Here is a 60948-nt window from a genome sequence, read left to right on the forward strand (position 1 = left end):
TGTATATATAAGAGGAGAAATCAGGAACAGAAAAGTGAAATAAGAACTGGCAAAGGAGCAGGGTCCTATCTACTCCTGGACTGCATATTAAAAGTCTTCCAAAGATATATCTGATGGAAGTTGATATCCAAAAACCATAGAGTAATCATCCATTTCATCACTTGTAAATTTTGGTATTCTCCAACTTCTTGCTTCTTCAGAGTCATTTCCAAATGTTAACAACTCCAAAACCTACATCATAACACCAAAATGGAAGGAAATTAAGATGATAACGCAGAAGGGCTGGATGTCCAAAAAAAAAAAGAAGGAAAAAGAATGTGTTGTGTGTATAAGAACATCTCTATTTGGAATCAAATAGTTAAATTGGAACATTAATTCTGAGTTTTACATACTTCAGTCATCGAGGGTCGCCAGATTGAGGTTTGCCTGACGCAATATGAAGCAGTGAGCACCAGCCTATGCAATTGTACCATATCATATTTGTCTTCTAATCTGGGATCAGCTAGTTCACTTAATTTTCCAGATTCCATCAAGGGCTTCGCCTGTTTCACATAAAAATTTTGACATTTGTTAGTTTACATATGTATTCTGGCACTATTCATAAAGATCCAATAAATTTTGGCATAATAAACTTAGATAATATTCCTGCGTTGGAATCGCTCTGCTCTATGTCACAAACCCTGTAACATAATCTACTGATGAGAAAATCCTCACCCATAGAAGCAGGTTTTGTTGTGATGAGTCCACTGGTCTCCTCCCAGTTATGATCTCTAAAAGAAGAATCCCAAATGCAAAAACATCTGTTTTCTCATCCACAATTCCATGCATGAAATACTCTGGTGCTAAGTACCCGAATGTACCCTCAATTGGAATCACAGCATGGTGCGTCCATTTGTTAGGTAACCATTTTGCAAGCCCAAAATCTGAAATCTAACAACAATAGCATCGAAAATAAATTCAATTCAATTTTTGTTAAGAACTCTGTTTTGCAGATGTAAACGCGAAAAATTACTCAATTGCCAAACCTGTGGTTCATAATCTGGTCCTAGAAGAACATTAGAGGCTTTAATATCGCGATGTATTATTCGATGTTTGCAACATTTGTGTAAATAGTGTAAACCTCTTGCAACTCCAAGGGCAATTCTATACCTAACTGGCCAGTCTAGAGATTGGCACGGTTTGCCTGACCAGAAAAAGAAAAAGAAAAAACACAATCAACTATCGTTTAAAATGGTCCAACTTGATTAATTCTGAATTCTGATTGATTTATTACCATGTAAAGCAGAAGACAGTGTTCCGTTTGGATAGAACTTGAAGATCAAATAAAGGCCCTTTTCCACGCAGCAGCCAACTAAGCTCGCAGTGTTAGGGTGGTTAACATGTCCTATAATGCCTAACTCCATGAGAAACTCCTTTTCCTTGTCTGCATTTGTGTCATTTGCTAGCCGCTTTACTGCAATGGTGCGTCCATCGCTAAGGACACCCCTATACACCTCCGAGAACCCTCCTTGTCCTACCATATTCTCTGCGCAAAAACAAAATCTTAGCTATTCAAATTCAATAACAATCCTCAAGTGAGTTTGACAATTCATATTTCCAGCAAAAAGTGTGGACATTATTATATTGGAGATGGAAATCATTACTTAGTAGGGACGAAAAGAAAGAACATGATAAAATTTAGAAAAATGTTTGTTAACAGCAATAATACTATTAGAAATTAGACATCAAGAAGTCTACCTGGATGGAAATTGTTGGTGGCATTTGCAATTTCTTCATAGGGAAAACACTTAAACGTAGGTTGCTGCTTATTTTTGTTGAAGAGAGTATCATTTCTTTTTCTTGCACTTGAATCAAATGGTGAACGAAAGAAGGATGATATTATCTTCAATGGAGACATAGGCCTTTTGGTTTCTGATTGCCTTTTAGACTCACTAGCAACATATGGAGACTTTCTAATGCTTGATTCGTCAATGCTAGAACCATCCTCCATCGTGCCCTGTGATTCACGTTCACAGGCATCCAGCACAGTCCTAGGTGAACGTTTTTCTGTCTTTGCTTTTGAGCCAGTGCGCTCTTCATCTGATGAAACTGATTTGCTTGTTTGACTATCTTTTTCTGACCACCTTGCGCTGGATTGATGAACATCTGCTATTACTTGAGAATTAGAAAATGTTCAATGAAAGAGAGAAGGGAGGGGCGGGGGACCAGAATTTTTTGAATTTTCAAGAAAAACTGCACCTCCAACTTGTATAGAGTTTGAATGAAAATTTGGTGGTAGGCATCTGTATTTCCCAACCAGTACTAATGAACAGCCTTCAGGGACATGGTCGCAACAATACTTTCTAATTCTGCGTGATGGTCTGATTGCAGAAGGAAAATTTTATGTTAATTTGCGTCAATGTCGTTGAAAATGTCATAGATAACAAGGAGGTTTCTTACTTGTTTGACTGGTTGATTTTGCCACCAATGAGAAGAAAGTCTGCAGATATGCTTTTCGCTTCCTTGGCAAGTCCTCTTCCAACTTTCGAGCTAAAACCAACTCTAGCCTCCAAATCCACCTTCAATTAAAAAATATAGAAGCCATTTTGTTTTAATTGCAAAAGCATCAGGAGACACAATTTGGGCATGTATGCATTCTAATCGAAGCTGTGGTACCTGTTTTGATTGGCAGGCCTTTGCAAACTCACCCATTACAGATATAACAAAATTTTTTGTATGACGAATTTTCTTCTGATATTTGGTAATTGATTGCCACTTCTTGTTATCTTGTTTCTTTTGGTCGAATGGTTTCTTGTTCTCTTCTGCCACTGTTTTATGGAACAGAAATGTGAGCGATAAATGTACATATCCTATAAAAACTTACATTAGATATGACACTAAGTTGCACCGATGGTATGAAGCTAAAATTGCTTAGTGCACATTTTACACTACAAAAGCTTGAATTGGACTGACGCACATTTGAGCCACTATAGAATTTCTGGAAACAGTTGAACAAGCAGTGTACTAACCAAGAACATGCAAAGCAACGACGGTGTCATTCGGCTGAGCCAAAAATGTGATTGCCCAGTAGAGCAATTCTCTGCTTTCTTGAGCATCCAGTGATATTCCAACAAGGATTTTGCGACTTGAAGGAATCATTTCAATTTATGAGTTGAATGAAGAACTGGGATTTTTGTCTACTGTCCGTTTTGCCTTGTATAACGGGTGTCTTGTCACAATGAAATATCACATGCATGGAATTTATATATATATATATATGTATTGGACATAAGCTATGATCGTGCTATTGGTTAAGTGAGACCACCTTAGCCATCAAAAGATTCTTGGTTAAGAAGCATAATGTGGCTTTAATCTACTATGCGAAGTTAAGATTGAAGAAGTGGTCACATATTATTGTTTCTCTCTCGTCCCCCAAAAAGTAAAGTAGTGCACTTTTTGAACGATGACAATTAGTGTCTCTGGTTGGGTGCTTTGGGGGATAAGCAAAGGTGGTGACATCTATGTAATTTGCCTTGTTACAAAAGCCAAGAGAAGCCTCCCTTCTCATTTTGCTACCACTATTTTTCTGCTGAGTTTGGTACCTGGGGTTGTATGCCAAGCAAAGAGAGTTCCCTTTTCATCATGACAACAAATAAGAGATTTTTTGTTTTTGGGAGTACATAGTGCCAAGAGAGGCAAAGTACTACGCAAATTTGCGAGGACCCTTAAGACTTCTCATGTGTGTCTGTTAAAGAGTTATAATTTCTTGACCACTTCGCCAAATGACAATACTCAAGTTTTAAGCATAATCCGCACTGGAGGCTAAATAATTAATCAGATTGGATAACATGAAATTAGTTCCAAATCCAAATATAATATCATAATACCATAAGAGTGAAAGGAAAAATGGCAAAGATTGAGACAGGAATTGTTTACTTTTGGAAATCTATACCGAATACCATTCAGCTAATCTAAGGCAGCTCAAAATTGGCAGCAATGAACTGAAACATGCAACTATTGCAGCAATCGTTTTACTTCAAATTATTAGCTTTTAATAAGTGGGAACCTTTACTGGACTTCAAAATCATATTAAAAACAACCGGGATATCATTCTTATCAACAAACTTACATTGCGGATTACCGCTTTTTTTTGGTAGATCAATCATCAATGACGCCATTTCCAATGTACCCAACTTCGTTTTTGCGATGATGGATCTGTACTTTGTGATTTTTATTACTAAGTGAGACTTATTGGTAGTCTGAATTTAATTTGTAAACTAAAGTTGACAATAAAATGTTGCAAGAGAAACTGAATAATGGGCGACAGACAAAATCATATTGTTTCTAGTCTCGGATATTTTTTGTATCACACATGAATAGGAAATTGAATTCATCATGTACCATTTTTTTTTTTTGAGGCTCGTTTCAGTGATTAATCAAACTCTTAAGCATAAATCTTAGAAAGGCGGTTTATAACTGTTACCAGTTAGTGAGATGGATTGGTTTCTGATGGGCGCTACTTGGCTCGAAATAGCAATTGGCTAGCAGCCGATTCCTTGATTATACTGCTTAGTGGGAAAATCACTCATTCTGAGTGTACAGATTAAGAAAAAATTAAGTTATTCAATGGAAGTTATTAGATTTTTTTTGTCCAAAAAAAAAAAGAAATCGTGATTTTTTTCTTTTTTAGCAAACAAACAAAAAAACGTTATCGGAAGTGAAAGTTATTAGAAGTTGCTAGACTTAAATAGTGTAATTTTTAGTAATTCTTTGCTTTTAAGAGAGTAAAATTGAAAAAATAAAAGACGACATAAAATTTTAACATCAAGTCCTTTCTCATGCTTCATATATAGAAAAATTTCCCGCTTATTACTTTGAATTAGGGGTGAGCAAATTCGATACATACCGAATTTATAACCGAATTCAAATTCAATTTGATAATTTAAAATCGGGTATTTGGTAATTTGGTACAAATTCGGTACGTACCGAATTCACCGAATTCTAATATGGTATGAAATAGGTAATGAGATTATAAATTTGGTAATAACCGATTTCGCATTCAAATTTGGTAAAATGAAATAGGGTACCACATTACCGCATTCGAATACAAAATTAGTCTATAAAATTATATAATATATAGATAAATGCTATTTAGTATTAGTATATTCTACTAATATATTATTATATTATATATATAAATGCTATCAATAATTGTTAGTATATGGTATTATCACGTACTTATAATAATAATAATATATAATAATGTACAATATATTATTTTAGTATTTGTTAATTGTTATATGACTATAATAATACAAATATATAGTAATACATAACAATATAACATAACTATAATACTTATTATTTTATACATGAGTAACATGACTAGAATTAGATAATAATTAATACATATCTGTACAATACTAAATATTAAACAATAAACATAATTAGTAATTAGAATTTAGATATTGGTAATTTGATACATCATTCATGTTTGAATTATTGAATATTTGAATGTGTAACCTGTAACTTGCAAGTATTAGTATGCTCTAAATTTACATTACATATTTAACATAAAAATTCATATTTTCTATTCACTAATTTTAAGGTTTTAAGTATAGACAAGACAACTAAGCAGTTTAAGTGAATGCATATAAGTTGCAAATTAATGTATTAGTGTGTTGACTTTCATAATAACATATGTAAGTAAATAAGTTTTATTTTGATTTGAAATAAATTATAAGTTGTAACTAATATAACTTATCACTAATCATTGTAATTTGTAAGTTTGTAACTAATATTACTTATTATTAATCATTGTAAATTATAAATTCATAAATTATCACTAATCATTGTACAGTATAAGGTTTATTCTAGTTTAAATTAATCACTTTTTATGTGTTCCTTAAATCATAGACTAAGGATTCTAAGTGTAAGTGATCAAATAAATGCCAATTAAATTAAACCACAAAATGATTAGAACATAAGTAATGTGTTAAATTATGAATAAATTTGGGGATCAAATCAGTAATAATTTTTAAAAAATCAGTTTTTTTTTTTATAAATGAATTCGGTTAACCAAATTCATTACCATTTCCGAATTCGAAATCGGTTGCGAAATGAATTCAGTTATAACCAATTCGAAATTGAAAGCGGTTTAGATTTCTATAAGTCAAATAACCGAATTTGTACCGTTTGCTCACTCCTACTCTGAATTGGCATAAAACATAACTTGATGTAGTCGAAGTCGTACGACTAATTACTTAGAATATGGTCCAGAAAAAAAAAATTCGGACATCTACCACCCTGATAATGGTCTGTTGCAAATCTATGGGTACCGGGCTGTGTCAGCCCGGCACCCAAAAGTTAGTCAAAATTTTTTTTTGACCTCTGACATCGGCCCGGTAGCGGGAAAATTTTTTTAAAAAAAAAAGTGCAAAAAAGCTGGCTGCCGGGCTAGTGGAAAGTTCACTTTTCTGCGCATAAGAAGCAGAAGCAATGCAAGGAGGCCAACTCAACTTTGTGGAGACGCACGAAGAAGTATATTCAGGCACCGGAGAAAGCGAATTATGCATGGATAAAAAATGTTATATATTTTAAAATTATAATAAAAGTCCTCTTAAAAATTTATTCATCATCTAATGTCCAATACTTATATTTGATAAATTAAAATAGTTAATTAAATATTCTATTATAATATAAGTAACTATATGTCATTGAGTCGAATGAATAATATTTTCTTTTTTCTTTTTTTGGCATTTCAACTAGTTGTCTATTAAGTTTCAATTGAAATAAAGATTTTATAATTATTTAAATTGTTCAATAAAATTATCAATTTAAGATGAACATAAATATAAATACATTAAATTGTATTATTGAAATATTTAATTTAATATGAAGGAAAGACAAGAAGAAATGGCAAGAAATTTTTTAAAAATTCATGTGAGTTCTTTATATTGGTAATCACCTTTATTTGTTATTATAATCATAATACCTGATCATAACCGATTGAAACTCATATCCTAATACTATTTACAACTAAAGTTACTATATACTCAAATTAAAATTTTCTTTTTTTCACTAAATTTTCTTTTATATATGATGTATGTGTTATCATTTGTTGATAATTAATATAACGAAAAGATGCTCTTTAGGCTAATATGTCTTGACAACGTGGATTACTTTTAAGGATTTGAATGAGAACTAGACCACATTTTTTATGTATTCAATCTAATTCACAGTATATTTCATTTGAAATATAATTATTTAAAACATAAGAGACCAAAAAATATGAAGTCAAACTTTTGACTAATTCTAACTTGATTTGACCGTTATATATTATAGTTTTGTATTAGTTGTCCTAAATTTGGCTAAAATAAAAAATTTGCAAGGAGATAATTATTTTGGTCAAAATATTACGGATTAGTTTAACTCATAGACCAAACGTTGGGGGGACCAAAATTGCACATGTTCCTTTATTTTAATTATATTTGATATGCTAACCCTTTCTTTTATATTTACGCCTCAATTATTTCAAATATGAAACTGAATTAAAAAAATAAAATCTACCACAATATTTGTTTTGACATGTACAAAATTCACTAAATAATGTTGAAAATTTTACCCATTTTCCAATACAACAATTTCGTTCTTATCTTTATTAAAAATTTATGCCGCTTGACGTACGAAATCCGACTGTTTTTGGAGTTAATTAAATTACGTTTCCAAATTCGAACAATAGAACTAGATGAAAACAGATTTGTTAAATCAATAATTACTTCTATAAGATGTTAAACTAAACAAAGGCCGTTTTAAACAAAAAATCTCATTCATTTTACAATAAGATGCAGTTCTCAAATTGTTGAAAAATTATTTGTTAAAATTGTTATGTAATTTTTAATGATTTTCCCACCAGCTTTATTTTGTCCATTTCTCTGCTACGCACCTGAAACGCAAATTAGTCACGGGGTGCTCAACATCTACCTGCCAGCCTTTTTTTTCATCCATAAGCCCCGATTCAATGTTTGCAAAATTTTTTTTAAAAAAATTAGACTGGCTGCTGGGCTCAGCTTTTTTGCAGAAGTTGTCGGCTACCGGGCCTTGTCAGCCCGGCAGCCGACAACTTTTAAAAAAAAAAAATTTCCCGCCGCCGGGCTGTGTCAGCGATGTCAGAGGTCAAACAAAAATTTTGACTGATTTTTGGGTGCCGGGCTGACACGGCCCGGTACCCATAGATTTGCAACAGACAATTGTTAGGGTGGTAGATGTCCGAATTTTTTTTTTTCTTGACCATATTCTGAGTAATTAGCCAAGTCGTACATGCGCTAGGTATGTGCTCTAATATTTTGATGCAACCATAATTTTAGTATGGGTAATGATAAGCAGACAATGTTTCCACTTTTATTCTTTGATTTTATACCATACATGCTTGTTATTTGGTCTGAAAAAACATTCGAACCATGGTCTAATACATCCCTTTAAATCAATCAAAGATTCTAAACTGATTACAATACTTGAATCTCCCATTCTTAGCCCCTCTCCCCCCCCCCCCCCTCTCAAAAAACGAAAAAAAGAAAAAAGAAAATTGACATGGCAATACGTTTGCACTAGAATTATTATTATTATTAATTATTAAGAGTACGTATTATATGACCAAAGAGGATCACAAACTACATTATCATACACTAGAAAATAAAAGATTATTGCAAATTTTATGTAACAAACACATGTGTAACTCACGAAATAAAAAGAAAATCAAACAAACAATTTTCCCAGTATCCCTGATTAAGCACGTAATTTAAACAATTACGTAGAAAAAATTGTGCCATGTTTGTCCATCTTTTGATTACCTTCGCCTATAGGGATCCCGCATCTTCTGCATGCTCAGGGCATCAAAGACACCATAGGCACTACTTTCATCGACAGTTTTATCCTTCTCATCATCAGTGTTTTGATCAACATCCAACAAATCATCCCCATACTTGACACTTTTGAGCCTCATTTGCTTCATTGAAGCTTTGGGGTCAGTTCCTCTTAGCAAATTCACCACTTCCTTCATAGTAGGCCTCTTGTCAGCCTCCCCTTGAACACACAATGCAGCAACATTAATAGCTTGTTTTAACTGATTTTCATCGAAACTTTCTCGGAGTTTTGGATCCACAAGATCCTTGAACTTGCTTTTGGCAATTAAGGGCTCAGCCCATTCTGTTATGGTTCTTTTAATTCCACCAGGCAGCTTCTCAATTGGTTTCCTTCCTGTGATAAGCTCCAGTAGAAGAATTCCAAAACTGTACACATCACAGCTTTCTGACACCTTCCCCCACATAGCGTATTCTGGTGCTAAGTATCCCAAGGTGCCCTTAACGCGGGTTGTCATGTGGCTAACTCCTTCTGGGATTAGCTTGGCGAAGCCAAAGTCGGCCACCAGGGGCTCAAAGTTTGAGTCTAGTAGCACATTGCTGGCCTTTATGTCTCGGTGAATTATGTGTGGAGTCACCTCATGATGCAAGTACCTATTGAAAAATTATGAATAGAAGTGTTGGGTAAATGGATTAGAACAATTCGAAAAATGAAGAACCTATATCGGATTAATCGAGGAGAAGGTGTTAATTGCCTTAAAAAAATAGCAAACACAAGAGGACTAACTCAACACCAGACCATAAATTAATGTAACACCTCGAATAACTTCTGAATGTAAACAACGGCTCAAAATAGTTTTTATTAGATAAGTTATTATTAGCTCTTCACCCAATATATCACCTATAAATCAATACTTGTTCACTTTTTCGCTTCGTAGGGTTTTTGAACAGGAATGTAGATTTTGGAACTTACAGCAATCCTTCAGCAGAGCCAAGTGCAATTCTCATCCTCCTTTTCCAATCAAGTTGAACTTCAGCAGCAAATTGGCCATGGAGATGAGACAGCAAACTCAGATTTGGCATGTAATCATAGACAATAAGCCTTTGTTCACTCCCGGCACAATAACCTCTAAGTCCCAACAGATTCTTGTGTCGTACCCTTCCAAGGACTTCAACTTCGACCGCGAACTCCATCTCGGCCTTTGAATTCATGGATTTCAATTTCTTTACCGCTATCTGCATTTATGACCCAAAAGAGTAATGTTTATACTTCAATTAGAATTCTGGACAAATATTAATCATCGTTGTAAACTGATCTGAAAAGTAACAAATATAAATATCTTAGAAAAAGAAAATGTGTAAGGAGAAGTCTACTCTTAGTTTGTTTTTCTAATCAAATTGTGACTTGCCTAAATAAAACAGATCAAGATTTTGAGAATATGTAAAAGGTAGTAATAGCGATTAATATGATTGATTTACCTGAAGGCCATCAGAGGTTTTACCCCAGTAGACACTGCCGAATCCACCTTCTCCAAGTTTGTTGTCTTCACTGAAGCCATGGGTTGCTGCATGCAATTCTTTGTACGTAAATATTCTCCATGAAGTACTGCTGCCTCCATTGAATGACAACCTACAATGTGTTCCGATTCCAATCAGTCTTCAAGAATTACATGGATTCATTTTGCAAAAAGCAACAAATTACAGGAGAAGAAAACTAATTTCCTTCCTAGTATATCTTGCACCTACCCATCAACTTGTTCAACTTTTTCTGAGCCACAGCAACTGAGGGATGAACCCATAGTTTCTCACTATGGGACCTCAAATCTCAAGCCAGGACGGACTAAGTTAAATTAAGTTTGTGGAAAGACGTCCGGCTTTTATGCCTAACAACTGTCAACTTAGTAATTCATGCAAGACACTGCCGTCCTTTGCCGGCTCCATCCAAACTAAGGTCGATGGATACAACTTGGGCTTGACACCCCCCCCCCCCCCTCTCCCAAAAACACCCCCAAAAAAAAAAAAAAAAATTGTGTGTGACATAGCTTCAAGTGAAAGTGAGATTGAATTTTTTCTTTCTAAGATACACTATAGCTAATAGTTCAAACGAAACTGGATACAACTTGGGCTTGACGTGATTAGATTGATTATTCAGTTAATGATTAATTAGACACTTCAAATCAAAGTGTGAAAGCAAGCTTAGCCACCACAGGTTGATGTCATGACAGGCCTCAACATAATTTAAGAATGCTGAATTCTAATTTACAGGAAAGGAGCGATTTAGTCTTTCCAATTTTTTTCATTTCTTAGTCTTTCTTTTGTTCTGCCTCACAAATTTTTTTTTTTTTAAATTTTTTAGAGTTAACCGCACTTTGCCTACCTGAACATATACCCCAACTGCAATTCGTCGCCTGAATCTAGAGAAAATATAAATCGAAGATGTGAATATAAAAGATTCCCTCACCATAATAAAATATAAATCGATGATGTGAATTTTTTTTTACACAAAAATGCACCTTAGATGATTTCGGCAAAATTACTATTATCTTATTTATATGTAATAGTTTACATATTCTTTAATATTATCATGACATGACCGTTATCCGAAATATGTTAATACAAGAAGACGGGCAGAAAATACATTGACAAAGTAAATCGTGTCCTTTTTTTTTTCTTTAAGTTAGTATTTTGATAAATTAAACAAATATTAGATAATTTTATTGATACCGTGTTGTTCTTGATTAAAACATTTTCCTCTTTGGCTTTTAGTTAAACGGATTGAAAAACGATCACGTGTCAGAAAAAATGAGAGCAGGACGGATCAACATAGAAAAAAGTCAATATTGAAGAACATGAGAGCAGGACGGATCAACATAGAAAAAGTCAATATTGAAGAACAACAGCTACTAGATTTAAGCTCCAGATAATCAAAGTGGTTGCCATATGTCTGTTCTTTAGGTCTTGAATATTGATCGAGCTTCTTATATGAGTTCGATTCTAGTTTGGTCCAAGACTGTGATCTAAAATTTCTGAACGGTGCATATGTTTGATTCTGAAATAGGTTAAAAGGTGCCAAAATTGCATTCGACTTGTCGATTTTTGACCTATGCTCATTTCACAATTCAGAAAAAAAGGGAAAAAAAATTCAATTTGTTACCCTATAATTGAAAAGGAGAACAAAACAACATGAACTTATTGGCGGACAGTGGCAAAGAGTGAGGTTTAGTGCTAGCCCTCTAAATTCTATGTGATTTACAATGTTCAAGAAAATTCTTTGTTTAATTAGAAATCTTAGCCTTCATCAACTCAATTAGCTAATCACTTTCTTACCTGTTACATTAAAATTGATCTAGTTATAGAGAATAACACCAATATATTTAATTTGTTCCCCAAACTTCGTCTTAATTCCTAGTACAATTTAGTTAGAGCTAGCTCCTCTAATTTTCTCATCCTCCACCTAATGAATAGTTGCTTTAAACATCTTGAGTACCACTACTGGCACCAACAATTTATTGTGACAATCAAGTCGCAGTTATTTATAGTCATGCATATCATTTTTTGTTTCTCTATTCATAGAATTTGCTATGCATAACAACTTGAAAACAAGTAGTCGAAGCATAAGCATTAAGCATCGTATTAATTAGTAACTTCGAGGTTTTAGAACTCAAAAGTAAATTTATTTTTATAAACTTTATTTAAGGATAAGTCCCATAATAAATAGAACTTGTCCATCCACAATAAGAATGTAATTTGTAAAATGAGATTCTACAAAGTGTCATAATCTAATTGGTTTTAGAACACGTATAGCTATATATACATTGAATTCTTCCATTTTTATAAACGCATCTAATTATGCTGTGATAAATATAAACCTTCGAGATAGAAAACGCAGAGAACAAAAGTCATGGGAATCTTTATTTATTTGCATTCAAGTCTTGGCCTACATGTGGTTCTAAAACCTCAGGGCTGTCATTTTTTAGTTTTCAAATCATGCTGCTATGACTTGGCAATTGTTTGAGTTTATTAGATGTAAAAGGACATCAATAATCTACATTTGTCTAGTAAATCGTCATCATTAATAACTTGTGCTTCTTTAACCAAGACAAATCACAAATTAATGATGGAAAGGGGCGTAAGCATATTTCCACAGTTGCCCTTAAAGGAAGTAAATGTTGGCTTATCACTATTTGAGGATGTCTACAGGAATTAATACAAAATATACGATCTGACGGATGAATATTTCATAGTTAATAAAACATAGGATGAGTATATACGAGATATGATATGTACATATATTATACAAAATTTTTTGAAAAAGTATGATTACAAGTTTGGTTCAAAAATATATATTAGATAAAATTACACACATGTACTCGTACATGAATACATTTGAAAGTTAAGAAATTGAATTGTGGTAATATTTACTATAATTTTCAAACATTATACTATATTGATACCAATTTTAACTCTTAATATATGTACGAGACGTTAAATTTATTAAAGTTTTATCATCATATTGCATTTATATGTATAAATCTATAGAATTCTGTTGTATGCCATAGTTATTTTACATAAAACTAGGAACACAAGTCATTGTCCTTACTTTAATTTTAATTTTTTTTTCAAAATTGAAATATAATTTGTGAAGCATAATATAACAAAAGTTTATTAGATGTTTTATATGATTACTTGAAAAGTAAAAATATTTTATAGAGTATTTTTGAAATGCACGAAATATGAATATTTTTTAAAATTATATGTAAAAAATGTATTATACGAATATAATTCGAATATTTACTAACTATAGGGAATACTTTACTTTTTTTTTTTTAGTTTTTTCAACAAGAGAAGTATGGAATTTAAGAAATGGGGATGGGGTAGGGGGATTAAAGGGAATATTTCACTGCGATTGGGGACATCATAGAAAGAACAAATTTTCAAGAAACGTGTATCTAAGTTGGAGTTAAGGGGAATCTGAGCTCAAATAATATACCCAAAATACACTTTAAAAAAGGAAAAGATCTTAAAAGCCTCTAACACTCCATGCTCCCTTTAAAAGTAAAAAGAGATGATGGATTTAAAGAAAGAATGGAGTGCTAGTGGCTTTTCAAGAAACATCTTCCTTAAAGAAATGTACCTAAAATGCCGTCTCTAATTTGGACTTAGAACTTGAACCTCACGACTTTCACCTAGATTTTACATCGGCCTCAGAGGTTTGTCCAGTTTGAAATGTCTCTTGGACTTTCATGAGCCCATTAAGTACCACTGAAACATGCACTGCAACCTTAAGGCCCTGTCTTATTGGGCTCGACGATATAGAAAAAGATTAAAAAATTTTGTCTCCCACGAAAAATATATCCATAATTTTGGTTCTCAAAGATAGAAGTCAAATGGTAGAGACATCTAGGTAATCATGATCCCATGAAATCTCTAGTTTAACTCTCAATTAAAAAATCAATAATTCTAATTATCTAAAATTTTTAATTTCAGAGGATGGGTAGAATTTAAGTAGCATGAAAGGGTCAGGGGAAATTGAACTAGAACCTCTGGATTCTGGAATTTTAATCTCAGGCACTAGATCTAAAAATATTTTAGGTCGAAAATAGTCTTTAAAAATATCCATATCAAACTAACATCTATCTCTTTTCCCTTCCTCTTGTTATTATTATTATTTTTTTTGGAGGGGAAAGAAGAAGTTTCATGGGGAACTGAGATCTTAATCATCAATCGCGTTTTAAGATGGAAAACAAATAATTGAATAGTAATTGGTTTATATCAGCATTTCTTTGGTTAAAATTGATACTGAATTTTTTCCTCAAGAATCTCATTTAATGAACGCTCAAACCAGCGCTAGCAGTATCTTGAGTCCAACTTCTTGCAAATGCATTTTCTATGTCCTGGGATGTACTTATATCCAAAAAGTTTTTCATCAGAAAAAGGAAAATTTACATCCAATAATTGACCAAAAGAATATCGCCCGCTGGAAATTGCGTGATGCACCTCAATCAAGAAACTCAAGTCCCATAAACTTACACGCGTTCAATACTAGGCCATTGCCGTCCAGGGCTTAGGGTTCCCTAATGATGATGCTTTTTTGGACCATAAAATCATTTAATTTGTCTCCCAAAAAATCCAAGAATTATTGCCACGATCTGTTTCAAGTTTAATTCGTCAAGAAATTGTGCATTGCTAACCATATGTATGAAGTTTGATGGTTGCGACTTGTTGCTTTCGAACATTTATGGAAAATTAAATTCCAACACTGATCACCAATATACATTTACACACTGCAATATGATTGGGTTGCAATGATTTCTTGACGTCAAAGCAAATAATGCAAGTCACTTTCAATTTGCACCACATCTTCATCATGCAGTTCTGAACAATTCCACAAGAAACTGGATGTGGGATTTCGCTAGAGAGCTGTTTAAACTCGTAGAGCCAAGTTTTGAACATAGCTGAGTAGGTCAAGCAACATTCTTGGAGATCAATTATTCTTATTTTCCAAGTGTAGGGACTGAGGAAGCACAATTTCAAGTGTTGTATCTCTCAGGTATGAATTATTGAAGGGAATGTTTGATCATGACCATTAATGGAAGTTGCTGTAACTTAGCACTTCTATTCCTTGTCATGCTTTTCGAGCTTATTCAATTCTTGGAAGATTTTGCCAGGCACCGTGTGCGTGTGAGTCTGTGAGACCACATATTTCACAAGCAAACTGTTGATGGCAGATTGGCAGCATTGAAAATATAAAGCGTTACAACTGTTGGAATTTCAGCTTTTGTCTGCCAATTTCATTTGGTAATGAATTTGGGTGAAGTTATGGAAAATGTAAAGTGTTACAACCGTTGATTACCAAAATTCTTAATTATTTATGAAGACTAAAAGGCAGAAGAACTTGTCACACAACAATTTAACACATTGTCTTATTGTTCGTAAAATTGTGTTTGGTTCGGCACCAGGAAGTATTGAGGCAGCAAATTTCCCTGATGGAGATCCAAAAAATGGTGGTAAAATTGTGGATCTTTGATTACTAAATAGTATCAAGAAAAAAAAAAAGCGAGGTCATGTTTTTTCATTAAACAAAGAGAAATCCTAAAAATTTCGTATTCTGTTTTCTAATAATCAAGGGGCTACAATTAAGAGAGGGATCAAGACATTCCCCGTTTTCCAAAAAGCATTGCCATATAGTATTGCGACAGATTGATGTTGTTAAAATGTCACTTCAAATCCTAAGCTAAACCATTCCCATGCTGATAACTAGCTTACTTTGTTTGTAGTAAAAAGAAAAGCTATGTTGTAGAAAACAGAAGCAAAATTTTTAGGAGTTTTTATAGAAAAATGTATTGTAGTGATTTGATATATGTGAGGTAAAAAGGTGATTGAAAAATATGTTTACACGTAATTTTTTTTTTTTTTTTGTGCAAAAGATCACAATCCAAACAATTTCTGAGGACGTCAAACTGTGATAGTTCTAGTTTTAATCTTAAGTGAAAGTGAAATTGCCTGCTCCAAGATGTCCGACTTTCCCAAAGCCTCCGGCAGACCCAATATAATCTCTGTTCTAGCTCTACCAGAAATTATAAACCAGTATCGGTTCATCCAATTAACGTTGTAAATCAATCAAAATTTGTACCCGTTCAAGCCGATATATAAAAGATACTGCTTGGAGAATCCTAACGGGTATTTTAGTCCCTTCCAACTACCAGAAGTTAAAGAACGTTCACCAATAATAATAATAATAATAAATAAATAAAAATCTAAAGAACTGGAGGCAGGAGCATATATTTAGGGATAATTTCAGAAACCTCCCATGAAATTCTTGACAATTGCAACCACCCACTGAGGTTTTAAAAATTATGAAAACCTCCCCTAAAAAGTATGTCTGGTAAAAATTGAGGATATAAGAAAAAAAATCCAATGAATATCCAATATTATCCCTCTCTGATATATAAAACAAATTAAATGCTACAAAGTCTACTATCACCATTATTCGTTACGTGAAAATTTTAAGTTATTTTTTGTAGGAAAATTTAAGCTATGTTTTGAAAGCATTCTTTTTTGGTACTTTGGGCATTTTTTTGTTAAAGTAATTTTATTTTTTAAAACGCTTACTTTAACAAATGCCTCCCTAATTAAAACGCTTATTTTCACTTAAATTTTATAAAGTTTGTGAAAGTTATCATAGTCTTTTCACAGTTTTAACTTTTAAGGGAGGTAAGTGTAATTTTTCAAACATTAGTAGAGGTGGTTGCAATTGTAAAAAATCTCAGGGAGGTTTTTGAAATTATCCCTAGCTTTTAAACATAATAAAAAGAGAGGCTACGAAGCATGTGTGAAAAGCAAGAGGCGAATATCTCAACTCCCATACACTTGTCCTACGTTAGTTTGTCCTCAAAGTAAACGAACTTGAATAGTAGACATGCCGTAGTACTAGGTTCAATATTCTTGCACGATTAATTGATAAATGTAAGACTTTTTACTCCACATTGTAGATAGAGAGAGCAGCTTCCCGTTGCCGCATCTCTCTTTCGCTCTCTCGGATGATTGGAATTCTACAGCCCTCATAATCATTTTTGGCTATCAGCAGTTTATGCAATTTAAGTAGCTAGTAACGTACCGTACAAGTTAATTTGTGGCTGTCCAAATTAGTCATGCTCAGTGATATGGAACAAATTTCAGCAGCAGAACATCAGTAATTGTAGCTGCTTAATTAACGTAACAGACATGGATGATGAAAATATGCTATGTAGCTAGGCTTAGGCATAAATGGAAAAACTTCTATGATATCAGCCAAACTATTTTTGAAATGAAAAAGTGGTTGATCGATCGTGTATGAGAAGCATCATAAACCCCTTTTCACAATGATTGTACACTAGGGAACTTGGTGTTTTAAGACCCCGTAACTTTATCAATCACTTCTAATTAATACAAATCTATGGTCACAGATTAATAATATAGACTAGTGGTATTACGTCCCACTGGTATTACACAATGATGCAATGTGCCCACTCAGTATGACAATGCGTGCTGTTGTGTACCACTCTAAAAAGGTATGATTTTATCCTTAACAGTGTTCCAGACTATATCTACCACTCAGTATGATTTTATCTCCTAATTTGGAGTTTCTATTTGGTCAGAAGCGCTAGAGTTATACGTCCAATAGTAGTAGCTTTAGTGCTAATTCTAATGTAGATAGGTGCCTCCTTTAATATATGCATGCATATTTGAACTTCATTCTTCACTACGAGCAAATGTTTTGAGACTAGTATATACTCGTATGTATTTGTGCAGTATGATTTTATCTCCTAATTTGGAGTTTCTATTTGGTCAGAAGCGCTAGAGTTATACGTCCAATAGTAGTAGCTTTAGTGCTAATTCTAATGTAGATAGGTGCCTCCTTTAATATATGCATGCATATTTGAACTTCATTCTTCACTACGAGCAAATGTTTTGAGATATATATATATATATATTCGTGCAACGTATTTGTGCAAAATAGATGTTATTAAAATAATTTGTCATGATAGGAATATTGCTAGGACCCGTTGGAGGATGCAAGGAGAACCCCCCCCCCCCCCAAAAATTCTTAAAAGTAAAAAAATAGAACCTTTAATCGTACGAGTTATTATGTTGACGCCCCAACAACAGCATTAGACCCAAGACAACATCATTTTTTTTTTTCTGACGGAATGGGTGTCCGGTAGGGGTGGCAATTCGGGTCCAAATCAGGTTGGCGGGTCGGGTTCGGGTCAACCCGCCAGAAAATCTGTTGACCCAAACCCGACCCGCCAACCCGTGACGGGTCAGGTGTGCTGACCCGAACCCGAAAATTTCGGGTTTCGACCCGGGTTGGCGGGTCGACCCGAAATGACCCGAAACTTAATTTTAATTTATTAATTTATCACTGTAATTTCTAATAAAATCAATTTCTCACAAAACTAATTACATAATCAAGTAATAAAAATTTAAATAAATAATTCCAAACCAAATCTAAAATAAATTAAACACCGTAAAAGTGTTTTATCCCAAACAAAATATAAAATAAATTAAAACAATATAAAAGTAAAAAATAATATAATATATTATTTGTCCAAATATAATAATTTCAACTTCACACAAATTAAATAAATTCATTTAGGATTAAGTAATTAATGCCTTTGAAAAAAAGAATAACTTAGTTTAGTTAGATAAAATTATTTTTATGTTTATTAAATTATTTTTAATTCGTAAACGGGTCATATCGGGTCATATCAGGTCACAACGGGTTGACCCGAAATCGACCTGTTTTCTTTTCGGGTTCATCGGGTCCAACCCGATTCTGACCCGAATTCCCGAAACCTCAACCCAAACCCATTAATTTCGTGTTAGGTTCGTGTCGTGTTTTCAGGTCGTGTCGAAAATTGCCATCCCTAGTGTCCGGATCAATTCTTACGAGACCCGACTAATCCCACTCCGGCCCGGGAGGAGAGGCCCCATCCCCCGAAACGATAACCACGGGACTCGGACCCTTGCGGGCACTGGACACCAGCTCCTAAGGAGGCTTGCTGAGACCAACCGAGCTGCCCATGAGAAGCAGGCAATTTGGTGCGAGGCAAGGGTTGAACCCTGACCTCCTACCCCACCAAGAGAGGTGGTGGCAACTGAACAAGAGCTCTGTGGTTCCCAAGACAACATCATATGGGAGTGATGTTACTATTCTAACAACAGTGATGTATCTTCAATCAATTTATGTACTGTGGACAACGCACTCAAATCACGTCCAAGTGCATCATTAGTAGCTAGAAATACTAGTACTGTAACCCATGGCTAACGTGTATAATGCATTATTTCTCCATGAACCTTGACCAAGCAAATCCAGTTATTTTAATGCCTAAGTGGGATTGGACTGTCCAGTGAGAATTACTACTAATGATGAGGGGTAAAAAGATTACTTTCAAGGGTATTTTTTGGGTCCATCTTTCCGGGATTTGGTTTTCCTCTTGCATTTGTGCCTTCGTCAACATAAGAAGTTAAAGAATACTAATAATGTAGCCTATCGACTTCAATTAGAGGCATGGTACGACCAACACTCGCCGCATCAGGGCACTACACGTGTTATATTACGTTTCTTGGATTGAATGCTAATGGTTCTGCAGGTTTCACCTGTAATACTTGACATTAGAGTAGTACTTACTCTGATTCGGGGAAGTTAATTATGTTACATCTTTCTGAATTTCATTCTATTCCAGTTTCTCTCAGAAAATGATTCGAGAGTGTTGAGGACAATTATTCATGAAGCTATTACGTTATCTCTCTATTCAAGAATATAACCAACTTAGTCACTAGTCAGGCTGGTGTGTTTGTGCAGAATATAGCAAAAGCAATTTGTTTCAAAACTAATGCAACAAAAGATAACCGACAGAAATTTAAGAAACGCCATCAGTATGTATGGAAAATGGAAGTTCTATATTGCCGTTCATCTCAAGAAATATATACATTTCCGGGAATCTTTAACAAAATGGAAACCTTATCAACTACTACTAGAAAATAATAACCACACCCCACAAAAAGGGTTCAATCCAAACAGAACCGATACCAATTCTAGGAGTCCAAACCTTAGAAAATCAGTTCTCAACTGAAAACTTTTCTTTTCTTCTTACTTTCAAGATTCTTTGAGTGATATTTGGCATTTTCCAGAACTCTTCAGCAACCCGAACTACTCATTTGTGTCATTTCTTGAAAAGCTTTCGCATCAGCAGCTCTCAAAGTGATGGTGTAAGAAAGATTAATCTAGTCCAAAATACCAAAATCCAGAAGAATTCATATGGACTTTTTTTTTTTTTTGGTGAAAAGAAAGTAGACTACTAGACCTGATGGTCCTGATTTGTAGTCTCAGCATGATGATCAGCATCCATGTTGGTCAATTCCACCTGGCTGAGCCCAATTTCTTGCTTCTTTTCCTCACTTTCTCGTCCTGATTTTTCACTGCTTTCACTGCTACAGGAGCTATTACTAGTAGTACCAAAAGATGATGCTCTACTAGACATTGGTGTAGCCAACCAAGTAGGCTTCTCTTGGCCAGGCATGATCACAAGAAACTTCTCTTCAAAAACTCGTACACCTGGTTTTTTCAAATCACCATCGGAACCATCTTCATTGGACTCACCAGCCTCAAGGTCTCTTTCATTGTTTGCACCGCCTTCGAGATATCCCGAGAGTCTCCAGTATGAGCAAGCCAGAATTAAAAGAGCAAAAGCTATGAGTCCCAACATGGCTGCTAGTCCTCCAAAGAGGTATGGCACCGGCGAGTGCCATGGTGACCGCGTCGCCGGGGTCGATGCCACTGATGGGCTTTGTGCAATTGTCATTGTTTTCTCAGCTGAAGTATGAATTCTGAAATTTACATTCATTTTTCAAGAATTAAAAAAAAAAGTGTTTTTTATGGTATATTTTGTCACTAAAGATGAAGGGGAAGCCTAGAAATTGGTGGTGGTGATAGGAGGAGGAAGGAGGAGGAGGTGAAAAGGGTGGACTGAGGAGGCAAATGTGGATGGAGGTGGTGATTTATAGGGGAGAAGAGGAGGTAGTTTTGGGTATTGGGGTAAGTGACTTGATAGAGTAAGAGAGAGATGGAGTGCGAAGCAGGGGTGGGAGTTTTGTAATTTTGGTGAACTATGTCGTCATCTGCATGAGAAATGGGGTCTACAATGTTTATGCTTTTTTGCATCTAAACAATGTAGAGTGGGATTGGAATGCACTTGAAAGCAAAAAGGTGTAACTGGTTTTGGTGATGATATCATGAAAAGAATCACATCAAATTGTGGGTCGGGTGCAAATATGCGAATTTAATCGAGTTTGATTTGATGTTGTTAGTGTTTTTGTCAGGGGGAATCGAATATTAATGTAGTTTGGCATGTGTAGAATCCAATGACTTTTTTTTTCTTGTATTTCTGAAAATTAAAGGTGTTTCACAACCAAAAGGGAATTAGCCTAGATTAATAAACGTGGCTACGATTATGATTCTCATGTTGCCAATGGGGTTTATCTAGACTGGTTATTTGTGGGAATTAACAGTGCTTAGTATTCGTCATCAGTAACTAAGATAAATTTGTTAATGGTTTCATTTCTAATTTTTGATGCATGAAACTCAGAACATTGAAATAATTTCGATCATCATACGCACAATACACCAATACCTTTTTGGAATATAAAATATATGATGTTTACAGAAAAGATGTGGTATCAGAAATCCTCCCACTGTAACAAAAATTGTGGAGGTTTCTGTTCTAATATGATGAGATCAGAGATCAGTCAGTACTAAATTCTAAGAAGTTTCTGTTGCTCAATCAATTGCTTTGCGGTGTTATAAAGAGATAAGGCAAGAAATGTGGATGATTAGATTCTGTCACAAGCAAATGTTTCCCTATTGAGCTTACAGCTTCTACCACTGTTGAAGACTTCTTCCATCTCTTCTTTATTAAGGAGGCATATTCTATTGGCTTTCAAGTTTCATCGCAGTCAGACAATTTGGCAGTAAGTTTATTTCTACATGAAACTACTCCAATAGCTGCACGCATCTTCCTTTCTAAGATGCTTTAATTGCTGTAAAGAACAACTCAGGATAATCAAAAGCTGGAGGAGCCAAAAGGGGGCCAGCAGCTGCACATTTCGTTTCTCAATTAGTGCGATTCATATCCTTACATAAGAACTTAGCTAACTTCCTATATATGAGGGTTCCATAAGGTAGGCATCCATAGAACGCATAGAAGCCAACCTTACAATAAATGAATAATCTTCGAGTAATGTATGCAAATTCCATAAACGTTTGGTATATCACCTCAACAATTTTTACCTAAATGAGACGGTTTCCATAGAATTTTGGCTACCTAATAGGATTGGTACATTTTTTGTACAAAATCTTGATCCCTAAAATAGATATGATTTTGATTCAATTTTGTTTTCTTACACATCAACCCCATGTGGAGGGAATTATTACGAAAACTATTTTCTTTGCGTGAAAAACTTCTGCTATTATACAATTATGTTCTTGGAGCTTCTAAGATTTTGCCCTGAAAGCAACATAACTCGGTCTGATTGTATTCCTAAATCTTTCTTATCATAATTTTTTGACAGAAGAAACCAAGTGAATTAGAGCCCCACAAGTCCTTGGTACTTCCCGAAATTGGATCAATAATCATGGAGCAACAACAAAATGGCCCCAATTTGACATCACCCCATCTCCAAGTGCATTAATTCATTTCATGTCCTGTTGTTCTCAACTCTCGTGTCTCAGCATCCTAGTCATCCACTCACCATTAATTAACTACAACTAAATTCTTAGTCATCTGCATACAGCTTTTGGTTCTGTTCTGTATAGCCCCTCAACAAACATCCCGCAGATGTAAAAGGGCCAATTTTCTTCTGATGAAATTTTCATCTGCAAACTGTAAAGCTAGGAACGGTTTCCAAAGGCCATTCGACGGTTACTTGTCACAAAGGAGAGCTTAATAATTGGAGATTGTGGCGGGATGGGTGAGGGCTAAGAAGCTTTTATGGCGGGCTGTTTTGCTTCACGACATAACGCATATAACACCGTCTGTAAAGACATCAAGCGGTTACCAAGATTTGATGTCATCTTGCTATTTTCTAGTAGTATTTTAAAACTCTCCATCACGCTGTACTCATTTCACTTTAATTTCCATTATTTTTTGCATGGCTGCTTAGGCTCCGCAAATTTTTGTCCTGATTCCCTTGTTGCATGGCTACATTTCCGATAATTGCAAACTGCTCTCCGTCTTTTATTTTGGACGTATCCATGCACGGATTTGAAAGAGGATCCAGAACAAATACTGAAATGAAAAAAAATGAAATTTTCTGGCTTGAATTTGTAATGATTGAGATCAATTGTGGCATAAAATGGTTTAGACGCACCCCAGATTCCAATTTTCCATTCACGTCATGCATTTTTACCTTAACCGTCAATTCTTTCATCTCTGAAATTGTATGAATCATGCACGTAGATGTTAGGAAAATTAACTAAGTGATGTCAAAGAAGGCTGCAATATACGGCAATTATGAAAATGGAAGTCGTTGTTGTGATTCTAAAAGTTACAGACCGCTCTCCACTACTATTTTTTTTTTAATATTATCATTTTCCTATCTAGCTCCACTGCTGATTTGTAAATACTAGTGCAAATTTTTTTTTTTAAAAAAAATTTTAATCGATGTTACTAACGTTGGAGGAAGTGTTATATACATTATCTAGCTACAATATGAATCTGATATGACTTGAGCGCATAATTTTTTTTTTCTCTCTCAAAAACTCTGATTCCAATGTCTTTTCTAGTTGCGCATCTATTTTTAGATTATGAAAAATAACATGCATCTCATTTTTAATATTCCCATGTCTATCCCATTATCCCACATATATCCCCCGAAAGAACAGATACTCAAGGAGTATCTTCACATGAAAGTTACAGGAAATCTAATCCAAGGCTCCGAGCTTATATTCTAAAACTAAAAGAAGAAACAGATGAGCCACCTTTCCCACATTATAGCATTTACAAATGAAATTTCATGATAAAGTTTGATCACGTATGATATGATCATCTCGAGGTGGTCTGGATTATTACACAACTTGAGAGAATGGAAAATGGGACCCCTGAAAAACTATGGGATTCTTTCAATGTCCCCTCCACTATAACCATTGCATTTTACTACTACAAAAATAACAAAACAGTAGTACGAAGCAGCTAGCTTGTGTTGTTTACAAAATCAACAAAAACCCTATCCCTGTGAACAAATTTGTGATCATTTCAACGGTGCGGGCCCTTGAGGTTTGAACTAGTACTCAAAGCAAATTGACCCCACATCCATTTCAGCTCAGGGGATCCCCACATCACATCGTCAATTCGTCACCCTCCACCATTTCGCACTTCCACCACCCTACTACGTACACGCCAAGGACAATTGGATATTCTTTTGGCTACGAAAGGTTATCCAAGCCCTGGTTAGTTGGTTGGATTCTTGGAGCTTAAACCTTACTACTTTCTATCCAATTTATAATTTCTATAAGAATAAAATAAAATTCCGATACCTGTATCATATAAAACCTCAAATGCAGAAAATGAATAAGTTGTTACTTTTTAGCTACCAGAAATTGGCTTTTTGGATCACTTACGATATATACCTCAAACTATGGCTGCATTTGTTGTTTTTCCATTAATTTCTGGCAAAGTGATTTTCTTAAAAAATACTACTCATAATTTGAATTCTTCTTAAACATAACTCCCATAACTTGATTTCTCAAGTGTATGTGCATAATAACATTAAACCAAATCGACTCATATTCGATTAAATCTTTCTCCACTATCATATTCAGGTTCAAATTTTGTGTCTAACAGTTAGGGATTGGAACGGCGCAGGAGAGGTGGGAAGTGTAAAGCAAATGACAAAGGTACCTTACGATGCAGCATATAGCAATTTCGTTTGCGTGTACTAAAATTCAAATCTGTCCCTTTGCATTAATATCTCGTACTATAAGATTACATGGTACAATCAATTGAAAGAAAAAAAAATTTTAGCGACACGTGGAAGCTGAGAGTGTGACTACGCAACACCACAAGCCATTTGTATATATTTTTCATCAGTTCATACTGAATCCCACTCATTTGTATATTTAAAGCTTTAAACGAAATTGAATGAGACTAATTTCGAGTTAAATATAGCCTAGCCTAGGGCTTACTTTTCCTTTTTCTGCCTTATCGTTTTGTCCTAGTTAAAGTGGCTTAGGCTTGCAAATTATTGCTTTGTCCGAGTTAATACTACGAATGTGTACCATGTAATAAGAATCCAAGAATAGTGTGAAAAGAGAGATAAGACTTTAATTGTGGATAATTACGTAGATAATCAATTTACACCAACTGGATTTTTTTTCTTCTTTTTGGGAAGCTAAATAGTACCTACTAATAATGAAGTGGGGTACCGCCAATTTGTTATTATTTTGGCTGCTGTCTTTTCTTAAGTAGCTTTTAGTCAGAATAATTAAGGCTAAATAATAGCAAATGAAAAGTTTGTTAAAGCTCAAAGTAAAATAATAGGATCGTGAACTTTGTAATGAACAAACAATTCCTGTGCTGAAGATACTGTGGGCAGAGCACCAATTGTTTGAGTGGCTTTCAGGTGGTAGTGATTGGAATGGCTTGTTTCTTGATCTTTTACATATAATGGCCTGGGCATAGTGAAGCACCTAGTATGAGTGTACAAAGGATAGGAAAATGTTGGAATCTACAGAAAATGCTAAAGAAAGAAAAAGAGAAGAAGACTGGGAAAGAATAGTCTGATCGTCAAATGTTCCCTACTTTGGTGGATGTATTGCTTGTTGCTTCTCATTATTGTGTGCATATTAAGCCATAATTAATTGAGTCGTCTCTTATCTCAATCCTTTCCTTAGTGCTTTAATAAAGGATTGAAATAAGGTCTAAGTGAAAAGAGCAGGATACTGTTGAGTATTGTAGTATGAGGAATCCCATATTCAACATTTGTTAGAGGTTGATCATTGAAGGATGTTGCCAGATAAAGGATTGAAACAAGATGTCACTATCTTACACATCACATAAGTACATTTGATAGAGCCACTACATAGAATCATCTCTTTCTTGAGGTTTTCTGTAAGTATGAAATTTTTACTAATTTAGTTATATATAGATATATAGTAGAGTTTATTACCTTTTCGAAATCTCATAGTAATTTACGTAAGCAATTTCTATGTGCTGATGACGACCTAAAATGCATCTCTAGTTCTTAATTAAATAACAGCGGTAGAAACTATAGCAGTAAAAACCAAAAAAAAAAAAAAATGAAACAAGAAAAAGAACTATATAATCCATATAATGGTAAAACTGAAGATAAAAATTCCCACTATTGAAATTTAAAAAAAGGGGAAAATTGAGGGAAGTTGTTCTATTTTTACGGTCACTGCACTTTATCGCAGATAAAAATGAAAAAGGGAGAAAAGCTAGTCTACACTATACAGAGAGGTGGGTGTTTAAGCTATTTGGGTGTACTTACTGATGATGATATTGATTTCTTTTTTTTGTTGGTAAGCGGGAGATCTTAAAATCAAGATTTCTTACTTACAATTTCTCTTACTTTACCATGGAACCCAACTCTCTCCCAATATTGATTTCTGTTATGCATTAATTAACAAAAAAATTAGACGTCCACGCATGATCAATACTAAATTTGGCACATATACTTTCCGCACAGCCTAATAACTAATCACTAAATTGACTCTTTAAAGTAATTTTTTAATGGTAAATTACGGAACTATTGCCTCTAGTCAATCTCCATTAGCATCGGAAATGCTTACTCAACCTCCATTAACAACAGTAACACAACTAGGAAATTTCATGCACGCAAGCATTTTTGATTGAGCTGTTAATAAAGTTGGTACTAACTCGTTCACGTTTCAACTTTCGGTTTGGGCCATTTGGCACTTTGAGATTTAGAGTCTGGAAATGACAAATGATCGATCACGCTTTACAGGGAAATGGGGCAGGGACGGTCAGCAGTATGACCATCCCTGAACGGTTAATGGCCACGATCTGGCCTCAAAAATTTGTGCGACTGAGATTACAAGTTGTAACTCGATTTTCACGCCATGTATGGGTCCCACAAAAATTTACTCTAAAGTTACGCGATGTGCAATAAAAGTTACACGATGTACAAAGAAAGTTACGCGCAGTTGAAAATGGCCAAAACCGTCCGAGACAGTTGCAGGTGCAACCGTCCGTGCCCCAAGTCCCGCTTTACAGATATTGTAGAATAATTGAGTTTTTATTAAAGATGAATCTGACCGTTCAAGATCCGTCTAGTTTTGTGATTAATTGATGTTTAATTTTGATATGACTTGTCTAGGTGTGACGTACGTAGCAGTTACTAGGTTTGTTGGATGGATTTGTCAATTATCATTGCTTGACTAGGTAGCCAGATGCATGGGTAATGCAAAAACAAGTTTTTTTTTTTTTTTTTTTTCCTTTTCAAATCGTTCTATCAAATGATTTCCAACTTCTCTACGAGAAAAAGGAAAAGAACCACAAAAAAAGGGGGATTTACTGACTAATTAATACGGCAATTTCATAGATTGAATCCTATTTCTAGTAACAAAAGTTTATGAACTTAGAAATGGATTCCTAACTCATTTATGATGTCAATCTTTCAATAAACCAAGTCCATACTCACTCGTTGCTGAGAACGCATGATTTCGAGTCAACTGATTCTCTAACGAGCATAGATAATTAATTTTGAAAAGACATGTAAAACATTTTTCTATAACTTTCACAGGTAAAATCCATTGCGGAAAGACTGCCTATAAACCATACAGATTGCTATGGCCATCGCGAAACAGAAGAAAACATAAAACCATAACGTGTTGTTTGTCCAGTAATGGTGACAAACACAGAGCATTTTTTCTCAAAGACTGAAACCATTAACAAATGAACTGGAAGAGTCACGTATATAGTACAGTGGCCTTGGGGCCGACGAGGAACAGCATATGTCCAAATTATCCTTAGCCAATTTATGTCTGGCACTTATGTGAACAGCATGATATATTCTTGATGTTGGTCCAAGGCCCCCGCAAAATTCGTCCCGTGATCTAAGACCACCACATTCTTATCGGTTATCACTCAATATCAGTCCCAAACCCGGGTGACCATGTTGAAAATTTAAAATCCAGAGGTTATTTTTATATATTTCCAATCGAGAAAATAATTAAAATGCGAAATATATTTCCAATCGTTTCCTGGTACTTGATTTCAGTCAACAAAGAGAAAAAAAAAATAGAATCATAAGGCTGCCAACCAGATGAATAAATTGATTCAACGCAAGGTTGACTGTGGCATTATACGTAACATGGGTTCATCTCAGACGGTACTGAATATATGGTGGGCGCATCGCGCATAAGAGATATTTTCTTGGTCTCCCATTTGTTAGATTCTTGACTTGAAAGAGACAACCGTCCTCAGGTTGTCAACTATTGTTTGAACGATTTGGTTGTCTGATAATTGGATAATGGATTAAACTAGCCTTTGGTCCTCACTCGAAACAGGACAGAACTGCAGATACTAAAAGGAAGAAGAAGAAGAAACATTTGTATGTGAATGTGACTTTGGATAAACATTTGTTGACTTTGAGGCGTTTGAGAACTTATGCATTAGTATATGAATTTACTTTTCTTTTTTTAGTAGGATGGAATTTGAGAAGCTAACTGAGAGAGGGGATCAGAAATTCGAATCCAATACCTCTTATTTTTAGAGTTTTGACTTTAGCTGCTAAATCAAAACTTTCTCTGCCTTATATCTGTGCTTTTGTTCATCATCACTCTTCTTCAATGCATAACACAAGAAGCAGGCTTGAAATATGCAGTTTCTTTTAGGCAAACTGCAGGCAACTTCAATTCATGATTAGGCGTAGAATCAATTTACGCTTCGCAGGGGAACATCCCACGGTCATATATAACTGAAGTTACCATGGGATCATTTATTACGTTGTATAGAATATATTTGATAAAGAACATTCAATATTAGAGTGGCGGATCTATTATTTTCTTATTAGTAATATTCTAAAACGCAGGAGGGGAAAAGGCATTTAAATAAGAACTATTGATGATAAAGATTCTCAAAGTTTGCTTAAGAACCACGACCGCACGGGCCACCAGCTCCAACAGCACACGTGCGTATAACACACCTAATTCAAATTATTAATGACATCTTTGTATGTTTCTGTCTTGGCCTGATGCTCAAATACCTTATATTCGATTTCTAGCACCTGCGTCTTTTTCCTTTTTCTTCTATGAATATGGACGTATCATCATCATCACCAGGGGCGGAGCCAAAAAAAAATCTTAGTGGGGGCAAAAATAACACTAAAATTTTTTATCTACTCTTTTTCTAATTTTTTAAGCAAAAAAAAAAAGTCTCATGGATAAAATCACCATTTCACAAGTTAAAATATTTATCAAATAACCCATTTATTAGTTATTACATTAACTAATCAATTTTCAAATTTCTTTAAAACAGTAATAGTCTCATGCTCTAGAAATATATTTGCAAACAAATTTAAAATAATAATAATAAGAAGTAATTGTTTAGAACCTGATTTTGATGGTCTCCTAAAGTTGGTGAAAAGAGCTGCAAAATGTGGCGGACCCAGGTCCTAGAGGATCAATTGATTCTGGTGCAATTTCCAAATCGGATGAAGTGATCAAGAGAAAGAGTAACAAGCTTTGGTTGTAGAGGAAAAAGTGGCTCTCGTATGTATGTTGGGGAGTGGGGATAATCGAGAGCCAAAGGAGGAAAGAGAAATTGGGGAGTGGGGACAAAGGAAGTAAATGATAATTGGATGAAGTGATAAAAAGAAAGAGTAGTTGGCATGGGTGTGGAAGAAGAGGAGCCGGTTGTGAAGGGAAATGGGGGACCATAGGAGTAAAGGGAACTTGGGGAGTGGGGACCAAAATGAATGACTGATATAATTGGTACTTGGCCCTGTTGGGGGGAAAATGGGGACTAGAGGAGGAAAATGAATGATATAAATTTTGTGACCCATTCTTTCACATTTTTTCTAAAAAAAATTATGGGGGCACATTTTAAATTATGTCAAAATTGTAAGTGTATTATAGAAATTTAAGGGGGGCAGTGGGGGCCCGTGCCCCCCCTTAAATCGCCCCTGATCATCACCACCATCGCTCATTTTTTAAGATACTCTGAAAAATCTTCTTAAATTTGAAAGTTTCAAGAAGAAAATATTCTCTATGTATCAGATTGTAGCTAAGAAAAGGATAGAAATAGTTGGGCCCTTACCATTTAAGTTATAGCCGAATCTCAAATTAATCTCTCATCTGTATGTTTCAACTTCTTGACATATCTTTTCCATTATACTTTTCAACTAAGACAAATTTAACACATCAAATGGCAATATTATACTTAATACTTCATGGACACAATAATTCAAGCGTATTATGATGAAAACAAATTGTGATTGTTTTGCCAAAAACTAGAGGCTTAATGTGTTCAACTAAAACACGAAAGATAAACTAAAACCAGTCCATCATACTTCCAAGGGGTAATGAATTCTCCATGTCTAGATCGGTCTGGTTGATGTGACTTTTATAATTTTTGGTATAATCTCGTATAATTTTGATATAATCGTACTTTATATATGAGATGATAAATTCATATATATATATATATATATATATATATATATATAGACACACACTAAAATTATATTAATTTGTGATAAATATTCTACTAATTATATAATTTAATAGAATTGGACAAAAGTTGGATCGAAGATTAAGTCTCAATGATGAATGATATTGCTTCCCATAGGTTAAAAACAGGACCTACAACTTGCTACCTAACCATATAGGAACTGAACCCCACAATTTATACAGTCCACCGCACCCTGGGTCCTATATTTCCCCTCCAATGTCACTTTCTTCATGCACCCTCAGGGGCTGCCCTCCTTTATCAGTCATGCCAAAGCTTTTTCAGTCCACTTTTACTAGTGGATAAACTCTCTCTACATCACCTAGTTGAAATTACCAATTTCAATCATTTTGTACCCAAGAATAGAAATACAACTTGTATTTCATTTGTTTTGGACTTGTTTACGCCAAAGCTGAATACAAACTTACGCTTCCCACAGCTGATTGTTAAGTGCTGCCAACATCTTCTTCCCGGATACGTGAATATGCAGAAGCTAGCTGATTGTTAAGTCCAAGTGGACCATTTAGTTTGTTGATTAATGAGTTGAAAAACGTCAACTGAAGATCAGAATCATCATCATCAACTTGGAGCACTCATAGATATATTGTTTTCGCAAATCTGGCATCAATATCCATGACGGCTGATGCTAAGCAATATTCCAGCACCAACCTCTGTTGTGACATGTATTTGACAGAACGTCCCAATATTCCATACAAAGAATCTGATGCAAATATAGAGCCAATTCACATTTAACTTGACAAAAATTTCATCAACTATCCCCTTATCAAGATAGATTTAGGCTATGAGTGATGTATTAACTTCGTCCTTACTGTGATGAGTAACAGGCGGCCTAGCTCATTTGTTGCATGCCAAGCTGTATATCTGCAACCCCAAAGTTGTATATCTACAACCCTAAAGTCTTACACACCCACCCCCCCCCCCCCAAAACAACACAAAAAAACCCTAAGTCAAGAGTCAATGATATGGCCTAGGAAGCAGAATTTGGTATCGGGGAGAAGCTGCTGAGGACAAAAGTTGTCACCCCGTGTGTACCCCTTTATCCAACAAGACCAGGGAAAATAATGTCTACAAAAAAAAAAAAGTTGGTCAATTTTCAACAAAATAATAATCAAAATAACATTAATAATAAGGAGGGAGTGGAGAGGATTGGGTTGGGTGGTGGAGGGAGGGATTGCAAGTAAAATATCTTGGATTTAAGGCATCTCACTTATTAAAAAAAAAAATTTAATGATAATGATTATAGTTCCTACATCTTGGGGTTGTTTTGTAATATTGTAAATTTTGCAAAAGGCTGAATACTTGAAATTACCAAAAGCTACTTTTTGAAAAATGGGAAAATGGCCAAATTCGTCCCTAAACTTTTTTTTAATGTCAATATAATCCCTAATTTTTGTTTTCGGCCAATTTGATCCCTAAACTTATATTAGGGTTTCAATTAAGGATTTTTACGGCGGCGCAACCAGAAAAATCGATCAAACTCCTTATTAACCAATTAAACATGGGTATTTTAGGAACTTTAGATATCTCCTCCCTCTATTATCAACCTCCACCGTCTGCCACCCATCTCCTCCTTCTTCTCTCACCCCACCTTTCTTTTCCCACTCGCATTCTTCTCTTTTCCCTCCCTCTATTGTTTGCCTGTTCTTAGCCTGGTGATTACTGACGTGATAGAGGGAGGGGAAAGAGAGGTGGACTGAGAGAAGGAGGAGACGGGTGGCAGGCAAGCGAGGGAAAAAAACCATTCCTAGTGTTTGCCTGGTCTTAGCGAGGGAAAAAGACAAAAAAAAAAAAATCATAACAAAGAGAAACAAGTCAGCTTCTTAGCTGGATCAGATTGCTAAATAGCGGGCCAGGCAATTAATTTAAAAAAATCTTGTGATAAGAAAGTCACCAGTATCACTCTCCTGGATCTGATGCTTAGCTGATTTTTCAGGCCCTTTTTCTACTGGTACGTGGAGCAGCAGCTGCTACTTTACTTTTACTCTCATTTTTTCCCCCGTTTTTTCTTTTGGTTGGTAATATTTTCGGAGGAGTAATTGGAATTGGGAGTTTTTGGGTTTTTTTTTTTTGTGTTTGGGGGGGGGGGGGGGTTGTTTGTTCCGGCAGGCGCACTCTGTCCCAAAACTGTACGCAAATGTTTTGTGGCAATTTCTTCTTTTGCCAAAGTAATAAAAAAAAAAAAAAGCAGAACTCTTATTTGAGTTCTGTGTTTCCAATTAGCTCGTTCATTAGATCTTTCCTTCAAATCCTATTATCTAAATGGACACATGGTTGGATTACATTTATCCATTCTTTTCCTTAATCATCATTTGTTTCCCCGTTTGATCATTCTAAGACGAGAAAAACTAGTTATTGCGATTGGATTCCTTCAAGATGGAATTTTGCTGCTTAACCAACGACTTAAGCTAACTTGATGGCAAATGGTTCCCACTTCCCACAATCCCCAATCCCCCGAAGAGAAGGTCGGTAAATGGGATTTCAAAACTTTTAATTGTTCGGTGATGAATAAAGCGTGAAGAAGTCATGCCGCAATGGATTGAATATGAACCAGGCAAATTGTTCGTTAGGACCAGGCAAACACTAGGAATGGCAGGCATAATTACTGACATGAGAGAGGGAGGAAAAGAGAGGTGGGATGAAAGAAGAGGAGATGGGTGGCAAGCGGTGGAGATTAATGACAGAGGGAAGAGATATCTAATGTTCCTAAAATACCCTTGTTTAATTGGTTAATAAGGAGTTTGATCGATTTTTCTGGTTGTGCCGTCGTAAAAATCCTTAATTGAAACCATAATATAAGTTTAGGGATCAAATTGGCCGAAAACAAAAATTAGGGATTAAATCGACATTAAAAAAAGGTTTAGGGACGAATTTGGCCATTTTCCCTTGAAAAATTCTTGATTTTAACCTTTTTGCCTACTGAAAATTTTAAATTAGCATTTTTTTTGTGAAATCATAATCTAAGGTCATATGAGATAATCAAATGAGAGGGCCCCTTGTCTTGAACAAGGAATGATCCTTGGATTCTTATTTTTATTATCTGATGTATGGAACAATTATCCCGGGTCGGCATTTTGTTAAAGCCCACATTGTCTAATAAGGAGAACAGCAAATGATCTAGCCCAAAGAACACGAAGAAGGTAGCCCATTTTGTAAGGCTTATTGGTCAGTGGGCAAAGTGCACAAGAAGTAGGACGAGGATTCCAGGCAATTGTGCTTCACCATGCCCTTTTTTTTTTCTTTTTTTTTTTCCTCGGAAAACCCATGTCACTTATCTGTCAAGCATAAAACTTTGGGGGACAACTCCGTTTGAATTAGCTGTTTTTTGGGGTGTTTTTGAAAAACTTTGCTGTAGCAGAGTTTTTAGAATATATTTTGAAATATTTTTAGAAAATATTTTGGAATATTTTTTATTGGCACTTTATTTTGAGATATTTGGTAAAATTTTAAACTAATTTAAACTAATTTTTAGATTATCTTTTAGAGTACTTTGTTGTAACTTTTATTGTATTTGAAAAACTAGTTTTTGAAAAACACTCCAAAAACAGGAGATCCAAAAAGAGACAGCTGAGAAGATCTTAAGAGCTCTCCTTCACCATTCCTTGACATCACCAATATTTTTCAAAAATAAAATTAAAACAGATTCTCGGCAGTACTTTTTCAATTTTACCAAATTGAGGATAATTTGGCTAAAGAAAGGTCATCATTAATCACGTACTACATTTTTGAAAAGCTATTAGAAAAGTGAACACAAGATGGATATAGCCATATAGGCAAAGAGGAAAAAATGAACAAGAATTAAATGTAGACAGCAGTATTCCTGATGAGTTGAATATAAGTATTGCATGTTAGGATGGCTTGCATCACCTTTATGATTTAGAGTAGGATTTTATCCATAGATCTAAGTGTAAAATAAAAAAAATGTAGTGTAGGTCTATGCCTCTATACCTCTAAAATATTGTTTGGATAGTGACTCTATCCCAAATAATATTTTGTTTGCATCATAAACACAATTTCAAACTTACCTTTTATATTTCCAACCATCTTTTTATCTCACATACATCACATCATAAAAAGTACTACAATAATTATTTCAAATAATATTTCAAATAATATTCTATCCAAACAAACCCGCAGCCACGGAGTATTTGGACGCAAACCAGGAAGAGCAGTAGGTGGGGACCAGGGAGGCAGAGAGATGGCTGATAGGGTGGCTTTTATTGTAGACTGTCACCGTTTGCCCCTAATCCATTGCAGGTTTGTTGCCCATTTACGCAAAGGGTTTAAATATGATGAATCCACTACTGGCAGGGTGGCGGAATCTAGATGTAAACAGTGCAATGTTTGCCTATACATTTTTCTGTTGGTGGTTATATATTTAATTTAGAAAATCCTATTTTAAAGTCATATACGATTTATATGATAGCACTTACATCGCGTTTTTAAAATCATCTTTTCTAATTTTTTTTTAACAGGAAGGGATAAGGTGAATTTTAATTCACGAAAACTCAACTTTATTCGCTAAACCGAAACTTCTCGATAGTTTTTAAAATTAATTTTTTGTAGGTAAACTCATTTATTTAAAATGTAGTGTGCACATTGTCGTCGTGATCAATTTGAATTACCAATTGTTAATACTCTTTATCTCCTCATCCCAGCCCCATTTATAAAAAATTAACCACCACCATTACAGCTTCTGACATTTTTTTTTCCCTTAAAATAGAACAGGACTATATGCATTTTATGCGGATGAATACTACTACATCCTAACAATCAACTCCATTGGCATGAATCAAGAAAAGGTCATTACAAATATTGCAAGTCAATGTCTGAAATTTTTTTGAGTAGACTCAATGGCCGTATACAGATAGACTTCAGAAAAACAATCGAGTAGTATTACTTAAACCAAAATAATACGTGCATGTAGTCCAGGTTTACATAACAAAATCCAGATCACAAAAATTGAAGACTGTGTGTTGTAAGCTATATGCTGCTGTGCCGCAAAAATGACAATAACTGCTTATGCCTATCAGCCTATGCATGGCAACTTGTGTTCGTAACTATATACCTATTTTTGTACACTTTACTCGTAAAACTAACTACCAGCAAATATCATAAATTGTCACCAAACTATTTAAAATCTTCTCAATTGGCCACTGAACTTTGTTATTTAGTCAAAATGATCATCCAACTAATTAGAACATACATTTGTGACCCAAATGTATATGTTATCATTAGTTGAGTTGAGTGGGTAAAAGTGAAAGTTCTTGTTAGTTGAGGAACCAAACATTTGCTTTCTTATTAGTTAAGCTTTGGCTAAACAAAAAGTTTAGAGTAGTGACCAAAAAAAAAAAAAAAAATTCTAAATAGTTTAGTGACTAGTTTTATTATGTACTCGATATTTATTTCCACCAAAAAAAAAAAAAACAAACAAACAAATGCCAACTTGAATATGTATTGTTACAGTTTCGTCATCTGTTTGTTGCACAAGTGGAATAGGGATGGCTAACCTCTCGGGCTGGTGTATGCTCGAATCAATGTGAGGTGGCATTTCGGTCCCAAGCTCAGTAAGGAAGTCAAAAATGGCACGCCAAAACGATTAAGATCCCTCCTTTGGGTGCAACTATCTAGCTAAACTATAAAATACGTTACGATTCAAGAATTGCCATAACATCAGAAAAGCAAATTCGGGCATGCAACTGAAACAACAGATAGGAATTAGAAGCAGCATGGCCCCCGGTTTCACTTTCTTCTACTCATCTCTGTTGACTGGTTTATACATCTTAGTTGCTGCAAATGCAAGCCGGGGCAATTTTCTGTGTCCTTTCGACTCTTTATACCAGTTTGGAGATTCAATTTCAGACACTGGCAACCTAATCCGGGTACCAGGTGTTGGTCCTACCCTTCCAGCCGCCCGTTTCCCCTATGGACAAACTATTGGCAGACCCACTGGTCGATGGTCCGATGGCCTCCTCATTATAGATTTTACTGGTATCTTTGCTAATTTTGGCAACCCCTCTACCCAAAATTTATCACTACAATACTATTCAGTCACTGGTTATAAATCAGTTGTCACATTGTCTCAGATTCTTATTGCCTGCTTGAAAGTTTATATGTTCCCCGTACCAAATTAATATCCGTCTGTAGCTGTTCATTTGCATTTCTTAGTGAACACTTTAGCTAGCATGCAACAGCAAATAACTGATATGGATCTTCCTCTCTCTCCCTCTTTTTTTTTGTTGGCCTGTGGAAAATCCTGGCTGCAGCTATGGATCTTCACCTACCCCTGCTTAATCCCTACCTGGACAGAAATGCATCCTTCAACAATGGCGTCAACTTTGCAGTGGCTGGAAGCACAGCTCTGGACTTTGTTTTCTTCACGGCACGAGGAATCGTGGTTCCAATCGTTACATCACCCCTCGGCGTCCAAGTTAATTCGTTTAAACAATACCTCAGCTCTATATGTTCCTCACCAACAGGTTTTTCTTTCCCTTTTCTCTTTTAATAAGGTAAAAACTCGTGCACGGTTGGGGCTCCTACAATCGCAGTTCTGACTGTAGGATACAAATAACGGTGAGGATGAACTAGATTTGAAATTTGAGTGGATAAGTTGATCGTAGGACATAATTTTCAAGGAGTATCAATATATATTTGTTCTATTTTTATATATTACAGTATTAATGCTGACACATCAACTGTATGGATGTCTACATTGCACTATACAATTAAAAGACTGGAGATCATAGAGGCTCCGGTTCCCACATGCATACGTAAAATGAGTCGAACTCCAGATTACTGCCCTCAAATGTTCCTTGCCGACCAACATTTTATTAACTCTAAATATGTAATGTAGGCATACGACTATACATTTTTATAAATCAAAGCGTCAATCTTTTGACATATTTACATTAATTGTATACATTAAAAGTTAATCTTTGTGCACTGTATATATTATCTGGTACGTGTAAAACTTGAACTTTAAATTCGAATTAAATTAGTTGTCATATATTCAGACTCTGTAGTATGTAAATGATGAATAAGAGGATAGAAGATTAATGCATACATTATTTGTAATGATTTTAAACTGTCTTACATAAAAATATCAGAATGTTCGACAAAGCTTAGGCAGTCTCTTTTCTGGGTGGGTGAGATTGGAGGCAATGATATCAACTATGCGTTCACACAAGGCAAATCCCTTCAAGAGATTCGAACTTACATCCCATCCATAACTCAAGCAATCATTAATAACACAAGAGTAAGTTTTTTTTTTTTTCTCCTTTTAACACAAGAGTAAGTTAATTAATTAGCTACAACCTTACAAATATTCTCATGACACAAATGAAAGAAGTTCTCGTATATGTACATGACAAGATCTATTATTCATCTCTATCTATTGATATCTGATGCAGCAAATTATCCAGCTAGGCGCAAAACGTATAGTGGTTCCTGGAAATTTTCCACTTGGTTGCATCCCCGTCGCTTTAAACTTTGTTTCCAATGCTAGTTCTCTGGAGTTTGACGAATTTGGGTGCTCAAGAAGTTTCAATGATCTTGCTAGGTATCAAAACAGTTATCTACAAACTGCTTTGAACTCGCTCAGGAAGGAATTTCCAGATGCTGTCATAGTCTATGCGGACTTTTACGGCTCTTTTCGATCGGTTCTCACTCGGGCACGCTTTCTTGGTGAAACACCCCACTGCTGCTCTCTAATTCTTTTCAGATCTTTTCTACATAGTTCTGAATTTCTCTTAATCTTGGTGATTCTGGGGGGCAGCAAACATGCATCACTAGAAATTGCACTACAAGAATAGTTCACTATTACCATATTTAGCATGTGGGAAAAAAAATTAGCGTATACGTTTGCATTAATCATTTAAATGCACACGTAATCTACATTTATCCGGAATAAAATTAAATTATACAGCTAATTATCAAATATTGTGTAGTAGTCCAGGACGTCTACAACTCATGTAGTTGTCCAATGAGTTAAGCTTTTTTTGGGGGGTTGGAGGTGTTAATTGCACTTTACACCCTTAAACTATTCATTTATAGCACTTTGCCCCCTAAACTATCAATTGCAGGACCATGATACCTCAAAAAAAAATTTATTTTTTTGGCACTACTTTGACATAGATCAAATTTTACTATTCTTTCATGTGTATAAAACCAGAAAGAAGCCTTTATCTTTTGAATAACGTAAGTTACCACCTTCTCAGACAACAACTAGACAAGAATATTTTTTTTCTTATGAGTTTAATTCCTATTTATTTTATATTAAGAGATAAATATCAAATCAAGATAAAAAAAAAAAGAAAGAAAACTGTACTTGAAGGGCCGTCTTTGACAAAGCGAATCAACTAAGGAGTTTATTGTCTTTTTGATTGTGAAGTCTTGCCAAATTCCAGCATAAATTTGGTTATTGAACTATTTATATTCTGTACATCAAATTGAAAAGTTTGAGGCTTTACATCGTTACACTTCATAGCGTAGTGGGCAAATTGCTAATGGCTAATAGTTTCGGGGTGCAAATTACAACTAACCCATTATGTTAAGCAGCTTTTTCTATATTACTAATTTGACTTATTGGTGTCAGTCATCTGATGGAAATTCCCCTCCCTTGCATATATTGCTGAAGGTTTTGACGCTGGATCGCTACTGCAAGCTTGCTGTGGAATTGGAGGACCATACAACTATGACATGAACAGAGCGTGTGGATCTCCAGGAGTACCCGTTTGCCCAAACCCACGACGATTTATCCACTGGGACGGCCTCCATCTCACGCAGGAGGCTTACCGTCGCATCTCGGAATTCCTCATTCCTGACATACTCTCAAGAATTCAGTGCTTTTAGACATTGATTTGCTTTGTTCAATTTCAGCCAAGATCTTAGATTGGCAAAGAAATAATTGCAACTTGTGTTTTCCCCAATTGTACGCTGCTGAAAGATTGACTTAGTGTAGCATTCTAGCTATATATGGCGAAATTCAGCCAAGAGAACTGCAATCAATAGCTGAAGCTCGTATAATTAAGCGACCTAATACATTTAGCAGCATCTATCTCCTGTTCATGCTCATCCTGGATTATTTACAGCATCAAAGGTTGTCATCTGGGATGCTAAGGTGAATGTTAGATTGCTCATTTGTGACAAAAATTGTGTTGAAACATCAGTGTTTTCAGGGTCACATTGCTGAACTTCATGAATGGAATTTCCTTGATTCCGTTCATTAGTTCGACTATGTCTTGCCATATTAGTAATTTGGTTTCTGAGATTAGTTCACACATTTTCATCACGCTGAACCAGTTAAGATGAAACAGAATACAACTTTTAGGCTACAAAAATGGTGATTTAGAATTTGTAATTGTTACACCATTATGGCCTAATTACATCCACAATCTTCCGACATCTGCGTAATGTAACTAAAATCATTATATCCAAGTTGTCTAACTCAAGCATTTTCACTACTGCTTGACTCAGGTTGCTGCATGTTGCTTGATTCAGATAGCTGAATTTCACTGGTACCAGCTGAAGCAGCATTCTCGTTTGTCCTGTTGGATTCATGAACTTCACCTTGTCTCGCTGAAATATCTGCAACATCAACTTCAGCTTCGCGAACTTCCCCAGGTCCATGTGACACATTTCTGTTGTTCTCCTCTGATTCATTAGCCTCTTCACTGGGTGAATCTCCTGTGGCATCTCTGTAGCTTAACGAGTGAACTCTTGATTCTTTGCCACTAGAATTCAGAAATCTTGAACATCTGTGGCAACAATTCGATATCATGGCAGTGAATCTTTGTCCAATAGAGGTCTTAGAGCAGAATAATGCAATCATGGCAGCTGAGAGTATGATTATGAAGAGGCCTCCAAAATTATAAGCTGTAAGACTAGGGCTCTCTTGACTGATTGAATCTTGATCAGCAGGATATCCCGGTCCAAAATTTTTTTGCTCAATCACATTCATGGTTGCACCTTGTGTTACATTAAGGATTGCTCTTGAGAAGTAACTAACCAGTGGTGAGCCCATAGGGAATGCCTAAATGAAAGTAGATTTATTTAGGCATTGTGAAATACTAATGCACCATAAATGTTTACTGCAGAATTCCGTCTTTCCAAAGACAATAAATATGAATTCATGCTAAAGAACTATTGACTGTACATTCGTCAAAGATTCTGTCAAACTATTTAGTGATATAGCGATTGCGAAGTCCTAAGACTTCGACATTGAATCTGTGATATCAATGAAGAGCACAAGTCCTCTATTGCAGGTTCTCTCTCTTTTTTCTTAAAATTTTCCTAGCCTGAATAAAAAACTTCGAGCATTTGTGGCAGTATATAAATGTTTATTTCAAGGTAGTTGATGTTGCAATAAACTGATCTCCAACTGAAGTGCTTATATGTCAACTCAAGTCTGTCAAAATTCATGCAAACTCTAATACTTCAACAAGGATTTAGGCATTAACTCTCCTTAAGTACGGAAGCCATGTAACATCAGTTTTATGGAAATTTTAATGTTTCTGACATACCAAGTGAGAATGGCTATAGAAAGTTGAGAAAGAAAAAACTCACAAAACCAAAGCCATCCGTTTTGTGTGTTGGCCCTACAATTCTGTACTCCGAACCATATCTGTTAATCAGGAGCTTCATGTAAGGGATCTCGCCATAGATGGCGTCAATGCCGCCTTTTTTGCCACCTCGACACATAGCATCATGGTATTCCTCAATGGTTGAGTAACTCCTCAACTTTGAGGCATCCAAGTGGAGCTCATTAATCAAAAATTCATGAACAAAAGAAGCATGTTGGTAACCGACATAATAGTCCTTAGAAAAAGCAAAATTCAGCTGATCAACTGTGAAAATTGCTGATAGTTTAGCTGTATAGCTCTGCATCAATATGTATGCCACGAATAGCCATACAACCAAGACAAACATTGACCATTTGTTTGCCACCATATTCCCTGTCAACAGTAAGATACATCTGGTGAATTAAGTACCGTGCTGTTGGCTAAAAAAGAGGTAATTATCTTGATCCTGTTCTATTCGTTTAGGAGTGCAAGGTTAACGGGAAAGGCTATAAAGTACTAAGAAATTATGACAGGAATTTTACATACTCTCAGGGAAGGCAAGAGCTGCAATAGGGAACCAAAAGAATAACCCAAATGGCTGTTCATTCGGTGTCAAAGAGCCAGTATTAGTGTTGTTTCTCTGATGCTCCAACATTCTGACAACAAATCCTATGAAAATGCAGGCCAAGACTATAGTCAGCCATAGGTCCCATCTTAAAGGCTTCAGGAATGTCCACATGTCTATGTTCTTTTTGTTTTTCACAACCATAACAACTCCAGATTCAGTATATGGGAGGGTAAAATCGATGAATGTGGATCGATTTGCCAAAATTGTTACATCTCCAACCACAAAATCATAAGTCTTCCTTATTCAAGAGAAACGAAAAGATGTGTCAGTAGATGCCAATCTACATAAACAGAAAAATTATAGAAGCATAGTATAAAGAAAACATATGTACGAGACAAGACAGACCTTGTCAAGTATTTTGTGAAGCATGTGATCATAGCTCCCGTTAAGGTCTCTACTCGTGTTCAGATAAGGAATAAACTCATATTCAAGCTTGAAAGGTAACAGCTTCAAAGAAGCAAGAAATACATCTATAGACAACCCACTGAAATTGAATTGATTTGTCACAGGATCTTTTTGTATATTTGTGAACTCAGTGAATTCACTTTTCTTTGGAACCCCAACTTTAATCTTTCCAGTAGTGGGAATAGCCCAACCCTTGGGGGTTACTAGTGTATCTCCAGGCCACATAATAGCTCTAAGTTCTTTTGTGGAGGTTGAGTATGTTGACTCACCTGTTGAAGCTAATTTGCTGGATATTCCTCCATCAGGACTCCAGTAACCAACTGTCCTATATCCTGTTCCAATCAAATTAATTATCTCAAAGGCTGAGGTCTGTAGTTGCCCATCAACCAACTTGAATTCTCCACACAGGCCTGTAAATTTAGTATACAAGAGTTCTGCCAATATCCTACTGCCAAACTGAGAGATTGTTATATTTGAAATATCACTTCTGTTATCTCCTTGACTTGACTCCAGCAAATCAGAACCAGGGGAGAGACTTCTTTCGATGGCCAATGCAAGGGCCCAAACTGTGTCATATGCCCACAGACCATAGACATTTAACTCCATTATTTCACTTTGAGGTTTCCTCAAGAGTGCATTTCTCTTCCACTTTGCCCTGAAATTGTCCAGGTTCTTGGACTTGGGTACATGAGGCCTCAACCCCAAAACACCTTCCATCGAAGAAGTTTCCACAGAAGTTAAAGAGTTGGACAAACTATCGGTAATGAGCCAGGCATATCCTTCACTCATCATTCCGGCTTTTCTTGCAAGGTCAAAGAGCCTGTTCCCAAGTAAAATATTCATGTGCACCAGGAATACCCTGGTTTGTTTTGTCATCAGCTTGCTGAGTTCTTTTGTAATATAAACGTCCTCAGCTGATGTGGATATTGCACTTATGTATGAGAGCTGAATATCAACTTCTTGGAATGCTTTATTTAGCTTAGAAACGAATAGATTTCCATCCTCAGTGTCCTCGTATAGAATAACTACTTCATGCCACTCAAATCCTTGGCAAATGGCCGTGAGACTTTTGACTTGGTACAAGTCATCTGGAGTTGTCCGAACAAAGTAAGGGCTCGGTGAACGAGAAAAAGCACGGTTTTTCGCTGTGAAGGAAATAACAGGTACATGAGCCCTTGCTCCAAGTTCTACAACAAACGTAGCTTCCTTTGACCATTCCGGCCCCAGGACACCATGCACTTCTTGATTCTTCAGCATTTCTAGAACTGCATTGTATTCACACAAAGCAGAAGCCATATATAAGGTCATTAATTCATGTCCATGCCAATTCTAAACCTGATTTGCGTAGTTTGAAATATAAGACCTCTGTTCAAATGAAAGAAACCATGAGGTTTAAGTAAGTTTAAGCTAGTATAATTTGGATTCATGCAGCACTTTTGCTTCCGACTCAAGGACAATTGCAGTCATAGTGAAAATAAAACTGAATGGTGGTAAAACAAGTTCTTTCAATAGAAATAACGGACACCATTATGGTGTTTGGAACTAGAAGTGTGCCGCAGACACCAAAATAGCACTAAGTCAATCAGAATACATGTTGCAGGAATCATTTGAAAAGTAAATGTTAATCTTGTCACGACTTTATGCACAACTTCTGCATTCTTTGGCCTTACTAGTAAGTATCATTAGGAGACATAGACTTCCTCTAGAAACTTTATAATCAATGAGGAACATGGTAAGCAAGAAAGAACATGTTATTGAAGATAACTGTAATATGACTTTCAAGTAATCAGCAACGACGTCAAAGAGACATTTCATAATTGGAATGGACATAAATTTCACCTGCAGAAGCCACGTCTAGCTCCTCCTCAGCACTCGCAGTGTGGAGAAATAGCCTTGTTTTGTAATTTGAATGAATTGAATAGAAGTCTGACAGTGCCATGGACATGCATAAATCTATCATGGTGCCCATGGGTGAATTTAAATCAAGAACTGCACCAATGTTGATGGAGGAATAAGTTGACCGGGCAGTTGCATGGATTTCACTACTTGCAGCAACTGATTGGGCTCTAAACATGAGGGAGAGCAAAGTGAACAAGAAGAACATATGATGGTCGTTCTTGATACTTTGCATTTCTGACTCCCCTGAACAGTACTAGTAAGTATGCCCTTTATATTGAGCTTTGCGGGGGAATTTAGATATGTGCAAAAAGTCAGCTATTGATGCTTAGTTACAGGTCCTTTTAATTGCCGCGGTCTCCCTATAACACTTTATTAGGAGAAAGGCAAAATGTGGGGCGCTTCAGAAATAAAATTAAGTATTATCAACCACACGCGAGCGCAAAGGGATTGAAGACTGTGAGGCACAAATGGGAAATTTTAAGGTCAACATACATCAGAAACTTATCTCTGCCCCCGTTTGGATTGCATTTTTCTGGATATTTTTGTAGAAAAATTACTGTAGCGATTTGATATATGTGAGGTAAAAAAGTAATAGGGAAATGTGTTCACGAAAAACGTAACAATTTTTCAGAGGAAAATCGCAATCCAAAATGTCAAACTATGTTAGAAGACTTTGTTAAAGAATTAGATAGTGTTTTGAGTCTTGAAATTACTTGAACTAGTCATTTCAGTAGTATCACACATTAGTAATTTACAATTACTGGTGCACATTGAAGTGGACAGGAAATCTTGAATATGAACATGTCAAAAATCCAAAGACGTTTCGAGGAAATGATTTAGATCAGAAGCATGATTCGTAAGCGCTAAGTAAAGCTATAGCTGCAAATAAGTAGAACCAGATTCCTTCTAGCTTTAAAACATAACTCAACCTTTGAGGCCCCATCTTTTACCTCAACTTGATGGTGGAAATGCGGTCAAATCTTGAATCAAGATGTAAGTGATCTAAATCATCTGTTTTGTTATCTAAATCCGCAATCAAAAAACTTGCATTATGTTCTTTTATCTTCTGATTAAAAGCGCACATGAATAAAGATGTTTATATCTGCTCGCAATATCTTAAAGATAGGACAAATTAAGTGTTGAAAATCCTACGGATACGATTCTTGGCAAGACCATTGCATTCACCACACCTCAATTTCTCAGAAATTTCCAGCTCCCTCCGTCCTTATAACCACCTAGTTAACGCATTGAAACACAAATATGACCCATCGCCCCGGTTAGAAATTTCTCTTCTTTTACTCTTGCGTGAGAATTGGCTTAATATTTCAATTGTCTTCTCGTTCACAATCAAATATCTTGTTCTTGCTTGCCCCTTTTTCCTTGTCTTTCTTGTCTTTACTTCAAAACAAATACTACTCCAAAATGGTGGCCATTGAGCCATTGGCTGATGACAGCTACTATACTAATCCAGGTCAACTAACTAAATACGTTAGAATGTTCTGTTTGCACATATTGTCCATTACTACATTATTTGATAGACACTCCTGTACTTGTAATTTTGCATTTAACTGGTTGGCAACATGCTTTAAGCTCGAAGAATGTCAAAATCGATGGCTTCAACTCTCGTGCTCCCATCAAGGTAGTTGAGTTAATCTCTTACTAAAAAAAACACAAAGAAATTTTCACTAGAAAGGCGCAGATTTGTATTTAATTTTTAATTTCTCGATTCAACTAATGAACACAAAATTCCTCATTCAAACTTTAACAGCATCTTAGCAGGACAAGAAAGCCCTTAAATTCCAATATTACTGGTCTTTTCATCTGTCACATTCTTCGTCCAAGCCATAAACCGGTCCTACAATCTTGTTCCTTTCAACACATAGAAGGGCCGAAAAAATTAGGTAAACTAAACCATTCGTTTGTATAAAGTATTATTTGAAATAATTTTTGTAATAATTTTTGTGATGTGATGTATGTAAAATAAAAAGATAATTAAAAATATAAAAAAATATATTTATAATACAAGCAAAATATTATTTGAAATAATTTGCTATCCAAACACTCCTAATTGATTATTCAAGCCGTGCATTGATTCGGTCCAACAATCCAAAGTCGACGACCCCTGACTTTACAACTATCAAATGTCAACGGCCATGTGTGCCCGTGACGCTTTGTCAAGTGTGTGTAGCCAAAAATCAAGTTGGGCTGATTATTAATTACTCATGTCAGATGCAGACAAAAAGATTCCCAAACTTAATTATTCTAGCTCTTTTTTTTTTTGTTTTGTGTTTCCCCCCGCCGCGGGGGGGGGGGGAGGAGGATTCTTTAATTAGCTATTCCAGTTCTAAAACAGTCTCAAGTTCAGCACAAGTCAAAAGAAACTAATTGGAAAAGTTTAAGAATGAAAAGAGGATTTGAATGAGTGTTTATTGTTAAATATGGCAATTTGATCCTCTTACTCGTCTTCTCCTCGTTTGATTTTTTGTGTATTGTCCCTTCATTCCGTTAGGTCAAACAACAAAAATTGACAGAAGGATCAAAAACTTATGCAGCAAATTGTTAAAGGGCTTAAGTATTGATACTAGTATAATTTAGGTGCCAAAAATGTATAAAAGTAATAGTTTAGGGACTGATTGGACAATTTACTCTAGAATTAATTATTGCGCAGCTAACGTCTAGGAAGCTATCTCCTATAGGTGGCTTGTGTGCATGTCCAGATATGCAGGACTGAATTTAGATACTTACTAGGGAATTTTTTTTTTTTTTGGGGGGTAGAAATGCTAGAAAAAAGTTGGAATCTACTTGTTTACTTTGTGTCGATGATGCTCCGCATTTTCTGATTCAGATACATCGTATCGACTAAGTCGTTCTTGTCACTGTTCCATTAACATTTTTGCTGCACGAAGATATTGAATATGTACAGAACTTAAACTTTTGATAATTTTAGTTGTGGGTGCTCTTTAATTTATTGCTGCCGTCTCTCTGCAGAACTTTAAAAGGAGAGACAGAGAGTTTCCATGTTGGATGCGTTCTGATTTGAATATACCATAAGCTTTAATCAAAGAGAGAAAGAGAAACTTCGTGGAGCCAAGAAGATAGCTTTAGAAAATGAAAAACTTGATCAGTAAGATAGGAAGATACTATCAGTGACGGTTGACGCTAAATACATAAAGACCACGCCAAAATCCATTGTTAGTATCCAAAATAGTTGAAAAAAGAAAAGTCAGGCATTCTACAGATTTGAACTGGCTTAAAACAATATATTAGTCTCTTCTGATCTAATAGTGAACGGCATATCTTGGCTCTTGGTCCTGAGTTTGACAGGAAAGTCAAATTTTTACGTTCTTAAAACTTCAACTCCCTAAGTCATTTCCTGGAAAAGATCCATGCTAATGTACAAAAGAAAAAAAAATTGTTTACAGTGGCTGAAATTGTATAACAATATTATATTCATGTTGTACCTTTAGAATACAAGAACGTCGGCCACTTCAGGGCTGAGCTTCTAGAATTCTATGGTATGTCGTTTTAGGGTAGCATGTTCGTCGGCAACAGAATAGCGTTCCTGTTGCTTAGGAATTGCTTTGAATTTGTTCGATTCCCAAACATAAATTTCTCCCAAACCCTTTTAGTCTTAATATTGGAATGAATAATAGTAGTAAAATAGATGGTTCCCCACATCACATAGTCCTTCCACAGCATACCGGTCCATGTTTGTCTGTTTATTGCTTGTGTTTGTATGATAGCAGAAAGTTCACGCAACTGGGAAATCTTCTCGTTAATTAGATGGCATGCATGCAAGTGGTAGATGAGTGAAAATTAATGATTGATTCCTAGTCAATGTAGAAATCATTCGATGTGAGTATTTGCCAAGTGTTTGATTACATTGTAAATTTCCTGACTGTTAACGCTAATAAAACATGATTGATAACCATGAAAATTAACACTGAAAGTAACGGAGTAGTAGGTGATTTGATAGCATTTAGTCATTTGAGTTCAATAAGTGTGTCTCATATCCAATTACACCGCATAAATTTTACCATCCATCCTTTCCGGGGTATCATTAATTCAAGCCTTTTGGATTAAGCTTTATTACAATAAGATTAGACAACTTTCATTGGCTACAGAGCACGACAATAAGATTAACTTATATTTTTGTTACATACACATATTTCCAATCCTGAAGTAGTACAACGCAAAATGCCAAACTATTTTGGTAATTGTCTGGCATAAATGGGCAACTTGTGACTGATAGCCCATCCTCCATCCAGTTCTCGTCGTCAGTTTCGAAGTTTTTTGGTCAAGTGCCATTCACAAGTGGCCGTAATGACGTTAAATGAGTTTGTACCTCTTATTGTTTTAGTTTAAGTTGTCCCAAAGTATAAATGTAAGATGCAACTTTCAGGAGCACAGAATTTACTTTGCTTTTGTTCATTATTATCTTATAGTTTGTACCTCTTATTGTTTTAGTCTGAACAGTAAAAAGTTGTCCCAAAGCATATTATATTTCATACGCTATGGTACTGGAGAATTACCAAAGGCCACAGATCCTTCTTGTGTAGGCCTGAAATAAAGAATATACTTCTTTGGATGGTGACACAGGAGATAAGAGGGGAGCTAAATTGGCGCAAGTTGTCTTGTTTGCCGGAGTTTAAAAAGAGAAAGGAGGAGGAGAAGAAAACGGAACAAACAACTGTCTAAATTCTCTCAACTTTTGCACTTCCAGAGCTAGAGTACACGGGAAAAAATGTCACCAAGTAAAGGGGGGGAAAAACGGTACTCTTGTTTATAATGATGCTAAGATTTTTTTTAAGAAAAAATTTTTTAAGAACATCTTCAGCTTTCGACTAAGACTGATACATTCTTGTTGGTCCAGCTGATGCACTGACATAGTTCAATTCAGATGTTCATGTTTGTGTGGGTGGATTCAGGAACTTCAACTTCTCTCGCTGAAACATCTTCACTGCTGCTCTCAAGTACCTCAACTTCCTCTGGTCTGTCAGACGTATTTGTTTTGCTCTCCTGAATTTCATTAGCTTCTTCACTGGAGGACTCACCTGTGGCATCTGTATCACTTACTGAATGAACACTTGATTCTTTGCCTCTAAAAATTGGAAAACTGCAACAACATCTTTGACCATAATGTGATGCCGTAGTAGTAAATCTCTGTCCAACTGAGGTCTCTGAGCAGAATAGTGAAAATATGGCTGCTGAACAGATGATTATGAAGAGGCCTCCAAAATTATATGCAGTAAGATTTGGATTGTCTCGATCAATTGAATCAGAGGGATATCCAGGTCCAAGGTTTTTCTGCTCAATTATAGTCATGTTGGGACCTTGGGTTATGTTAAGGATTGCCCTTGAGAAATAACTAACCAGCGGAGAACCAATTGGGAAAGCCTAAATTCAGAAGAACAATGTAATTCCATGTCAACTAAATGGTATCATATACATAACTCACACAATGGCATAAAGAATGCTTGTGTTTAGAAGTTTTAGATATTCAGCAAGAAATTAGATGTGTGATCACTTAAATGGAGCCAATGGTATCAGAAATAGGGCATTTCCAAGACCTCTGGATTAGCATAAGCAAAAGGGGTCATACATAGAAATAGAGGACAAGGAAACTCACGAAACCAAAGCCTTGTGTTTTGTATGTTCGCCCTGCCATCCTGTACTCAGAACCATATCTGTTCAGGAAAAGCTTCATGTAAGGGGACTCAACAACAATGGCATCAATACCACCCTTCCTGCTACCTCGAGACATAGCATCATGATATACCACCCTTCCTGCTACCTCGAGACATAGCATCATGATAGTCCTCGAATCTTCTGTAGCTCCTCAACTTTGACTCGTTCAAGTGCAGTTCATTAATCAAAAATCCTCTGGTGAAAGAACCATGCTGATGACCGACATAATACTCCTCCGAAAATGAAAATTCCAACTGATCAACAGTGAAAATTGACGATAATTTCGCTGTGTAACTTTGCATCAATATGAATGCCACAAATAGCCATACAACTAACACAAACCTTGACCAGTTGTTAGAAACCATATTCCCTGTCAACAACACAATATATGGTCTGGTGATTAAAGCATTTAAGAATTGGTTCATCATCTATTTGTTTATAGAAGTGTAAGGGAAAGCAAAAAGCTTGGAAAGAATTTAGTTGCATTGGAAGATCGTCTTACTTTCAGGAAATGCAAGAGCTGCAATAGGAAAAACGAACAAGCCAACTTGTTGCCCACGGGGCATTGAAGAGCCAGCATCAGTGCTGTTTCTTTGATCACGCTCCATTATTCTGAGAACAACTTCTATGAAGATACATGCTACAATGATGGCCAGCCAAAGATCCCACCTTAAAGGCTTTAAGAAAATCCACATATCTATGCTCATTTTGTTTTTGACAACCATAACAACTCCTGATTCAGTATATGGGAGGGTAAAATCAACAAATGCAGCTCGATCAGCCAGAATTGTTATGTCTCCCACCACAAAATCATATGTCTGCCTTATCAAAGAAATGGAGGAATGTTTCAGATTGTTTCCAATGTTATTCCTAACCAAAAAAAAAATAAAAATCACTGTTTAAACACTGGATATTATACGCATGAACCACACAAACCTGATCAAGTATCTTATGAAGCAGATCAGTGTAACTCCCATTACGATGTCCACTTGCATTCATAAAAGGCACAAACTCATAATCGAGCTTGAAAGGTAATAGCTGCAATGAAGCAATGAACACATCTATAGAAAATCCACTTACTTGAGGCTGATTTGTTAAAGGATCTACTTGTACTTTCACAAATTCAGTGAAACCTTCTTTCTTAGGTACCCCAACTTTAAGTTTTCCACTTGAAGGAATAGCCCAACCTCTTGGTGGTACTAATGTATCTCCTGGCCACATAATTGTTTTGAGTTCTTTTGCGGAAGTTGACCGTAATATTTTGGAAATTCCTCTACTTGGAGTCCAGTATCCAACTGTCCTATCTCCTGTTCCAATCATATTGAATATCTCAAATGCTAAAGGTTTCAGTTCACCATCAACCAGTTCGAATTTCCCACTCAGGCCTGAGAATTTTGTATGGGAGAGTTCAGTCAAAAGCTTCTGGCCAATCTTGGAGATACCTAAATTGGAAATCTCACGTTCATTTTCTCCATGGCTTAGCTGTAGGAGATTAGAGCTCACAGGCAGAAGTTTTTCAATTGCCATTGCTAAGGCTCAGACTGTGTCATATGCCCACAAACCATAGATATTTAGATCCGTCACTGGAATTTCAGGTTTCATCAATAATGCATTCTTTGTCCACCTTTCTTGGAAATCCTTGAGCTTCTTGGACTTAGGTACACAATGCCTTATGCCCAATACACCTTCCAAAGAAGAAGAATCCTCAGAATTTAGGAAGTTGGAGAAACTATCAGTAATGAGCCAGGCATACCCTTCTGTCATCATTCCAGCTTTTCTTGCAAGGTTAAAAAGCCTATATCCGAGTAATGTATTCATGTGCACCAGGAATACCCTGGTTTGCATGGCCATCAATTTTTTTAGTTCTTTTGTAATGTAAACATCATCAGCCGATGTAGAGACAGCACTCGAGTATCCTACACGAATATCAACTTCTTGGAATTCTTTATTTAGCTTAGACATGAATACATTTCCATGGCGATTGTCTTCATAGATAACGACTATGTTATGCCATCCAAATTGTTGGCAAATGGCCGCGAGACCTTTGACTTGGTATAAGTCATCTGGAGACATTCGAACAAAGTAAGAGCTCTTAGTATGGGAAAAGCCTTGGCCCTCTGCAGTAAAGGATATAACAGGCACATGAGCCCTTGCTCCAAGTTCTACAACAAATGCAGATTCAGTCAACGACTCTGGCACCAAAACACCATGCACTTCCTCATTCTTCAGCAATTCTAGAACTGCAATTAATTCACAAACAGAAATTCTAAAGCTGCATTTTATTCACAAAAAATGGGTTTCTATCTATACGTTTAGTAAACACTATTCTAAAATTGGATTTCATACTTTGAATAGATTGTTGATTATGTTCAATCAAGGGTAGAAAACAAACCTCTGATATTCTTTGTCTGTTTACCTATCTTTTGTTTTTGCACTTCATCACCAGTTTTAGAAGAAAACAAACCAATTTGTGACATTACATCCATCAACTGTGTCCTGAAATTGCTGTGAAAACCAATTATAAATATGATCTAAATTCTGCCTAATGAATGAGCTTCTTACATGAAGAGAACTCTAGAAAGATAGCTGGCATGGACACCATGACCGACATAGCAAGTCAAGTAAAAGCCGCATTGAAATGATTATCCATAACGACTATATTACAGAAAATTTGAAATAAAATGCAAAAAGGATTTGGGACAGGATTTGCATCTTTTTTAGTTAGTGGCATACTATCTTTAAAATGGACAAGACTTCACGATTTTAAAAAACTTGCTTAATTTGTCTTCTGAGGGTCAATATAGCTTGAGTCAGTTACTTCCCACCTCACTGGTGGAAACGAAAGAAATAGTAAGCAAGCAACATCTTTTAACAAGCTAAGTAAGAAATCTTTTATTAACCTGAAAGATTCAACCGCTGGCAATAATTCAAAATTCAAAGAAAATGAACTAGTACCACCTGCAGACGCCACTCCAAACTCCCCCTTGGCATTCTTGCGGTGGAGAGATAACCTTGTTTGATAATTTGAATGAACTGAATAGAAGTCTGAATGTGCCATCGACAAGCACAAGTCTAACATGGCTCCCATGGGTGAATCCAAATCAAGAACTACACCAATGCGGATGGAAGAATAAGTTGATGACAGTCCAGTTTCATCCGTATCATTACTCGAATCAACTAGAGACGTGAGGGAAAGCAAGAAAACAAGGGCAAACAAAAGAAGGCTTTTAATAGCCATTGCTGGAAGCATCTTAAAGGAATGCATGCTCTGAGCTATTAAAAGGATTCTGAAGAGAAACTTCATGGCAGCAAAAGAGGGCAAGGGAAGACTTGAGTAGCAAGATAAGCAGAAAATATCTCAAGATTGAAGCTATTTATATAGCGAGGGACAATGTCAAATCAAAAACCAGTGTTCTACTGTTAACTAAACTGGAAAGGAATTCAACAATGTGTGGAAACTCTAAAGCTTGAAATGGTCATTGAAGTTGTACATGAAGGTGACAGGAAAGGATAAATATGTCTATGGTTAAAACTTATGCTCAAGGGGGATTTCCAGGAAACACCCAGCCAAGAAGTATATTTACTACTTAGTACCGTATCAAAGAGGGAGCTAGGTAGCTAGACAATGAAAAGGTAAAACGATTTAACAATACAGCCAAGGTTATTTGAGCTTTTAGAATAAAATAACACCCAAATCAGTGTGAACCGTAGTAAATGATTCAAGTAGTGTTTTTGGAGACATTCTGCAATACTATATCTGTTTTTTATTAGCATCCAAAATGTCTAGGCATTACATTGGAAGTATCAGTGTTCATACTCTATCTGTGGAGAATATTCCCAACTCGATCTCCTTTGGCCTAGTTCATGGACTAACTCTTGATGCATAGAAGATTCTCCTTCTCCTCGTTCTTCTTTATATAAGACAGATCCAAGAACTTAGGTTCTCCTGCACAATCCGACATCTCCATCTCCTAGTGAAGTTTCTTTTATGTATTCCTTGTCTTTCCGCTTTTGTTACCAATGGTAGCATGAGTGCAATTGGCGGATGATTAGTAATCAAACTAGCTAAGAGCAGAATAGCCGGATCATTTGCAAGTCCATCATAGAAATCCCGTTTAACCATTCAAAGAACCTTGATTTTATGAATATACTAATGAGCATTGTAACCATTATTAATCCAACCTTTTCTGCAGTTGGCACAGACATGTTAGTAATTAATTTCTTGCATATTGTGGTATTTGTTACCACCATTCAAAAGAATTTCTCCCATTGTTAGTCTTGTAAAACTAGAATAACAACAAAATCATCGAAGGCAACAATGGCATTTTTAATGGCCGAGCTCTGGACTGTTGTGGACTAAATAAATCACCAAAGTTTGACTTAACGGAATAAGGTAGTTTGTCACAATCCTTTACTTAAAAGTGGATGTCATGCCCCATCAACCTTCTTGTATCTTTCCATGTATATCACGAATTGACTAGCCAAATTTTTTTTCTTAATCTAAATGCTAAGAGTCTCTATTAAGCAAAATGTACTTTTGCGTGAAAACTGAGAAGTCTAAAATCTTGGAGTTAACCTGGCCACCAAAACCAAGCTCAAGATTTGGCTTGCTCCCATAAACCATAGGCCTCTTTCTTCATGACACTGAAGACGAACAATCTTCCAGCTTCCACAATGATGTATTCTTGACATGGTTGATGGAGAGGAAGAGAATCCAAGACTAGAGAGATGGAGGAGGAGGAAGGGGGGGGGGTGGAAGATGTTGAAGAAAGGAAAAAAGTTAAAAACAAAGTGGGTGCTTCAAGGGCGTGACTTACATCGGACAGGTGAACTGGCGCCTTCAGGTTTCAGTGGAAGAAGCCGTCGTCACATTACATGGTTGAGTATAACGCCTTTTAGTGAGTACTTTGTGAGACCCCAATTTCGGAGTCCGTACATCCTGACAAATCTGAAAATTTACCTGTGTACCAATAGGTGCACTTCTACATTCCTTTAAAGAAGGATGCCCCAACCTTAGCGTGATTATTTGGTATTAAAGGAACAGCATCCATGTTTTTGACATAAAAAATGCTTGGACGCTTTCCTAGATCATATGTGAATCAGTATGGATTTCCTGCATAGAATAGGGAAAAAAGGAAAGACTAAATAAAGTAAATTTACAACTAGAAGCTGGAATATGAATCAACTTAATCTACAATATGTTCCTGTTGTTAAACATATAATCGAACCCAAATAAACAAAAAATAAAAAATCATGTAGATCCCCTCATCGATTCACAGACAGGCGAACCAAAGCTTAGTAACTAGCTAAAATAAAAATCGATGAACCATAAGGAATAGCTTCATGCAACATGTTCAGCCCTCTAAGTTGTGACTTGAATAACTTTTTTGCTCAAAAAGCACCAAAGAAGCCCGAGACAAACATTCAGATTATATCCTACTTGCTGAAGTTTTTACATGCTTCTAGTACTTCATGAACTGATCTGTCTTGCAGAAACAGCAATGTCTCTTTGCTCAGACTCAGTTTCATTTGCTTGACCATCTGTAGCTGAAATGTCCGCATTTCTTTGCTCAGATTCACGGGCAGGTGCGCCTGGTCCAGACGAATCATCTAAATTTAGCCTATCAGAGTCATCAGGCCCTTGTTCCTTTTCACTGGATGAATCTCCACTGCGATCAGGATTGGCTGTCGAGTTAACTTTTGGTTCGTTCCCCCTGAATGATAGGAAAATGGAACATCTGTGGTGATAGTACCTGACCCTTTCAGTCAGCTTTTGACCAACTGAGGTCTCAGAGCAGAACAATGCAAATAACAGAGCTGAGGCTACTATAATAAAAAGTCCTCCAAAATCAAAAGTTGTTAAACTCGGGCTTTGCTTGTTGACTGAATCACTTTGATTAAAAGGGGAATACTTAGGTCCAAAATTCCTTTGCTCAATTGCATTCATATTTTCATCTTCTGTCACTGATAGGATTGCTCTTGAGAAGTTAACAACTAGTGGAGACTTCAAAGGGAACGCCTGGAGAAACATTGTATGATATTTTCAAGTATAAATATAGAAGTTGTCGTACAGAAATAAAGAAACACATGTCAATGCACACAATTCCAATTTCTCAAGCAATAAAATCTGTATATAAAAGTTCACATCTTATATTGTACAAATGCTTCTGAGCATGTGACTGTGTTGAAGCGTGCTCATATACTGTCCTATTATACCTGGATGGAACACACAAAGAGGGAGGGAGAACTTACAAAGCCAAATCCATCTGTCCTGAATGTAGTGCCTACTATTTTATAGTCGGAGTCGTATCGATCAAGAAACAGCTTCATATAAGGGATTTCATCAAAGATGGCATCAATTCCTCCATTTTCGCTCCCCTTATTCATGGCATAATGATATTCCTCAATAGTTGAGTATTCCTTGATCTTTGACTCATTAACATGGAGACGATCTACCAAGAAATCTTTCGTAAAGCTGCCTTTTTGGATGCCGATGTAATAGTCATTTGAAAATCTGAAATCTAGCTGATCTACTGTGAAAATTGCTGATAGATTTGCGGTGTAGCTCTGCATCATGATATAAGCCATTAACAACCACACTACCAACACAAACCTCGACCAGTGGCTGGCAACCATGTTTTCTGTCGGCAGCAGAACAGATAATATTACTTGAGTTGATTGCTCAATACTTACTATTCATTTATATGTAGAAGATAGGAAAATACTAATCTCTGCAACTTCTACAACATTTATACTGGTCAAGGAACAACACATATAGAAAATTCATTAGAAAACGTGTCAAGGAGAACTTACTTTCAGGGAAAGCAAGAATAGAAATTGGAAACCAAAAGAGAAATCCAAATTTCTGATTATTTGTTTCAGCAGAATCAGACTTCTCATTTTCTCTATGCTCCAAAAGCCTGAGTACTATCCCAATGAAAATGCAGGTGCTGATAATCGTCAGCCAAAGATCCCACCTAAAAGGTTTTACAAAACTCCACATGTCTTTCCCCTTTTTATTTTTTACCACCAAAACAGTTCCTGATTCAGAGTATGGCAATGTAAAGTCAACATATCCTGCTCGGTCAGCCAAAATCGTTATGTCTCCCACAGCTATATCAAAAGCCTGTTGCAGCGTCAAAAGAAAGAGAAAGCAATATCAGATTGATGCTACACTGGTTCTCTGTAAGTCTATCACCAAGCAAACAGTTCTTAAAAGCAAAGAGAAAATCTAGAAACAAACACGCAGAAATGAGAAGAAACCAACCTTGCCTACATTGTGAAGAAGATCATTGTAAGTTCCATTACCGAATCCACTTTCATTTGTAAAAGGGATGATCTCACAATCAACACTAAAATTCAGCTGCGCCATTACAGCACGGAATATATCTAGTGAATAACCAGTGATCTTAGTCTGGTTTGGAAGATTGTCTGGAACATTGACAAATTCAGTGAAACCATATTTCTTGGGGACCCCTACTCTTAATTTCTGAATAGCCACTCCTTTTGGCTGTTTTACTGAATCTCCAGGCCATATAATGGTCTTTAGTTCCTTTATGGAAGTTGAATATGATTGTCTAGTGCTTGAAGACAATTTTGGCATAATTCCTTGATCAGGTGTCCAGTAACCAATCGTTTTATCCCCTGTTTCAAACACATTGAATATCTCCAAGGATGAAGCCTTCAGCTGCCCATCAATTAAGTAGAACTCTCCAGTCAAGCCTTGAAATGTTATGGTCTGGAGTTCTCTTAAAAGTTTTGGGCCAATTTGAGAGATTTGTACACCGAACATGTCACTTCCACTCTTGCTGTTGTTGATATCCAAGAAGACAGGGTTTACTGGTCCAATAGTTTCTACTGCCATTGCCAGTGCCCAAACCGTATCATATGCCCACAAACCATACACATTTAGCTCTCTCCCTGTACTTTCAGGTTTCATCAGAAGCATATTCTTTTTCCACCTATTTCTGAAATTGTCTAGATTCTTTGTCTTAGGTACATGAGTCCTTAGACCTAAAACACCTTCCATGCATTCAATGGCAGCAGAATCTATAGAGTTCAAGGAGTTGCCTAAGCTATCAGTGACAAGCCAGGCATATCCTTCACTCATCATGTCCGCCTTTTTGGCAAGAAGAAATAGCCTAGACCCAAGTACAGCATTCATATGCACTAAGAAGACCCTAGTTTGCATTTTCTTCAATTTTTTCAGTTCGTTCATGATGTGACGGTCTTCAGCTAATTTTGAGATGGCAACCGCGTGTGCAAGCTGGATATCAGCATCTTGGAATGCTTTATTCAGCATAGACAGAAACCGAGTAGCATAATTAGTATCTTGATACAAAACGACTGCTTCATGCCATTCAAATCCTTGGCAGATGGAAGCAAAAGCTTTTGCTTGGTCTAAGTCATTTGGTGCAGGTCGAATGAAGTAAGGGCTTGGTGTATAGGAAAGAGAACCGCCTCTATCAGTAAAGGATATTACAGGGACATGAGCTTTCCCTCCAAGTTCCGTTACTAATTTACCTTCTGTCCATGTTTGAGGCCCTAGAATACTATGCACTTCTTCATTCTTTATCAGTTCAAGGACTGCATTGCATTTGAAGAAAACAAAAAATTAGTCATCGTGATCTTAATTTCTTGGCCATAATAGTATTTTACCTTTTTATTGATACTAACTTTGATCTAAATAGCCACCCCTGCCATTATCATCTTTTTCACACTTTTCAGTTGTAGTGTTATCGATAAATTTCACACTTACAATAATTTTGACCATGACATTGAAGATGCCATTTCAAAATACTTAAATCAGCAAATAAATATGTTACAAGGGGACATTAGATTTGACTTTTTGATTATCAGCATCAGAAAGGACCTTCAATGCATATTCTTCTACCTTAAGCAGTATATTACAGCAGTAAATAAAGAAAAGAAGGATATATGACAGAAAGATGATACAGACCACAATTTACTTTGCATGTGCTAAATGGAGAGTTCTAGCGGAAATGATGAAACAGCAAGTTTTAAAAACGAAATGCACATAGATAAAACCTGCAGATGTCATATGGAAATCATTGTGAGCATATTTCCTGTGGATATCCAGTCTTGTTCGATAATCTGCATGCGTGGCATAGAAATCCCAATGTGCCATTGAAATACATACATCTATCATGGCCCCCATGAAAGAATTGGAATCAAGAACAGCACCAATGCGGACCGAGTAATGCGTTGGTGCTACTGTTCCATTTGACCCATCTCCAGCTGCAGCAGCAGCGCCCATTTTGCACGCAAGGTAGAAAAGGAAGCAAGCTACAGAAACAAACCCTTGAAATCTAATCATTGTGAATTTGTAATTCCTCTTAAGTCCTAACACGGTAGGCAGCAATGCGGACTGAGTAATGCGTTGGTGCTACTGGTCCATTTGACCCATCTCCAGCTGCAGCAGCAGCGCCCATTTTCCACGCAAGGTAGAAAAGGAAGCAAGCTACAGAAACAAACCCTTGAAATCTAATCATTGTGAATTTGTAATTCCTCTTAAGTCCTAACACGGTAGGCTATTCTGAACTCCTGGCCAGTTTGATAGCTGTTTCTCTTTTGATCTAGGTATCTGATACCAAAATGTATTAGCCCTGTAAAGGATAATGGTTTACCTAATAGTAGCTATATTTATTTGAAGAACTTTGACTTTGAAAGATTGTATACTTTTCCTTGAGGAAGAATGACTGAGTGAAATAGTCATGGATTACATGGATCTAGCTATGAGAAGTTTGAGTAGTCCAACTTGACTGCAAGAAGCAAATGAGAGCAGCACAATGACGAAGCTACTTAGAAACTGATTGCTTAGCAAACACAAAGTTGCTTAGAACATTCAGAGAGTCAGGTCAGGACCTGGGAAAGTAAATTGGTCAGATAAATTGCTAACATGAATCAAGAACAAGTTAATTTAAAGGGACGGATAAATGCTTTATATAAAATCTTGAATTCTTGGAAATCACTAGCCAAGAGATATCTCAAGTTGTTGAGAAGCCCTTGATCTAGTGACTAAGGTTGAAAATCTTGGGATTTTAGAAATTAAAGGCCTTAGATTCAATTCCCCTCTCCTCCCACCTCGCTTCTTAAATCCGCGCAATAATACGTCCCACCAATCAAATTTTGCACAGTAACACGCAACCTTGCTAGAAGAGTTGCTATATAAGATATTTTCTCTATCTTTCTGTGGAAATTCACCATAGAATTAATTGAGGTTGAGAGATGATATTGAAGTAAATTATGAAGGATGCCACGATCTTCAAATAGTAAATTCATTCATTCGGACTAAGTGATAAGACAGGGTATCAAAGTTGACTCTAGTGATTGTATCCAAAATTTTGTTCCGGACGCCACGCGACAAAAAATAAAAAATAAAAAATAATCTCAATATCAAGTCTCCCGTAGTTCTGCGGGTACAGTTCTGCAGGTGGATACCTAATAATTAGCAGCCGACGACAGAAGCAAAAAGTTAAACACCTGCTTGCAGTTGACTTAATAATCTTGCTTCTTGTCAACTTTGATTTCCTGGGTAAAAGTGCAGCAGCTAAGCGAGTAATGGAAAAGAAACTTTCAATATAAGTAACTAATGGTAGTGTGTGTTTTATGTACAGTTACCTTCTTTTTAAGTATTTATCTTC

At 35.9% G+C, this 60948-nt stretch overlaps 7 protein-coding genes across 7 annotated transcripts in view; 1 reads left to right on the top strand and 6 right to left on the bottom strand.

The window, feature by feature from the left end:
• LOC113773601 (probable receptor-like serine/threonine-protein kinase At5g57670) overlaps positions 1-3138 on the bottom strand; it is a 3169-nt gene extending 31 nt beyond the window's left edge. Inside the window, exons 1-10 of the mRNA XM_027318233.1 lie at positions 3009-3138; positions 2656-2807; positions 2440-2558; positions 2239-2360; positions 1738-2145; positions 1274-1525; positions 1026-1183; positions 715-930; positions 393-542; positions 1-231 (exon numbers count right to left, since the gene is read on the bottom strand). The exon at positions 1-231 is cut by the window's left edge and continues 31 nt beyond it. Of these exons, the coding sequence (XP_027174034.1) occupies positions 88-231; positions 393-542; positions 715-930; positions 1026-1183; positions 1274-1525; positions 1738-2145; positions 2239-2360; positions 2440-2558; positions 2656-2807; positions 3009-3138 (1851 nt within the window). The 3' untranslated portion in view covers positions 1-87. The remainder of the gene's footprint in view (positions 232-392; positions 543-714; positions 931-1025; positions 1184-1273; positions 1526-1737; positions 2146-2238; positions 2361-2439; positions 2559-2655; positions 2808-3008) is intronic.
• A 5686-nt stretch (positions 3139-8824) lies between these two features.
• LOC113773602 (PTI1-like tyrosine-protein kinase At3g15890) lies at positions 8825-10636 on the bottom strand. Its single transcript, XM_027318234.1, has 4 exons — positions 10584-10636; positions 10317-10467; positions 9811-10073; positions 8825-9491 (listed from the first exon to the last, which is right to left on the bottom strand). Exons 1-4 carry the CDS (start codon positions 10634-10636, stop codon positions 8825-8827), a joined length of 1134 nt encoding a protein of 377 aa, XP_027174035.1.
• A 9625-nt stretch (positions 10637-20261) lies between these two features.
• LOC113775487 (protein GLUTAMINE DUMPER 2-like) lies at positions 20262-21397 on the bottom strand. Its single transcript, XM_027320389.1, has one exon. It carries the CDS (start codon positions 21224-21226, stop codon positions 20681-20683), a length of 546 nt encoding a protein of 181 aa, XP_027176190.1. The 5' UTR covers positions 21227-21397; the 3' UTR covers positions 20262-20680.
• A 15401-nt stretch (positions 21398-36798) lies between these two features.
• LOC113773603 (acetylajmalan esterase-like) lies at positions 36799-41080 on the top strand. Its single transcript, XM_027318235.1, has 6 exons — positions 36799-37096; positions 37372-37584; positions 38212-38360; positions 38515-38788; positions 39741-40223; positions 40580-41080. Exons 1-5 carry the CDS (start codon positions 36799-36801, stop codon positions 39953-39955), a joined length of 1149 nt encoding a protein of 382 aa, XP_027174036.1. The 3' UTR covers positions 39956-40223; positions 40580-41080.
• On the bottom strand, positions 40551-44828 carry LOC113773604 (glutamate receptor 2.8-like). Its single transcript, XM_027318236.1, has 5 exons — positions 44537-44828; positions 42624-43962; positions 42211-42530; positions 41669-42057; positions 40551-41135 (listed from the first exon to the last, which is right to left on the bottom strand). The coding sequence occupies exons 1-5, from the start codon at positions 44826-44828 to the stop codon at positions 40551-40553; spliced, it is 2925 nt and encodes a 974-aa protein (XP_027174037.1).
• A 5536-nt stretch (positions 44829-50364) lies between these two features.
• On the bottom strand, positions 50365-51811 carry LOC113773606 (glutamate receptor 2.2-like). Its single transcript, XM_027318237.1, has 4 exons — positions 51365-51811; positions 51221-51322; positions 50787-51102; positions 50365-50654 (listed from the first exon to the last, which is right to left on the bottom strand). Exons 1-4 carry the CDS (start codon positions 51809-51811, stop codon positions 50365-50367), a joined length of 1155 nt encoding a protein of 384 aa, XP_027174038.1.
• A 3650-nt stretch (positions 51812-55461) lies between these two features.
• On the bottom strand, positions 55462-59640 carry LOC113772985 (glutamate receptor 2.2-like). Its single transcript, XM_027317498.1, has 5 exons — positions 59333-59640; positions 57552-58870; positions 57098-57410; positions 56537-56925; positions 55462-56303 (listed from the first exon to the last, which is right to left on the bottom strand). The coding sequence occupies exons 1-5, from the start codon at positions 59619-59621 to the stop codon at positions 55755-55757; spliced, it is 2859 nt and encodes a 952-aa protein (XP_027173299.1). The 5' UTR covers positions 59622-59640; the 3' UTR covers positions 55462-55754.
• Positions 59641-60948: the final 1308 nt, after the last annotated feature.

This window comes from Coffea eugenioides, chromosome 6 (assembly GCF_003713205.1).
Source record: "Coffea eugenioides isolate CCC68of chromosome 6, Ceug_1.0, whole genome shotgun sequence".
NCBI lineage: Eukaryota > Viridiplantae > Streptophyta > Magnoliopsida > Gentianales > Rubiaceae > Coffea > Coffea eugenioides.

What these genes read in the sequence shown, in the direction of transcription:
- LOC113773602 (XM_027318234.1), bottom strand. Translation starts at nt 10,636, where the DNA reads ATGGGTTCATCCCTCAGTTGCTGTGGCTCAGAAAAAGTTGAACAAGTT. An exon ending in AAAGTTGAACAAGTTGATGG is followed by an intron (nt 10,468 to 10,583) that starts GTAGGTGCAAGA and finishes AACACATTGTAG; the next exon opens with GTTGTCATTCAATGGAGGCA. An exon ending in AAACCTCTGATGGCCTTCAG is followed by an intron (nt 10,074 to 10,316) that starts GTAAATCAATCA and finishes TCATAAATGCAG; the next exon opens with ATAGCGGTAAAGAAATTGAA.
- LOC113773606 (XM_027318237.1), bottom strand. Translation starts at nt 51,811, where the DNA reads ATGGCAATTGAAAAACTTCTGCCTGTGAGCTCTAATCTCCTACAGCTA. An exon ending in CTTTAACAAATCAGCCTCAA is followed by an intron (nt 51,323 to 51,364) that starts GTAAGTGGATTT and finishes GCTTCATTGCAG; the next exon opens with CTATTACCTTTCAAGCTCGA. An exon ending in TTCATAAGATACTTGATCAG is followed by an intron (nt 51,103 to 51,220) that starts GTTTGTGTGGTT and finishes TTGATAAGGCAG; the next exon opens with ACATATGATTTTGTGGTGGG.
- LOC113772985 (XM_027317498.1), bottom strand. Translation starts at nt 59,621, where the DNA reads ATGATTAGATTTCAAGGGTTTGTTTCTGTAGCTTGCTTCCTTTTCTAC. An exon ending in TTCTTCACAATGTAGGCAAG is followed by an intron (nt 57,411 to 57,551) that starts GTTGGTTTCTTC and finishes ACGCTGCAACAG; the next exon opens with GCTTTTGATATAGCTGTGGG. An exon ending in GGACAGATGGATTTGGCTTT is followed by an intron (nt 56,304 to 56,536) that starts GTAAGTTCTCCC and finishes ATGTTTCTCCAG; the next exon opens with GCGTTCCCTTTGAAGTCTCC.
- LOC113775487 (XM_027320389.1), bottom strand. Translation starts at nt 21,226, where the DNA reads ATGAATGTAAATTTCAGAATTCATACTTCAGCTGAGAAAACAATGACA.
- LOC113773604 (XM_027318236.1), bottom strand. Translation starts at nt 44,828, where the DNA reads ATGCAAAGTATCAAGAACGACCATCATATGTTCTTCTTGTTCACTTTG. An exon ending in GACAAGGTCTGTCTTGTCTC is followed by an intron (nt 42,531 to 42,623) that starts GTACATATGTTT and finishes CTCTTGAATAAG; the next exon opens with GAAGACTTATGATTTTGTGG. An exon ending in AAACGGATGGCTTTGGTTTT is followed by an intron (nt 41,136 to 41,668) that starts GTGAGTTTTTTC and finishes ACTTTCATTTAG; the next exon opens with GCATTCCCTATGGGCTCACC.
- LOC113773603 (XM_027318235.1), top strand. Translation starts at nt 36,799, where the DNA reads ATGCAACTGAAACAACAGATAGGAATTAGAAGCAGCATGGCCCCCGGT. An exon ending in CCTCATTATAGATTTTACTG is followed by an intron (nt 37,097 to 37,371) that starts GTATCTTTGCTA and finishes TCCTGGCTGCAG; the next exon opens with CTATGGATCTTCACCTACCC. An exon ending in TATATGTTCCTCACCAACAG is followed by an intron (nt 37,585 to 38,211) that starts GTTTTTCTTTCC and finishes TAAAAATATCAG; the next exon opens with AATGTTCGACAAAGCTTAGG.